The sequence below is a fragment of the Schistocerca americana genome, chromosome 3, assembly GCF_021461395.2.
Source record: "Schistocerca americana isolate TAMUIC-IGC-003095 chromosome 3, iqSchAmer2.1, whole genome shotgun sequence".
Classification (NCBI taxonomy): domain Eukaryota; kingdom Metazoa; phylum Arthropoda; class Insecta; order Orthoptera; family Acrididae; genus Schistocerca; species Schistocerca americana.
In genome coordinates, this window is record NC_060121.1 from 768,224,887 (window position 1) to 768,280,452 (window position 55,566).

At 41.3% G+C, this 55,566-nt stretch overlaps 1 protein-coding gene across 1 annotated transcript; it reads left to right on the forward strand.

Moving 5' to 3' along the window:
* The first annotated feature begins 209 nt into the window (after positions 1-209).
* LOC124606388 (UDP-glycosyltransferase UGT5-like) lies at positions 210-50,686 on the forward strand. The gene is made up of 4 exons (XM_047138369.1): positions 210-320; positions 39,032-39,263; positions 39,306-39,525; positions 50,410-50,686. The coding sequence occupies exons 1-4, from the start codon at positions 210-212 to the stop codon at positions 50,684-50,686; spliced, it is 840 nt and encodes a 279-aa protein (XP_046994325.1).
* Positions 50,687-55,566: the final 4,880 nt, after the last annotated feature.

Here is a 55,566-nt window from a genome sequence, read left to right on the forward strand (position 1 = left end):
GAGAGGGGGGCGAAGCTATTGAAGTCAGCTGGCTTCATCAGCGTCCTGCTTCCTTGCTTGCATGTCTGTGTAATTGGTGTGTGTGCATTTGTTAATCCATGGTATTCATCTGAGGTGCCATGGGAAACCAAGAATATCACGGAGAGGACGTGGCTGGTCAAGTGTTCGCCATTTCGACGTCCATACGCTGGTCTGACGTGGAAGGCGTGATGTCTACTTTCATTGGTTCGTCGCAGGCTAGATGCTGCGGGGGCCCGCTGATGGAAGCACTGGCAGGGAAGGCTGCTGGTTCTATGGAAAGGTCCCTTAATCGAATCGCCGTATGTGGGAGTAGTTCTTGTGATTCAGTAAAACAAAACAGGAGTTCTACCTGTATGCATGAGAGAGTGGAGCGACCTGATTTAATTTTTGTGGCACATTATGATTCCGAATGCAGAGGAGAGAGCAGATAGGTGGAAAGAATACATTGAAAGCCTCTATGAGGGTGAAGGTTTGTCTGATGTGATAGAAGAAGAAACAGGAGTCGATTTAGAAGAGATAGGGGATCCAGTATTAGAATCGGAATTTAAAAGAGCTTTGGAGGACTTACGGTCAAATAAGGCAGAAGGGATCGATAACATTCCATCAGAATTTCTAAAATCATTGGGGAAAGTGGCAACAAAACGACTATTCACGTTGGTGTGCAGAATATATGAGTCTGGCGACATACCATCTGACTTTCGGAAAAGCATCATCCACACAATTCCGAAGACGGCAAGAGCTGACAAGTGCGAGAATTATCGCACAATCAGCTTAACAGCTCATGCATCGAAGCTGCTTACAAGAATAATATACAGAAGAATGGAAAAGACAATTGAGAATGCGCTAGGTGACGATCAGTTTGGCTTTAGGAAAAGTAAAGGGACGAGAGAGGCAATTGTGACGTTACGGCTAATAATGGAAGCAAGGCTAAAGAAAAATCAAGACACTTTCATAGAATTTGTCGACCTGGAAAAAGCGTTCGACAATATAAAATGGTGCAAGCTGTTCGAGATTCTGAAAAAATTAGGGGTAAGATATAGGGAGAGACGGGTCATATACAATATGTACAACAACCAAGAGGGAATAATAGGAGTGGACGATCAAGAACAACGTGCTCGCATTAAGAAGGGTGTAAGACAAGGCTGTAGCCTTTCGCCCCTACTCTTCAATCTGTACATCGAGGAAGCAATGAGGGAAATAAAAGAAAGGATCAGGAGTGGAATTAAAATACACGGTGAAAGGGTATCAATGAAACGATTCGCTGACGACATTGCAATCCTGAGTGAAAGTGAAGAAGAATTAAATGATCTGCTGAACGGAGTGGACAGTCTAATGAGTACACAGTATGGTTTGAGAGTAAATCGGAGAAAGACGAAGGTAATGAGAAGTAGTAGAAATGTGAACAGCGAGAAACTTAACATCAGGATTGATGGTCACGAAGTCAATGAAGTTAATGAATTCTGCTACCTAGGCAGTAAAATAACCAATGACGGACGGAGCAAGGAGGACATGAAAAGCAGACTCGCTATGGCAAAAAAGGAATTTCTGGCTACTAATATCAAATACCGGCCTTAATTTGAGGAAGAAATTTCTGAGGATGTACGTCTGGAGTACAGCATAGTATGGTAGTGAAACATGGACTGTGGGAAAACGGGAACAGAAGAGAATCGAAGCATTTGAGATGTGGTGCTATAGACGAATGTTGAAAATTAGGTGGATTGATAAGCTAAGGAATGAGGAGGTTCTATGCAGAATCGGAGAGGAAAGGAATATGTGGAAAACACTGATAAGGAGAAGGGACCATGTAGCCACAGCCTCACCAAGTAGCGTCATCAGCCAAGCGATTTGTCAGCTAGCCCTGATGGCTCCAGACTTCAGACTGGATCCGCCGGGACAGGGACGTACATTGGGTGCCATCGCATGATGGTCCAGCCAGTGTCCGAGAGTCCTGTGGTCAATTCGTGGTCCACATACAGCAGAAATGCCTCGTACTGTATTCTAACGAGAGTAGGTGTGTAGTCCACCTGGAACATATTGCACGTAAAATCCTACGAGAGGGTGGTAGATGGAGACGGGGCTGAGTAATAACTCGCCATCAAACGCCAGAGGGGTCTCTGGAGCCACCGTGTGGTGTTCCCATTGAATATACGTCCATCCAAAACTTGTGCAGTTGCTGAGTTTTCATCAGACAGCTTAGGAGACGGAAGGAAGTGGAAGTGTTCATTGAACACTGGTTCTCAGTTGTCTGTGATAAGTTTCAGTGTAACGAGGAAGTGGAGGTCTGGCCCACAATGACGTAGGTTAGAAAAGATGTACGAGGTTGAGTTCTCAGGATAGAGCATAATATTTCCGGGGTTGTAAGGAACTTTTGTCTGCTGTAACCAATATTAGGGTTAGATATCGTGCTTGAACTTCAAGAAAAATAGGCGCATTTTAGAACTTGATGAGACGTAGTTCCATCTCAGGGAAATTTCTGACAGACTCAGGATGCCTCAAGTATCATCCTTAAGTCGCTTATACCGTACGAACAGCGATATTGTACAACAAGGTGCGAGAAAACTGCTGTGGGTGACAGTAGGAACTAATTTTACAGTAAATATATTGTGTTTAGTAGATGCGCTACAGGGAAATGAGGAATTAGGTAAAGCACATAGAGGTATTATATGCAACCAACGGTTACACAAATTGATATCAATTGTTATAGATACGTTTGGGACCATGTACACGAAATGTTCTAAGAGATTTGTGGTGGAGATCTTACAAGAAAGATGACGCTTATGCGCCTGGCAGAGGTTGAAGATCCTCGAATTGAGAAAATGTAAAGAACCATCTATATTTAAATTGAAAAACATTTAACAGCTAAGATCGCATTAATTAATGTTCATAACTGATGAAAGGTTGCGATAGCTAAAACTGTCATCTTCTGTTTCCCAAAAAATATTTGTGATTACAAATCTTGCTACATTATGAGATTATCACTTATGCCATATCGTCGTTATGATGGAGAAAGTAAAACCGTATACAGATTAAAAAAAATTACACCTTTGTGCAAAAGGGCTTGTTCACACAGGTAGCACCCCAGTGAGGCGTTAGTTCTTACAACACATAATACTGGGTGATCAAAAAGTCAGTATAAATTTGAAAACTGAATAAATCACGGAATAATGTAGATAGAGAGGTACAAATTGACGCACATGCTTGGAATGACATGGGGTTTAATTAGAACCAAAAAAATACAAAAGTTCAAAAAATGTCCGACAGATGGCGCTTCATCTGATCAGAATAGCAATAATTAGCATAAGGAAGTAAGACAAAGTAAAGATGATATTCTTTACAGGAAATGCTCAATATGTCCACCATCATTCCTCAACAATAGCTGTAGTCGGGGAATAATGTTGTCAACAGCACTGTAAAGCATGTCCGGAGTTATAGTGAGGCATTGGCGTCGGATGTTGTCTTTCAGCATCCCTAGAGATGTTCGATCACGATGCACTTGCGACTTCAGGTAGCCCCAAAGCCAATAATCGCACGGACTGAGGTCTGGGGATCTGGTAGGCCAAGCATGACGAAAGTGGCGGCTGAGCACACGATCATCACCAAACAACGCGCATCTGTCGGGCATTTTGTGAACTTTTTTTTTTTTTTGGTTCTAATAAATCTCCATGTCATTCCAAGCATGTGTGTCAATTTTTACCTCTCTATCTACATTATTCCGTGGTTTATTAAGTTTTCATATTTATACTCACTTTTTGATCACCCGGTATATAGTAAAAATGTGCATTTGTACAAATATTTATGTTTACATGACAAGTGTTATACATCATGGGTACATCTCAGTCGAAGCATACCTCATTGCTCAGGCAAGACACACCGAAATGCAGATGAGCTGAGAACGAAAATTAATATGCTACAACTAGTTGATTCCACTGCTACAGAATGGTACAAGGTACAAGCAGCTGACGAAGATTGCAACTATTTGCAGTTAAAGCAACCACAGTTTATTGTGAATGGCAGAGTGATAAGCAAACAAACAATGCACAGATCTTGTATTATGGTAGCAGCTACACTGAAAAATGAGGTATTAGAGCAAGTGTATGAAAATGTATTAGCAGGTCATTGTTATCCCAGAACAGAACAAGTAGCTGACAAATGTTGGTGCGGAACACATAGGTAGCACAGTATGTCAAGAAATGTGTCCACTGCATGTGAAGAGACGAGTTAGGCTGTCAGTGTATTCACCTGCAGAGACTACCGGAGTGCAGCAAATTATTTTAGGTGATTAGTTTGGACATCTTGAACCCATTTCGGCAGACACTGGTGGGGAATTAATTTGTGTTTACCATAACGGATCAGTTTTCGCTGTATGTAGAAATGACAGCTTTCCGAATCAACAAACCGGAACAGCTGTGGTTCATAATTTGTTTAGTGGTTGCTCTAGAGATGTCGAAATGGACCAAGGTACTAACTTAATGTCAAAACTAATACGGCGATTTTGTCTTCTGTTAATAATTCATAAATTAAGAACAAGTCCGTTTCATCCACAGTGAGAGTACGGATCTATAACTATACAAGGCAGTCTGTGGATGGAAAACGTCACTGCCATTTGCGATAGTGAAACTGAGAGAGGGGGAAACGATGCATCAGTGCAGAATTTTTGCAAATATGGGCAGTCTCTGGACGACAGTAGCGGACGCGACAGCAAAATGCCAAATTGCTTAAATGTCGTGTTAGAGAATGGGTGATACGGACGAGCACTTACGCCCCGAAAATCAGCCATCTACATAGAACGTATTCGATCTTTTCAGGGTCCACCAGAGGGTTTACTACTGATACCGACGTTGGTCCTAAAAAGGAGGAAAGCAGACAAAGGCTAAGTGGCTCGACAATGCAAGGAAGCCACTTCTGCACAACCTGCGCGTACCTTGCCATATGCTTTATGTTCCAGAGTTGGCGTGAAACAGAGAAGAGAGAAGGTTGAAATTAGTAGGAACCACTAACGGCACATATGAATCCTATGCGATACACTCATATCCAATAAAATGGCTGACTTAAGGGAAATTTGAACATATCCGAACTAAGGAGACTCTTTTAGTAATGGATAGGATTATTCACTTGTTTGTGGCAGCTGAACGGCTAGGCCGATGCCATAGGGAGCAGGTTACGATATGAATCTCCATGGTGAACCGCTTGTGTGGCCTACATCCATGATCGGCAGAGAGCCGTCCACTCATGCAAACTCCAAGTCCAGTTTTTGTCAAGCCAGTGTCTCAGCTACAAGGTGTCCTAACACTGTGGGTGTACCAGTCACCACACACCTTATACTGAAAGGTGTAGAGCACAGCTCTGCAATCACATTACCTATCTGTGCGATCTACACGCGCTTGCGATGTGCGGCAGAGAGCACGAATACATTTTGCGACCATTGACGAATATTGGCGAATATGACAGATGCTTTCTAGCTTAGTAACACAAACGAGCGAGCGCTGTCATGCGTTTGACCACAGCTACGCCGATATTATGTGCTGTCACTCATTTGCACTTAGGCTGTGAATGTGCAGTGTGCGCATGCGCAGTGGGCTTTGCTTGCCACATGAGATGGGGAACATTTATTTTAATGAGGAATTACGGACACAGATTAAAAATTATTATTCGTTATTCATGAATAATAAAAATATTTACTGTAAATTATATTCATTTACACGAATGAAAACATTTATTCCTGAGCTATGAATAAAAACATTACGAATAACTGATAAACATTAAATCCAGTGACATTTATTGCCCCAAATATTCGTTATTTCTGAAGCAAATGTACTTTTTGCTGCTTTTGAATAAGTTTTCAAAACAGCTGTTTTTCTCAAACATTTGATCAGAATGCTTATTTCATCTGTGAAGATTTGCCATCTTGACACACTGAAGAATATACTTTCTACGCATTCAAAGAACATAGAAATGTGTTTTATCTTCTGAAATCTTTATTCCATTACAACGATACAAGACTTCAAATCACAATCGTCTTCAGCAGAAAATGAGAAATCAGTAGTTTTTTGCAAATATTTTCTGGTGATTACCTCCTACCTCCCAAATTATGTTCCAAGTAAAATTTACCTTTTACGACTTTACGTAATTTGAAACTTATCACTTCATTTCTTCAACATTGGTTTTGGTATTATATTACACCACAGTCTGTTGTTACCCTCCCTTGGTTAAGGACAGGAAGTATTTGTTTCTGAATCATGATTCGGTTCTGCAGCAATGGTGTAAAAAGGTGAACAAATCTTCCAATAGTCTCTTGACACTTTCTCGATAAAGAAGTTGTCAGTGCTCTGGAATATTACGAACTCTTTTGTATATCAAACGCAGTGTCTCTTCTGGAGTTTTTCAATCTCAAAGATCTATGTAACTGCATACACACATATCGCATCGAAGAACTATTCCATGTTCTAAAGGAAAGCTTACTCAGAGTCAATCCTCAAACATGTTGTAATGACTTTGAAGGTGCAGGAACCTTCCATAAAGGTTCTGAGAGATTATAGATTGAAAGTCTGTTCATGTTATTTGTGAGCAATAAAAAAAATGGTTCAAATGGCTATGAGCACTATCGGACTTAACATCTGAGGTCATCAGTCCCCTAGAACTTAGAACTACTTAAACGTAACTAACCTAAGGACATCACACACATCCATGCCCGAGGCAGGATTCGAACCTACGACCGTAGCAGTCGCGCGGTTCCAGACTGAAGCGCCTAGACACGCTCGGCCACTCCGGCCGGCTGTGAGCAATCACTGATTTCTTGTTTGGTTCACTCATTCTGTAGCACTGCAGACCGGAACAAACTGCGTAACTGAATCAAGGAGACATTCGTATCAGAGAGTGCTATCAATCTGAAGAAGGTATTGAATATTTGCATATTTTAGGAGATGTAGGGGGAGAAGTATTGACTGGAGCAGAAACAACTGAATGGGGTCACATCGGTGGTGTAATTGGTACTGCCTTCCGCCTATAACTATTTTTGTGTTTCATTTGTTACACTGAAAAACCAAGTACAGCTGTGCTCAACGAGAGGGTAGGTTTGAACACACCAGTGCTTTACTGTGCATGGGGATGTGCCCTTGACTTCCTCTCACTTCCGAATCGACATTATGCAGCCAGTTAAGGGGGACATACTTTTAAACATCTACACCAAACACAGTGGAACTTGACTTGGCATTTTTGTCTTTGTTATTGATGAAAGAAGCGATAAAGAACAGAAATCGTATAATCAACCGAGAATCGAACCCAAAACCGTTAGTTTTGTAGTCTAGGACAGAAAGCATTGAGGCACCAAAACACTTTACTGTTCCAGTCATTAACGTGTTATTTGTAAAATAGTAACTACACGCAGCCAAGTGAACAAGAAGAACAAGTGTACAAGAAGTAAACAAAGAAAATATGGTGGCTTTATTCGATGTATAAGATGGAAATAATTTATTGGAATATAAATTTGATTGAATTATATACTTAATCGAAAAATTACTCAGAGAGAAATTTATTCGAATATGTCCATCTCTGCTTACCACTATACCCTGCGCTTCCTTCCTCTCTGAGGTCATTAAAATTAATACTGTCAACTGTAATGAGTCCTAACAGTTCATTTGCTCAATATACTCACGAGAGCCCACAGCGTAGTCGGACTGAAGTTTTTTGTTATTATAAACAAAGTACACAATACTAATCACTTGACATGTCAGTTAACATACTTACATCTGTTTCATTTGTTCTGTCAAAAATGTTTGTCTATGTTAGTGTGTTTTTAGCCAGAGACTGAATATGGGCTTCATTTCATCTGCTTTTATTCATGCAAATTTAGACTTCCTCAGCTAAATAAATGACCATCAGTAGTGTGGTGTGCGTACTGTAAGACCTTCGGTACACACACCATCAGATTATTTGACTTGTCGCTCTAACGAAGTAGGCGAGTGTCAGCAATATGTCTCGTGGTCTTATCGTGGCGTGTTTATCTTCTGCCGTTAGGTCAGACGATAGAAATGCCACTTTCACGCTTAGAGTAGCAGATTGACGGTGACCAACTTTTAACAGAACTTGATTAATTTTCACACACATTTATTAAAATAATAAAAATCATAGATTTTACGTAACGTAATTCTGGATGCTGTTTACAACTGACAATCTGATGTTCCTTTGATCTTGGTACGTTAATCTTATTCTCACATATCTCCGAGACTTGACAAAGTGTCTATACATTTCTCTTCATGGCTATGTACAGGAATATGATAATCTTATTACGCGTAGACTGAAACCTGCCTACAGACTAATGCAGACTGACTAATCGGAGGTCTGTACACTCGTTATAATACCTCGCGCGTTCATGTATCACTGCGCGAGTGTGATCCGCGAGGAGAAAAGGTTCTACGTTAGCAGAAATCTCATTGGCTGCGTTACATATTAATACGCGGATCGGCGGAGGCAGAATTTGGTCCGTCTTCATGGCAGCGCCATCTCGTAGTGCGGAGACGGACGAGCGCTGCGCCTGCGCTGTTGTGCTTAGCGGGGCGCGCTCTACTGGGAAAGTTGTGTACGCGCTGACTACGCGGAACTATGTACACAACAAGTAGCATGCAAAATTTGATTATCACTTTATGCTTCGCTATACATCTTTTTCAGCCGCTGTGATAACACTTAGTCACTCTCAGTTCTACTGCATTCAGTTCCTCCTCAGGAAACATGGAAAATAAATAAGTAAAACGTAATTCTAATCCTAAACATATACCAACGTTTGCTGGGCCCTTTAGTGGCTCTACGTTGTAGCTGGGCAAGCAGCTGTTGCCCAGCACTCGGTGAGTGAGCGCCGTGTGGTACCGAGTGAAGTCGCGTGACAGGGAGAGTGGAAACAGCCGGTTGCGTCCTTCCCCCACTCGCAGGGGTATTGAGTGACTGGCGAGGAGCGCTTCTCATATGATTGCGCCAAGCAGCTTCAGTGCTCCAGTTTAGGGGAAAAAAGTGGTGTGAAAGCGAGTGAAAAATTTTGGACTTAGTGTTTCCATGTGGTTTTAGTAGTTCATTGGTTCAACACTAACCTAGAATTCGGAGTACCGAATTTTTCAAATGAGGGGGAATGTTGTGTATTCAGGCCAACTACCCGTATAATTCTGCAACTTTGTGCTGCGTTAGTGCTAGCATACAGTTCTGAAACACGACGTTCCGCCATCAACGGGGTACTAATTTGGTATATGCTGTAACCCACGGTTGGGCAGCCAGCGGCCCACGGTTCGGATCCGGCCCGAGATTGTTTTCGATTTTCCCCACTGAAGAAATTAGTAGGAGAGAGGGCAAGGGCGTCTCTTGAACTGTACGTCATTGCTATGCCATGTCGAAAGGCTTAGCCTGGACTTTCATCTGTATTTATAAAAGATAAAATCTTTTGAATACCTTCATACGACGTTGCTGCTCCAGATCGCTGATATCTTCAGACAGCTGAGGCACCTATTTCAATGCATACAGTAGACTTTTGTGAATGCCACTAAAGGAGAAAATATCTACATATATTAAGAAACGACTTACTGCTGCCATAATGCAAAGAAATATCAATGTAGCGTATTACGGGATTAAATTAGGAAGCAAATACAGTGATTAAATTATATATCCTATTGAATCATACTGTACACAACATTTTTAGTAAGACTTACTCTCAGGCTATTGTGGACTTTTATTTTGTCTACTAAAATACTACATTTTCTGACTTGTTTCAGGTTCCCACTGCAAACTACTCTGAAATAGACATTTCAGCGAGTAGGAAAGCCTTCACAGAAATCGTTAATTTCAATTAATTCCATGATGCGTCGTCTTCTGTGACGCTTCTAAGATTCATTCTTGGTATGGTGAAATACTGGTGCGAATTTCAATTTGGTTTGGAGCCAATGATAGAGTTCACAAAGTAAGTTGAACCTAGGTTTGTTTACTGCGCTACAAAAAATAAAACATGTTACAGGTATTACTAAATGAAGTATTTTAAGTGTTAAACTATCTGTGAAGTTCTTCTCTATTTGTCGATGTGCACCTGAAGTTGTTCAGTGGCATAGCCTTTCAGTGGTTGGCTACTTATGTCAATGTAAAGCAACACCAGTCGTTACTTGCATCAGGCTTCACAAATGGAAATTGTCATTACTGGTCCAAAAGTAATAGAAAAACCAATACCTGATTAGGAATTTTATAGCGACTCCGAAGGAAGCACTGAGTTCAGGCAGACTCCACCTGGCGGGACCGCAGTCGATCACAGCTACGCCAACTTCAGTAAGTCTCCGTCTGGCTGCACTGCAATTACGAAACTGAAGATGGTCCTGGAGTAAAAAAATATAATAGCGCAAGATGGGAATAATGCTGATGGTAATTCAAAAAATGCAGTATGGTGCGATAATAAAAATTAATTTTGAATGATCTGAAAAATTCAAAAACCCGAAATGATGTAAGTATTCTAGTTCAGATTTGTGACTCTGCTCGTATCCTGTCCAGTCTCCAGCCAATCACAGTAATTTTTTTTTTAAAAGGCATGAAAATTGCTGGGTATTTGTCGTTGAAAGATCTGCACATTTAAGATAGTTGAATGAGTATTAAATAAATAACTTGACAATGTTTATCTATTGCACAACAGACAGCAGTAGGACGTAAAGTGGAAGTTTGCGAGGGAATACGTAAGCCTATGCTCTGGTAAAAATATCACATTTTTCAAGAACAGCTGAACATACTAATAACATAAACACGTAATAAATTGATGATGGTTGCTGTTCTTCATAACAATCTCAGCTGAGTTACAAAATTAGATTTACAACTGCGACTTGGAGACCCCACCACGATTTGTCATTAATTATTAATTGTGGAAGCCTCAGAGGAATCTTTCAATGGCGACATTCACACACATATACACATACAACACAAATTCAGGACAAATATAAGAATAAAGAAAAAACTTCCCCGGTATGCTTGTGGTTGGCAAACGGTCATTCCCTTAGCTTGAGTGCACGAAGAAAGTTAATAAGAATTCACCGATAAGAATTAACTGTTAATATTTGCACAATAGAAGAGTTTCTGAAATTAATTTGGGAGTTTTACCTCGAGAATCAGTAACTGTAACAGGTAACGACTCCCGCGAATACGTGGTCGTCACAAACAGAAATTCTAGATAAAATGAGTGCTAAAATTAAGAATATTTAACCACATTGGTCAGGATATGTTACTGTGAGACACGACCTGCGAAATTAAGCCTCTCAGCGAAGTTTCTGAAATCTCTTCAATTATACTATACTGATGAAATCAACAATGAAATTACTCTGGCTGAACTGAGAAGACGCATCACGAGTCGACATGTTTGAACAGAGGTACAGCAGAATGATGGATTGCATTCTTGCCTAAGTGCAACTAGTGTAAGTGCAACTGGTTATAACGTTACGAAATTAACCAGAAAAATACTATATACCGCTCAACGAGGAATGAGCGATGACAGCAAGACGTTAACTTTGACTGGAGACGAAACCTACAAAATTAAGGTACTGAATCAACTATGAATAGGCTCACACACACTTAGCCGGTGTCGCCCGTCTCGTGTCTCCTGGAACACTGCCGAGCGAATCCTTTTGGAACCCATGCGTTCCGTTCTTCCGGAAGTGCCCAAAGAGCTCCCTGTTGTACGGTGCCAACCTGTACAAGAGCTTCGTCCAAGGAGAACACAACCCTCTCTGCTATCTGGTACATCCTTTATAGGGTTTTCTATTCTGCCACAGATCTAGATACTGACATTTACCTTGTACACTCTCAGTCACGCTTTTCATGCATCAGGTGCGAGGAGGAAAGGATGTATATATACTGCACATAGATGTGTTGAACATGCATGTGGGGCTCTGATAATTATCAAAAATTTTAGTAAGCTGTAAGGTGAAAATCAAGGCAATATAACTTGTAACCACTATGGACACACTCAATTGCTCAGTCTTTTTTTTCTTTTCTTTTTTTTTAGTTTACAGTTCAGGCCCGGAATTGAGGTGCCAGATTAAGTCAAATGTTAAACGAACCGATGAAGAGGCTCATGTAGAGACCCTTCACCATGGAAGAGCCAATTATATCTCTAACGTACAAGTCATAAAAAGAAACAATCATAATGTAACCCATAGCAAACATACTGGTCTTGCTCAAAGGCATCTGGCCGATATAATTCTTTAAATCATGTTCAAAAGTAATTATCCAAGGAATTACATTAAAGGTGCAATTTGCACATCTAAAGTATGTCCTCAAAACACACACACACACACACACACACACACACACACACACACACACACATGCACTCATGCATACAAACAGTGTTTATGTCATGAACTTACAGGCTAAGCAACACTTTTAAACATCCAAAGTTTCAGTCTCAGTGTAATAGATGGTGCAAAGAACACTGGACCGTCAGATTAAATATTTCCCATATCTAAGCTATTCTATAACGCTCGTCAAGTGTCACGATGTTCTTTTGAAGTCTAAAATGTCTACAAAAACACCTCAGTAACAAAAAACGCTATGTTCATGTTATTCCCATATGCACACATAAATACAATACTGTCAAACAATAACGTATTCTTGTTTCACTTACGTTCTTTGACGTAACATGGAACAGTTTGTAACAGCTCATTATGTAGAGCATGCAGTGAGATAAATATCGGCATCTGAGTGCAGCACACATCGAATCTTACGCATATTTGTTCTTCATGTGTACAGAAACGTAAGTAACAACTTGGTTGTTTCTATAATTAATTAATTATTTTAATGGAACATTTAAGTTTTACTTCCCTTAGTTTTAATCATGTCTAGGGTCGATCTTGTGCCTTTCGAATATTTGTCTCATGCACGTCTTCTTTTTATATTCTTGTGTACAATGAGTTCTTCGCTGAATATGTCGTCTTGGGAACTCATGTTAATTATGTTTTGCCTTACAGACTGGAGCAGAAGTATGATGCATTCATTATGGAGAAATTCGGCTCCCCCTGTTATTACGGGTTAGCGCACAAAGTGGGATCTCCACCATTAATTGGATACGCTTCTCTTGGAGCTACGTCACTTATTCGGAAGACTTTCGGCAGCCCAATTAATCCTTCCTACATCCCTGACTACAATCTCGGATACACGGACCACATGACATTCTGGCAGAGACTGCACAACCCTTACAGCTTACTGCTTTCGTTGGATATTGTGCAGAGAGTTTCGTATGGGAGAGAGGAAGAGGAACTCTGGAAATATTCCGGTCAGAACCCACCTACCTTGAGCGCCATGGATCACAATTTCAGCCTCATGTTGGCCAACAATCATTTGAGCATGAGCTACCCTGTGCCGAATGCGCCAAATATCATCGAATGAACTGGAATCCACATCCAGAAGGAGAGGAAACCGCTGCCAAAGGTATTTACAATTGTGATGCAGAAAATGTGAGCTGTTCCTCTTCGGAGCAGAAGTTAACATTGGAAATGGTTGAGAGCTGTAAAATAATGTGCTAAGGAAACGTTAAAGGTTTACTGAGACAATATTAAATATTCATTTATTTTTCGCTACTTACTTTAGTATTATAAGCATTATCTATATGTTATTGCAAAAACGATCATATAACAATGGTACAGTCAGGCGATTATTTTTTAATATCTTTACTTAGGTCTCAAAAAGAAGACAATGAATGTGACACTGTATAATACCTAATACATTCATTTATTTGGTGCCGGCTGGGTGGCAGGTGGGGGGGGTTAGAGGCAGGGTGCAGGGTTGCTTCAAATATATCACCTATAAACACATTCCGAACAGCAAATGTCCAGTGGTGGATCAAGTAAACGATTTAACAATGTCCTGCATTTCTTATAAGCTTTCACTCTCTTCATTTTTAGACACTTTTCACACGGAATGTCCTAGAAAATCAGTATACTTATAAGGAAAGTGGATTAATTGATGAAAAATTGAGGGTAACAAGATCTATATAGGGAGAAAAGTTAGTTGTGAATGACTGATATATTTAAATCATTTTCATTCAATGTTGTTTACAGTGATAAGAACAACCTCATATTTTTTAAAAATGATTCAAATATTATTTTTAATTTTGTTCGCTGTTTGGCTACTTGAGAAAAATAGAGTATCATATTTCCTTAATTACTTGTCACTCAGAACCAACCAAACTTCAAGTTTGTGGTCTTCATAGACGTATTTTGAGTATTTGTTACTGACAAATCGTCTGGTAAGTAGTCTAAATCTATATTAATTTGTTCTTTTGTTGTAGTCATTAGTGCAAAGACTTCATTGATGCACCTTTCAAGCTAGTCTGTCTTCACCTTCGCATAACTACTTCTGCCTACATCCACTCGTACAGTCTTAGACATAAAATCCAGCCACTGGCCGGCCTCCACAGAGGGTCAGTCAGAGTCATTCATTTCACCAGTCGCCCCTCAAAGTACCAAGTCTGTCCATATGCACGAATGGCAAAACTGCAGGATGCAAAAGTGTATGGAGGAAGTGCTGTCACTCTTGACGAGCTGTCAGAGAGCTGTTTCTGCTCGTGGTCAAGTGACAGGGGAAATAATGTAAAGAAAGAGCCCTTGACAACCTCCATTAGTGACCATTGTGGCAGAGAGAATGAAGATGTAACAATGTCTGATTCAGAAGTAATGTCCCACGCCAAATGTCAACTGTCTGAAGATAATCGGAGGAAAGAAAGTACAGAAGGTGGAGATTATGGGGTCAAGCAGAACCAAGCAGAATATAGGTAAAAGAGGCGAAGCCTAATCTGACCCTCAATCCAAAATCTAAACCCATTAAAAGATCAGGAACAACAAGTACAGGCACAGGAACTAGGAAACATTAATTCACAACCAAAAAGGCATTTATGACCTACCTTCATTATAAAATTTGTACTTTAAACGTCAACAGAATATCAACTAGGTTCAAACTGATTTGTTTCCAATGGTTCTTACACACTGCTAAAATTGATATAACTTTACTGGAAGAAGTGAAACTAACAGTCTACATGAAATTACAGGATACAACGTAATTCTCAACAGAACTGATGGTGCGAATATGGCTATGTTACCAACAGACGGCAGTCAAGTGGCTGAAGCTGGAAGGCTATTAAGCGGCAGAGGAATATCAGCAAAAATAGATACAGTCTCTGTAAATGCGTGTGCCCCGCATGGAAGCAGTCGTAAAGAGGTGAGGGCCGGGCTTATCAAACAGAAATTGACGTGTCTTTTATCAACGACATTGAGCAGAGTCAAATTTGTTAATGATTTAAACTCTGTTATTAGAAAAAAAAAGACCAAAAACAAAATTTAAACAGATACTTGGAAGTCGAATACATGGTTAGAAACTTAAATACGCTTGACACGTGGGATGAAGCAAATGCAGAGTCGTTAATGTGCGCCTACGTCACTAGTCATCCAGAGAGAAGGATTGGCCGTATTTACATCTCACAAGACTTAGTACGTAACATCACCACGTCAGAAAACTGGTCTGTAAATTTTTCCAATCATTGTACTTATATTACCAGAACGAATTTACAGAAGAAAACAACTTTCCGTAGGAATAAGTAATGGAAATTAAATATGGCCTTACTTAGAAACGAGAAATTAGGAAGTCTGGTACCGGAAATATGAAAAGCCAGCGTCACTAACAGAAGGCAGTACTTTTGCAGAATACATTGCTGGGTAGATCACGCAAAACCCGAGATGCGGAGATTGCTTAGTCAATATGATTACAACAACAAAAGTGGGACAAAAATATAAAGGATTTCACATGCCTTCGAGAATTGTACCACAATGAACGAGACATGACCACTAACAGTTCGCGGATAAAAGAGATTCAAACTCAGATAACGTCAATGCAGAGACGAAAACTAGCGAGCAGAAATTCAGGTCCAGAGCTGACAATATTTCCTAAGAGGAGATGCCTTAGTTTACCTCGTAATATGAATATCGAAAAGGACAAAAATAATAATCGAGTAACTTAAGACAGGAAATGAGACAATACAGCAGCAGACTCATACATAAACGGAGCGTAGCAACCGGCCGGGGTGGCCGAGCGGTTCTAAGCGCTGCAGTCTGGAACCGCGCGACCGCTGCGGTCGCAGGTTCGAATCCTGCCTCGGGCATGGATGTGTGTGATGTCCTTAGGTTAGTTAGGTTTAAGTAGTTCTAAGTTCTAGGCGACTGATGACCTCAGAAGTTAAGTCCCATAGTGCTCAGAGCCATTTGAACCATTTTTTGGAGCGTTGCAACATTTCCGCGAGTTGTACGCTGCACTAGACGCAGGCGAATCAGTTTTCCTGGATGATATTGGCAACGTGCTGACAGGCGCAGACAACATTTCTCTCGACGGAGAATTTACGGAAGAGGAAATACGTGTAGTAAGAGGCATGAAAGGAAAATCACCAGGTATGGACAGCATACTAGTTGACTTTTGTCTCGGTCAATGGGAGATATTGAAAGGAGAGCTAGTTAACATATTCAGTGATGCATGGAACGTCCAACAACTCCCTAAAAGCTCACACGAGTGTTCTCAAGAAACACCCACAAACATCGAACCTCTTAAGCCAGTAACCTTGATGGATGACGACTACAAAATACTAGTTCGAGCAGGAAACGCAAGATTACGGGACGTAACGAAATACGTGGTATAGGTGGTTATCAAACGTGCGCCGTCACAAAATGGTTCAAATGGCTCTGAACACTATGAGACTTAACTTCTAAGGTCATCAGTCCCCTACAACTTAGAACTAATTAAACCTAGCTAACCTAAGGACATCACACACATCCATGCCCGAGGCAGGATTCGAACCTGCGACCGTAGCGGTCGCGCGGTTCAGACTGTAGCGCCTTTAACCGCTTGGCCACCCCCGTGGCGCGCCGTCACAGAGCGCAGTATAACTTATACCCTGAGACCTATCACTACCGTGATATAATATCCATCCAGGTTGTCTGTAAAGTCGACCAGATATCTCACAGTTTTCTACTAAAGACAAGGCAGAAATCTGGTATCTGGAACAAATTCTCCCAACATGTCAGTCATTTTGCAGGAGGCGTAGCCCAAAATCATTATCAATTGACGCCTAACTGCACCATTAAATATAAAACAGTCAGTCCGTTAGGATTGTCACGTATCGATGGCCATCTTTTCAATTGCAGTCGAACCTCTCCTAGGGAAACTTAACGGCTTAATCTCAATACTGATCTCACTAGGAAATAAAATCGTATGTCAAGCATCTGCATCTGATCTGGCCATATCTGTGTCGGAAGAAGACCAAATACCGCCCTCAAAACATTAACCGAACATTCACTGTGCAGCAAAGGGAGCCGTGAACAACTATAAGAAATCCAAGAAAATAAGCTTAGGGAAACGTTTACTGCTGGAAAAACAGCAACAAATATACGTCTGTGACTAGATCTGGTGTCTATAGTACAAAGGATGAAGACTGCCAACTGGCGATCGATGCCGAACAAAGCTAGTGTAGCTCATAGTTATATTCACGTCGAAATCTCGATATGATCCAGAAAGTAAAACTTGTGAACGAGTTCATCTTATCGAAAGTGTATCACATAGCTTCCACGTTGCCAGTACCACAGCCATAGCCCAAAAAGGTCTACTATCAGCGATTCGACATTTCGTATGCTGTGGAAATATTTTCAGGGTAAAATACGGCACAATAACATTATCATTTAAAGAAGATGGGATCGGATTAATAGATACTGAAGCAAAACGCAAAGCATTACTCGTACATAATATCTTCAAAAACGAAAAACCCGTCCTACCAACCTGACAAGAGATACCCCTACCAGAAAAACAGTGTGGTAATCAGGCTACAATGTCACTTCAAACACAACGTGATAATATCGGAAACACCGATTTTAAGGGAATTTAAGTTTAAACTGACAACACTGCTCCATGAACTGCAGAAGAAAGGAAATTAACAAAAAAAATTTGCGAACTGTGAAAGACCATGGTGTCCCTGTGATATTAAGACCATTGTATAGATCGCTCAATACTATCCTTTTTCTCATTATGCTACTTGTATTTCAAATGCACGTTACCATTTCAAGTAAGGATACAGGTAGTCCAACGAATATATGCTGCAACGGAGGAGAACTAATTTATTTTATTTATTTGTCTGATTTTGTTGTTGAAGGAACAAGAATCTCATTTTATATAGATGACAAGCAATTGGACTCAGGTAAAATGTTAGATTTCTTTGAATTTATGAAGAACCATGCAAGAAAAAGGAGTGGTAAGCGACGTGAAATAAGAAATAAAGTCGCGAATTCGAGTCCACTCCATTACTTACATTTTAAACTCATATTTCGATCGCCTGCTGAAGTTATCAGATTTGAGGAACCCCAAAGATAAGTGGCTTCACTTTCTAGCTCACCTGTAATGGTAAAAACATCCAGAAACAATTACACAAAACAGTTCGTGCCAGCGTCAAGATCAGTTTACGGTCGAGAGTTTATTCGAACTCGCCGCCGGACATCAGGTGCCTTAAGACAAGGCGACCGTGGCGCACCGCTGTGAGTCTATCAGCCGTCAATTTCTTATAAAGTCGTAGTGTTCATCTTGCAGCCACGTACTGGAGTATACTTCAGGATTGAAGGCGACCGCTTACCCGGAAGTAGAAGCCTTGAGTTGTCAATTGGGATACACAAAAGGAGTAAAACTTTCTAACTTTCGGGTTTTACCCTTTGACGAGTAAGAGTGACATAAAACACACACACAAACACGCGCGCACACACACGCGCATACAGACATACGCACACACACACACCTACGTTGCTACATGGTTCCAGCTAGACTTTGCACGGTATACAGTGCACAGGGCAGAACTTTCCGTATTTGGTACGGACACAGCAGTATTTACACATGAAATAAGTATCAGAAGGCATCGTTCTTTTGATTTACAATCATGTAAAGCAGGCAACATTTTTCTATACCAGTGAACGGTCAGAAGCTCTGGTACCTAATTTTGAAAATTAGCTTTTGTAGCTTCCGTCCGCTCTTTCCGATTCTCCGTATAAATTCTCTGAATCGAGAACTTTCATCAGCAATATATGCCAGTGTCTCAAGCTAGCTTCAAGAATAAACACCGAATCTCTCATACGTAAAAGACACCTGTCTAGCGCTGCTACTAATTTTGAAGTTATGAAATTTTTCCGCATAGGTGTTTTACTGGTGTCATACTGTATGTTCTCGATCTCAGTGGGAAAATCTTGTAAATTGATGTCATTTTAACTATAACCTGAAGGGGAGTTGCTTTTTAACGGTTCATATTACGATTCTGAAGGAGTTCCCATGGAAAAATATTTAGCACGTCTCTGCTCTTCCGCAACAGTTCTTTATTATACGTTTTCTTGGCCAGTCCAGAAACATGATCAGGCCGATCTGGCCCGCTCTCTATTGCTGTAAGAAGTTTCTATATTCATTTATTTTCCTTAACTGAAGTGAACTGGCACATGTATTGTCAAACAATTCACCTAACTTGTTGACAAACCCTTGTCGCCGTTGCTGAAATATATTTTAGGTTTTTTTTCGTGAATTTTACTGTAGCTCCCTGCAACCTTGATAGGGGCTACTAACATCTTTACACAATTAGGCAAAGATTCGGTAAGTATACGTGCTTTCCGAAAAGATAATACATTCGCGAATAGTGAGATTTGCACTTCCACTGACAGTTAAATTAGCTTCGCTGATATTGTGGAATAAAACTGCGACAACTCTTTCATCAGATGGCACTTCTGAACCTTTCATTTGGTGCACTATGGCACTACTAAAAATATAGACTTTTAGAACTACTATATAATTCAGCTGACATGTTCACTGACTGACAACAGTAGGTTTACTAACAACAGTACGTTTACATCGACGCGGCTGCGTGTGTTCGCCTTACTTAGCAAGTACTGCCAACCTGACATGTTTCTAAAATTTTATTAACAGTTCCTTTAACATCGTGCAAATAAAAGGAGAGGGAATGCGTAAAAATAAAAGAAAACTTCGATTCTTGGGCCACCCGAATGGACGGTCTCGGCAAATTCTACAAACGCCTGCTCATCTATGCTGTCCCATTGCGACTCTGTAATTCTCATGTGTATATTATGGTAGCCTAGACATATCGTTCATATTAAAACGTCAAGGGCTAAATTAATAAGACTGCACAGACGCTGCATAGAATTTCTGGACTATGCTTAGCTTGCGGTACCAGTAGTTACTTTATGCAAAAAAGTACTGCAAGCTGAGCACCTCCTCAGCACAGGTGATTTCACTTTTACTGAAAAAGCATCGTCAGTAGTAATACTGTAATCATTGCAGGCGGATGATTTTTGTTGTTCATTCAATATTTGCAGACTGAATGACGGTTTTGCTGATGGATGACTTTTTATAGATATTACTGTCGATATTCTGTGTACCTTGTTCCAAGTTCTGATGACAATTGCTTCTCCTTTCATGTTAGCTCGTTTAATTTTCTCGACTGGTTTTGTAGATCGTTTTTTCTGACATAGCGTATGGTTTCCATGGACAAGAGACTAATTGATTTGGAACTGGATGTTATTCATAGCTTAGGAAATCTCTCTGTAGATGTTCTCGTTCTGCAGTCAGTGGTGTGTTGTTATCTTTTCATTTGTGTTTCTCTTTTGGGGATAGTGGCAATGACAGCATTCTTAAGGAAAATACTTTCAAAGTGTATAATGACCAAATGTTGTGCTATCTACTAATAATGTCTGCAGTATGACCACTGGAACGCTCCAAAGATGTAAATCTTGTCTGGCGAATGAGCTTTTCAGAATTCAGTGCGCTTAATACATAGAAACAAAAATTGCAGTTATTGATTATTTGTGTTCAATTTGCAGTCAGTGCACCTAAGTATTATATATAAGTATGCTCTGATCCTAAAACCTAGTTACAGTAATGGCAGTGACACTGAGGGACACATTAACACTTTAATTCCGACTGCCAGCAGCCACATCTTTGAGAAGCAAGCTATAACAACTTTCGAGCTCGCTCAAGACACATACCGGCTGGTATTCTTCCTGCTGGTAGCATAATTAAATCTTGAAAACAACGCAGAATACGGTTGGCAACCCTACGACTGACGAGTTATTGAATAGCACAGAATTATCCTGCAAAATTTAGTTTATTTTATATGTCATTGCCGTTGAATAATCTTTGTGATTTTCACTTAAGGTGAGATATAAGGTTATCAATTTATGGTTTCAAGACCAGGAAAGTCATGGAAATTGCAAATAATCTAGTCTTTCACGTTGCGATTTATCTGTCTTAGCCATCACTGAGGCAATAAGTGAGAGACCAACTAATACTGCAACTCTTCAGTAGCTCAGGGGTATGATTGCCTGCCAGATGAAGGATGTGTTGGCTTGTGGGTGCAGTCTTACCCCAAGTCAAGTTTTAAGCCGTTCTGTTGTAGAGCTACAAGCAGCCACATCGAAAATCAATAAGGAAATTTGAAGAAAATTTCTCCGTCAAATACCTTCTCAAAACTTCCACAACCTCGTAGTGTATGGTGGTAGCATAAAACTGATAATGCTTCTTTTCGCTTCTGCAGACATAACTTTTGTGTTTTATGACTATACAAAGATCAGTACCCAAAGACTAGAAAGTTGCACAGGCCACATCAATATTCACGAAAGGTAGTAGCACTAATCCACTAAACTATAGGCTTATATCATTAACGTCGATATGCAGCACAATTTTTAACACATATTGTATTCGAACATTATGAATTACCTTGAAGAAAACGGTCTATTGACACACAGTCAACTCGGATTTAGGAAACATCGTTATTGTGAAACGCAATTAGCTCTTTACGTGCTATTGACAAGGGATTTCAAATTCCCAGAAGAATTTGACACTGTATCACACAAGCGGCTTGTAGTGAAATGGCGTGCTTATAGAATACCGTTTCAGTTATATAACTGGATTCGTTATTTTCTGTCAGGGAGCCCATAGCTCGTAGTAATTGGCGGAAAGTCATCGAGTAAAAGAGAAGTGATATCTGGCGTTCCCCAAGGTACTGCTACAGGCCCTTTGCTGTTGCTTATCTATATAAAGTATTTTGGAGACAATGTGAGCAACCGTCTTAGGTTGTTTGCAAATGACGCTATCGTTTATCGACTGTTAAGGTCATCAGAAGATAAAAACAAATTACAAAACGATTTAGAAAATCTATCTGTATGTTGCGAAAATTGGCAGTTGATCCTAAATGTCGGAAAGTGTGAGGTCATACACATGAGTGCTAAAAGGAATCCGTTATACTTCAGTTACACGATAAATCAGTCAAATCTAAAGGCCGTAAATCCAACTAAATACCTGGGAATTTTAATTACGAATACTTTAAATTGGAAGGAACACATAAAAATGTTGTGGGGAAAGCTAACCAAACACTGCGTTTTAGCGGCAGGACGCTTAGAAAACGTAACAGATCCACTAAAGACGCTGCCTACATTACACTTCTCCGTCCTCTTTTAGAATACTGCTGCGCGGAGTGGGATCCTTACCAGGTAGGGCTGACAGAGTAAATCGAAAAAGTTCAAAGACGGGCAGCACGTTTTGTATTATCGCGCAATGGGGAGCGAGTGTCACAGAAATCATACAGGATTTGGGGTGGACGTGATTAAAACAAAGGCGCTTTTCGTTTCGGCGGTATCTTCTCACGAACTTTCAGTCACCAACTTTCTCCTCCGAATGAGAAAATATTGTTTTCGCGCTGACCTACATAGGAAGAAACGATCACCATCATAAAATAAGGGAAAGCAGAGCTCGCACGGAAATATGTAGGTGTTCGTTTTTTTCCGCGCGCTATAGGAGATTGGAACAATAGAGAATAGTGAAGGTGGTTCGATGAACCCTCTTCCAAGCACTTAAATGTGATTTGCAGAGTATCCATGTAGATGTAGCTGTAGATGAAATTCCACATTTCCGTACTATTTGAGTTGATACAAAACAGCAAGTAAGCGCAGACCATTTTGAAGCCAAAAGTGAAAAATTTACTACTAATTCATGCTGATATAGGCACACTTTTGTTACGAGTTTTATTAAAATAGATTTTCGTCACAAGTTTATTGTGGTAAGCTGCATTTCACTTTTGTTACTACAGTGTATATATTAAGAGCGTTTTCCATTAATTCATTGAACACAAGGGTGATTTATCAATCACCAAAAATATATTCTCTTACATTATCTAAAACAATCTGACAATGCTAAGGTAGTTTACCGATTCCAGGCCTGTAGGAGCCTACTGGTTCTAAGTTGAAGACTTCATGAAACTAGATGTGAAGTGCATTTTAGTCTGGAAACGGGTTTTACTGATAGTTTGTCGATAAGGAGCAGAAAAGTTAAACATTTCAGGGCATGAGATCAGATTAACAAATGCATGTAGGATGATTTCCCATAAAAACACCTGGATAGTTTCATTTTTGAAATCAGCAGAGTCTACTATCGTGTAGTATCAACACGCAGTGCAGTTTCCTCTGTAATTTTTCTTAAACTGAAAGATGTTTCCCTTATTGAAAACAGATTGCAGCTGCGACAGACACATCCCTGGGCAGGAGCACAGCTCCCTATTTCGGCCGACGGGTGCAAAATATGTTCACACAGATCTTTGTTCCAGGACATGTCTCTTACTACTACTCAGCCGTTAACTACTTCTTAAGAAGGTAACGTTTGGCTTAATAACGCGTCACCAGTGCCAATATTACATAGGAGTGCTCAATGTATGAATTGATAGCGTTCAAGCAATCTACAATTCTGAGCACTGCGGCAAAGAGTTTTTTCATGACGACTGGTTCAATGTTAAGACTGTTATTTTGAGGTGGGAACATCGAAGATGGACTAAACCCAATGACTGCTCTGGCAGTTCTAGGAACTAAATCGATATGGACTACCGAACTCTGACTTGATGAACCACCGGTAAAATGTGAAGAGTTGCAGACCTGACATTGAAACTCACGCAATCTGTTGCAGAATCATTTAATGACAAAGACGTGTGCTCTACTTCGCTTAGCATCACACTCAATGGTTTGTGGAAAGGAGAGAAAACGTAATATCGGGTGATGAATCAGGGTACATAAAATAGCACTGTTGTCAGACTGAGTTTTATATATGGAAGTATATTGTCCTGACAGGAAATTGAATGGAGCTACTGTTGTACCATGTGGATATTTTCACCTTGTTTCCACTAGCTGAATTGTTTTGGCATACGGAAACATGAGAGCAGACACCTTTGAAGAAGATTTCAGCAACGAGATGCTTCCTATTCTATAATAAATGTTCAAATTCTTTGTTTAGTTTATCAGCATGAGAAGACTCCTGCTCGCAATGCAAGAACCAACGTAACTTTAGTTAAGAAACTCTTGTCCATTTAGTGGGGATTGTTGTTCATAGCCTTTACCTGCGTGTGGTAATGAATATTGCTATTACAGTAACATCAATCTTAGTAACATTTTATTGCGTTATTTGCTCATGACATAAAGATCCTGTCGAGTAGGAGTAATGAAATATCAACAGTAGAGCACAGCGGCAAATACAGAAAAATGAAACCTGAAGAAAAAGCTGAGTGGCCTGGGCAAAGGGATGAAATACTTGGGTAGAGCTAGCAGACTGGAAGAATGGAAGAAAGGAACAGAAACAGATAGTGTTGAAGAAAGGATAGATAGTGCTAACAACGTAGCAGAAATTCTCAGTAGATGTCAGAGAGCAGGGAGACAACTGAGTATCCCAAGAACGACGCTATAGGGATGATGATGCATGTCTGTCGAGACGTCGCTAGTATCCATTCACATGAGAGAGGTTTGCCCGCGCCTGCTAGGAAACGGGCCGTGCTGATAACATCCGTGAGCGGCGCGACCTTCAATTGGTTGGCGACGGGCAGTGCATACAGTCGCGTCCGAGAGCGACTGGGTGATGGACAAGCCGGTGTGAGCTGCATCACGCTGTCCACTGTGGTCCGCTGTGTGAAGCTGGGAGGTGCAACTGGGTTGATGCGGCCGGACCCTGGCAAAACCTGATGCGAGCCGAGAACAGCAGGTGATACACTGAGTTCGGTATCTTTCACTGTCCAGTTGAAAGCTGGTTACAAGGTTCGGAGGCGTCCCATAGTTCTTCGTTGGTTTGTCTCCTCGTGTTCGGTTTAGTAAATGTCACAGTAGCCCGCTCGGCAAGCCGCGCGGCCTGACAAGCAGCTTCCCTAGCGGGAAGGTGTGCCAGTTCGCGGCACTAATCCGCCGGGCGAGCTCCGGCGTGCCGGCCAGTCTGTTGATGGCTTTTAAGGCGGTTTTTCATCTGCCTCGGCGAATGCCGGCTTTTTCCCCTTATTCCGCCTCAGTTACACTATGTCGGCGATTGCTGCGCAAATACTGCCTCCACGTACACGTATACCATAATTACGCTAACATGCAAACATCTGGGGTTAAACTCGTCTGGTATGAGACATTCCCGGGGGTCCACTGGGAGCCGAATCGCACAATAACCCTGAGTTCGGTGTGGGCTCTAAGCACTATGGGACTTAACATCTGAGGTCATCAGTCCCCTACACTTAGAACTACTTAAGCCTAACCAACCTAAGGACATCACATACATCCATGCCCCAGGCAGGATTCGAACCTGCGATCTTAGCAGCAGCATAGTTTTTGACTGAAGCGCCTAGAACCGCTTGGCCACAGCTGCCGGCTCGGAGTGGGGCGGTGGTTGGGCGGGTGGAGTGCTGTGGCATGTTGTGGGGTTGTCAACCACTGCGGACTACGGTGGGACAAAGCCTCTCCATCGTTTATAGGTCCTTGATTTAAGACGCAACTGTCACAGTGTTTAGTGACAAAAATTTTTATTTGAAGAGTTGGCACAAAACTGTATCGGTTTGAGAGTAACTGACACAGTGTGTTAGCGCACGTCAGTACATTTGAATATATGTTTCAAATTAATGTATAGAAATTTTAATGGCGGAAGAATTCATTGGAACAGTTAGCAAAAACAGTTTCTATTTGGCAGTGGGTGTCATCGGGTGTTAGCGCTCGTAAGTGCATTTGAATGTGTGTCTCTAGTTAGAGAAGAAATGCTGCTATCTTTTAGCAGTGCTTAACTCATTTGATAAGCACTGCATAAAACTGTTACTGCTTTGGCAGTAACTGCCCAAGGCTGCAGCGTTCATAAATGAAGTTGAATTTTGCGTCTTGTCAAAGTATCTCATACGCTGTTAATGATCGGACAGCTGGGGGATGTATACACTGGTTCATTCTCTGAAGCCAACTGTTCAAATGAATTACTGCCTTTAAGATCGTAGGAGTTCAGTACCTATTTTACAAGAAACAGTAATTACTGCTGTCGGCTAGCGCCCATAAATTGCATGTTGAGAAAAGTCTTAATATTTTAAGGTGTTTCATAGTTAGGATACGTTTAACAAAGATTAATTGCTCTTGTGGGGTAGTCCCAGTAGTTCTTAGCCGGTGTTTAAAGAGTAAATAAATAAAGAAAATAATAATTGTTTGTGGACTAGTTTCTGTAGGTTTATTTATTATTTAATGCATGTTAATTTTAACTGAGTAATTACTGCTTGGGGTAGTCCCCATACATTTCACTTTGGAGACAAACTGTTTCTAACTTCCTTTGTTAATAAATTGTTGTTCTAAAAATCCAGTGGCCTTCACTCCACGGCCTTGTGACCTTGTATTCCAAATTATCAGCTCTAAGGTACTTCTGTCTCTTCACCATGCAAAGGTGGTAACCGATGGTTAAACAGAGCGTGGTTACGATATCTTGTTACTGAGAAAGTAGGTTAATAACATTTAATTTGTATAGTGCTCTTTGTACACAGTCTTTTGCTTGATTCTATAATAATTTCACAAGTTGCCATGGGAACCCATGGTGTGATTGGACTAAATCATTTGCGGAAGGAAAACCAGCAATATAAACGGTGTATAAGGGGTAAGCCAGAGAACGGTACCGGACGGCATGACTGCATAGTCAGTGGGTGATGTTAGTATTGCAGGGGTCGTGTATTGTTCCCTGCTGGAGGCCGAGAATGAATTTACAAAGCTGCTAGATCACATCTTGTCTACTGTTGAGAGCATTTATAGGCTGTCAGCAAAAGAGGTTTTGTGGCTGCTCTTGGGGTTAGAAGAGCAAGCCGATGTTTTTCAAGCTCAAAAAGTGTCAATATAACAGGCTGTGCACCCACTGGCTGAGGGGCGCTGAAGCCGGATAATAGCTGCGGTAGTTAGGGAAGGAGGAACCTTTACCCTTCTTCATAAGAAAATTTAGGTTGTTTGGGGCCACGGGACTGGAAGAAAGGTTCTGGGCGTTGTGAAAGCTTGGCCGGGTATATGGAAAGGATTCCGGTGACTAGGGTAGCTCTGTGCTTGGTTGTGTCAGAGACACAAGTGGTAAAGAGCATGTTGGAAGGTATGAAATGCGGGGATAGGTCACGTGTCATATTTGCTGATAAGCCAAAATCACTTGGGGGCTTATATCGTTTAGTAATTACTACAGAGAACATTAGGTACGCCGATGCTAAACGGGAAGAAGCTAAGGGGTTCGCAGGGGATGCAGGAAGGCAAGGGGCAGATTCCCTCCAGTTCAAAAAGGGATATGAGTCGAAATGCAGTTGCTTTAGGTCCGATAGTACAGAACACATGGTAAGGGTTGTAAAATTTCCCGCGGAGGCGGGCAGCGCAAATAGTTTACGCTGGGAACCTGCAGGATCTTCTGGAAATAGGAAGCCGCTATGTGGATGCAAACAGATGTATGCTGTAAACGCTGGCAGGTTGCGATTTGGGAAGGGAACCTGCGTGTGCGCTGAATCACTCTGGGAGTAGTATCTCCATTACTGGTTCGGCTAGTCCCGGCGGAGGTTCGCGTCCTCCCTCGGGCATGGGTGTGTGTATTTGTCCTTAGGATAATTTAGGTTAAGTAGTGTGTAAACTTAGGGACTGATGACCTTAGCAGTGAAGTCCCATAAGATTTCACACACATTTGAACAATTTGATCATTACTGATTATGAGTGGCAAGTAGGTAATGGAAGTCTGGCTGGGATAAGGAAGGTACAACCAGGAAGTACACACATTGCAAGTGGTTGGTCAGGTACAATGCAAGTTTGGTACTGGTGGATTCACCTGGCTGGTGAGGTTCTAGGTTGTAAAGAAATTAATAGTAAGGGTTTTTTAGGTTGTGATATCATTGAGCGGTCCTTGCGCATGTTGGATTATGCTAGTTGGTGTTTGTACTTTAAATTTGGCAAGGGTGTTAAGTTTTGTTAACATCTGTAGTAATAGGTCGTGGGTTTCGACGTTGGTCATCTAGAAGAAAATGAAACGCATCAGCTATTAGAAATCTTGACCTGGCTTCTGGAAGTCCTAAAAGCGAGGTTGGGAGTTCCCAGCAAGATAAAATATAAGATTAAATTAACTAACCAGGTTCCAGTAAGGCAGGCCCTGTACAGACCCTCACCGAGCAAGATGCAGCAATGTGCAAATTCATAAATAAACTATTAAAGGATAGCATTATTCGCCCCTCTGTGTCCCCTTATGCGTACTCCGTGTTTATAGTACCTACGTCTAGTGGGAGTGGGTGCCGTCCAGAAGTGGATTACTGCTTTCTTAACCAAAAGGTCACTTAAGAGTCAGTATCCGTACCAGATTTACACAATTGTTTCACCCAGTTTTCTGGGACTCAGGTCTTTACTGTATTAGATCTTAATCAGGCATATCATCAGGATGTTTGAAATTAATGAGGAAAACAATGATAATAACGGAGCATAGGGTGTGTCTACGGCAGGTGACGATCAGGAGGATGTATCTGGATCCCAAGTAGTTAACAGAAATTCTTAAGCTTTTTTGGAACCTAGTGTCTGAGCAAGCGAGAGATTGAGTTGCGCAGGCTTCGCTCAGAGCTTAAAGGAGGCAGCAGGGACAAATGGTACTCCATGAAGAGGGGGATTCGTTGTTATAGAACAAAGCATAACGGTGAAAAGGTCCGTTTAACCAGTAGTCTAGCCCCAGCCGTGTTGGCCTACTTTCACGAATCACTGTGGGGGGCATTTAGGAGTTAATAGAACCAAAACCTTAACTAAGTTGAGCGAATAGGTCACTTGGAGAAGAATGAAGCATGACATTCGCAAATGGGTAGGAGAATGTGGCGATTGTAAGAAGGGAAGCATGATAACAGGAAAAAAGGGATTTTACAGTCGACGCAGGAATTCTCTCCAGTCAATAAGCTTTTCATTTAGGTAGCATGCCACACACACTAAAGATGGAAACCGTTTGTGTTTGTGGCAGTCGATGACTTTACTTGTTTTCAAATGGTTCAAATGGCTCTGGGCATTATGGGACTTAACTGCTGAGGTCATCAGTCGCCAAGAACATAAAACTACTTGAACATAACTAATCTAAGGACATCACAATCATCCATGTCCGAGGCAGAATTCGAACCTGCGACCGTAGCGGTCGTGCGGTTCCAGACTGTAGCGCCTAGAACCGCTCGGCCACCCCCGCCGGCTTCACTCGTTTTATATGGCTAGTTTCGAGTAGGGGCCCACAGCAGGAATCACGAGTAATCGTTTGGGTACCATCTTTGCGAGTTTGGTCAACCTCGGAAGATAATCTATGATAATGTGACAGCCTTCAGGTAAGTCCAAGGGGTTCTGTTTTAGCTGAGGAATTTGATATGTGACAGCGACGCCTTATTGCCTGCAATCACCCTTCTCCGAGCATATCAACCGTAATTTGAAGGTGGGGCTCATAATTTTCCAAGCTAACTCGCAGAGAAAGTGGGATGCTTCCTTAGAATGGTTGAGTCTGACCTTTAATACAGCTTGCCATGAATATCACAACAGCACCCCCGTCAGACTGACGTTGACCTACGAAGTAAATTCGCTTTTAAGCACTTTGTGGTCACCAGAAGCAGGTGACTCCTGATAACTTGACAATCAGGTAAGAAGCTACACGGTATACCATCATGCGTGCTCATAAGCAGCAGGCTCAAGTCTATAATCAAGGACGACACGACACAACAATGAAAAAAGGAGAGAGACCCATTGTTCGTGAGGCGTGTCTGGGAACAGAGTAAAGGAGTGCATGGTATTACCAATGAAATGCTACCAGGGTATGTGGGTCCTTATGAAGTTATCCAAATCATGACACTTGTAAGATTTTTCGTGGAGTATGTCCATTCCCAGAACCGTAAAGGGGTTAGCTGGCTGAAGCCGGTCAAGGAGTCGATGAAAGGTGTGTTTTTGGTTCTCCGGTAATCCCTGACATTGATGCTTGTCTGTTGACACGTCGCTAGCGTCGACGCGCATCAAAGAGGTTTGGCCGCGCCGGCTAGAAAACGGGCCGTGGTGATAACGTCCGTAAGTGGCGCAAGCAGTAGTTGGTTCGGCAACGGGCAGTGGAAGCAGTCGCGTGTGCGAGCGACGTGTTGACGGATCCATCGACGTGAGGCACATCGTGTTGTTGGCTGGGCTCTGGTGTGAGAAGCGACAGAGAGGAAGCGGCGGTGGCTGTCGCGGCTGGACCCTGGACCTGCTACCAGCCCGAGGACAGCGGGTGATATACCGAGTTACATATCTTTCACTGTCCAGTTTAAAACTTCGTTGGTTTGTCTCCTTATTTTTGTTTCGTAACTATCACGGTGTTTAGTGACAAAACATTTTATTTGTAGAACCGGTACAAAACTGTATCGTTTTGAGAATAACTGCCACAGTGTGTTAGCGCAAGTAAACGCTCTTGAACATTTCCTGCAAGATAAGGCATGGATGTCACACTGAGTTAGTCGCTGAAAATCTCGTCTGAGTAGCCAGCATAAGGCTGCAACTGTTTTAAGAGTAACTGCCATAATGTGTTAGCCCGCGTCAATACTTTTGAACGTATGTCTCAAGTTAAAGTTCATTGGAAGGGCTAGGAAAAACCGTTTCTGTTTGGCAGTAGTTGTTACCGGGTGTTAGCTCACGTAAATGCATTTGTGTATGGCTCAAGCTAGAGAAAACGTGATGCTATCTGTTAGCAGTGGTTAATTCACTGGATAAGCACTGTATAAAACTGTTACTGCTTTGGTAGTAACTGGCACAGGCTGTAGCCTTTTTCAGCGTTCATGGTCGGATAGTTTGCAGGAGGCCGGATCTACTGCCTTTAAGATAGTTGGAATTTCAGTACATTCTTTTGACGAAAGAGCAATTGCAGCTGTGTGTTAGTGCCCGTAAATTGTAACTTAAGGAATGTTTTAAAGTGTTTAATATTCAGCATATGTCATTTGACAAAGAGCGATTGTTGTTGAGGAGTTGTTCTCGTATTCTTAGCTGGTGTAAAAAAAGTATATGTTAATTTTAACAAAGTAGTATGCTGAAGCGAGGAATTTCCCTAAGTTTCATTATGGGGACGGATTTTAAAATAACTATTGCTCAGTGAAAATTTGTTTGTATCTTCGTCGGTTAGTAATTTTTTTCTTAAATCCCAATGGCTCCCCAGTCCAGGACCCTGTGTTCTAGCTTACCAGCTCCAAGGTACATCCGTTTTTCCACCATGAGTGCAAAGATGATGTCAGATGTTATAAATATCTTCAGTCGTCTGAAATGTTGAGTAGTTTCGAGAGGCACAGCTTACTCGCTGAGTCATATAGAGCCAAGATATTGGAAGATATTGTACGTATGATGTTCCTTATGACAGTTATGGAAAAATTTGCGAGAAGAAGTATTTAGGACACCAGTTACTACAAAACCTATGAATGCGACACATTCTGAGGCAATCACGTCACCTATCCGAAGTCGCATCCATCCTTGTCGAGTATGTGATGGACTGACGTCACCCACTGTTACACTCATATATTACCAATCATTAATGGCTAGCTCGCGTTTTCCGGAGTTCCACTTCGTGTGTCGTGGCGATGCCTCTCAATCTTATTGGTGTGTGTGTAGGCAAGACAGATTTCATGCATGTATTGGTATTTTGTCCCTTCAGTTTGGATGCTTTCTCACTGCTGTGCCAGTTCTACTTGCCATCGAGGGATGTGCGAAGAACAAGGAATGTTCCCTGATTTGGTTTCAGTGAGATAAGATGAGCTCTGAGCACTGGTGACGGTTTTTACACCTGCATATATATTCCATGAGACATTGTAAAATTCACGACACAGGGTACGCCATACCAACAGTACGGATTTTCTCTCCTATTCCATTTGTGTATAGAGCGAGGGTAAAATGATTGACAATATGTTTCTTTCCCTGGTTAATCTCTTTTATCTTATTCTCGTGGTCCGTGCGTAAAAGAGGTGATGGTAGCAGAATACTTGTTTCTCAGTTTTATTTGACTACAGGTTCTGGAATCTTAGCTAACATGACAACTATGTAGCCTTTTTACCCAATGTTTGCCATTTAAGTTCCCTTAGAATTTCTGTTTCACTTTCATATCAGATTTACCGACCTAATCCCACTCTGTCAACATGTCACCGAATTCGTTCAATTTCTGTTGTCATGGCTACCTGATAAGGAATCTACGCACTGGAACAACATTATAGAATAGGTCGTACTAGCGATTCTATGTGATTTACTCGGTAAACGAATTGCATTTTCTCAGAACCCTTCAAACAAAGCTAGATCTTCCGTTCACCTTTCTTAATGCTGATATTACTTGATCATCCCAATTCACATCGCTTGTTAATACTGCCTCTACAGACTGATACTATGTCATGTGCTCTAGACTGGAACTTATCAGCCACGGTGGAAGATTATCAGAGTTGTTAATCAGCTCCATCTGACTTTCTCTGTAGACTGGTGGTATGCTAGTTTTAATTTTAAACCCCAAACGTAAATGTGTTTGAATCTTATTGGTTGGATGCCAGTGACCAGTTACTTGAATGAGAAGGTGCTAGCTACTCTCTCCGTTTATCAGAGCGGGCAGCGTACCAATGGCCACGAGCGATAAAAACCCCGATATTTCACCATCTCGTTGAAAAGGGAGTCAAGGATGGCCCTGCTAATCCGAATCCGCTAGCGTAGGTACACACTGTAGTTATCCAAATCATAATTAAATTGAGGTGGCCAGGGAAGAAGGATTAGTAATGCACGGCAAAAAGAGCTGCAATAACCTTCAAATGTTAATGAGAACCTTTTTGTTTTGTAATGAATAGCAGTTATAGTAGCAAGGGACTGAGAGTTACATTTGTTTCAGCTATTGTTTAAGATGAGAACAAGCGAAAGACTGCGATATCAGACGAACATCTTCCTTTACGTGCCGTGTATGTTTCTTCCATGTGTCTTGTTAAATATAATTCTCTTCAAAAACCAAGAACTCACTGCGAGAGGAATTTTTACTCACGTTAACCATTATTAGATCCCCAAAAACTTATCTCAAAGCATTTTGTAATTTTAGGCAATTGCAACACGGAAAAATAGTACGTTGTTCAACATTGCAATGATTAATTTGGTACTGCCACGTTGGTCTTTCAGTAGTCTTGCATATCTGCGCGTAGTAAATGGAATAAAGGATCGGGATGCAATATTGCATCCACTACCAGTCGGCAGTTTGGGTGGGTAAACCTTGAAGACAAAACCACTCAGAACTCTCGCAATCGCCAAGCCATGCGTTGAAACCACTTAACGATTGTCTTGAGACAGCATAATGACTTGAGAACGCGGTCCTACCGTTGTTCTAATAAATGTCACAGCTGGAAATCATACTTGTACACACATTCAAGATCAGTCCCTACTCGTACACGCTACTGCGTGTAATATTTACCGAATGACCTGTCGCTACTCAGATTCTGTTGCGGACATTCTGAGCTGTCTCTGTATGTTCATTTTTTCACAGATGGTTGCGGGACGTGTATTGTTTCGTACGGAATGTCAAATCAAACACCTTTCAGCCATCTAAATTTCCAAATTATTTTATTGGGCCACAAGTTTCGACGATATATTACGCCATCTTCAGGCCCCCTGACCGACGTATAAGAAAATTCTCACCTTTGGTCCAGCCGAAATATGGGCCAGCATTCAAAGACTGGTATCCGTAGACTTCTGAGTCAGCGATCACTTCAGACATGACCTGCCTACACGTCGGTCAGTGGCCTGAAGTTGGCGTAATATATCGCCGAAACTAGTGGCCAGATACGATAACAATCTGGAAATTTAAACGGTTGAAAGATGTTTGATTTGACATTCTGTACTCGGAGCAGTATCCGAAAAGCGACAGTACACTGAAAGTACAATATTGCATCAGAAATGAACAATTCTGTCGAGCGTTGATGTACGTGATCTGCCTCTCAGGCAGCCCGTTTAATCTTTGGAGCACAAAACCTTAGCTGGTGCCCCCTCTACTGAACATTTGCTTCCGTCCACGTGAGTCGTGATAGACGCATCAGATTTAGAAAATAAATGAAAAATATGAATTATTTGTCATTAAGCCAAAACGCTGCTTTATGTAGCAGTTGCTACTATTGTGACTTTATTTTCATTGGCTATAGGTCTATTCCGCCTCAAAGGCCATTTCCAAACACTCTGCAACATATAGTACGGTATTTAGATCATATATCTGTGAGTTTTCGTAATAAATAATTATTTTGTACGTTTGGCGTAAGATTTACTTCCATATTACGTCGTTGGCGCCCTTGCTGTCAGATATCTTATACCTTACTTGGTGCGTTTTTAAGCAAAGCACAGGCGAAATTATAAATTTATCGCTAAGTAATGTCTCGGCAGTGGAATTTTTTCTTTGTTGCCCAATATCGTTAAGATCTTGTTAACATTTTGTAAGTTTGACAGCTTCGAGTTATGTCAGCGATGTTACATGGTTAGATTTGTTTTTATAAATCTATGGAGTTGTGTGATACTAAAATCTTTGCAGCTGTATACTGGTGTTCGTTTTATGAACTTATCCGTGGTCAATAATTTCAATAAAATTATCAAGACAGTTTTTATGTTTTAAATAGGTTTATTCGTTTAAAACTTTTCCTGGATATTTGGGGGTGTGTATATAGATTTCTATCTCTTCCAGAAAGTTCAATATTGCTCCTTTTGGTGTTATGTGGAGAATTTACATCGAATTTTCAATCTGGTCTATGTTGTGATTTTCAGTTTTGACATGGGTAAATAGTGTAGATGGGTTTGTGTCACTGTCTATGGTATGTTCTCGGTATCTAATTTGGAAATTTCTTCGTGTCTGGCCTATACAGAATTTTGCACAGTCTTTACAATTAATTTTGTATACACCAGGGTATGAATACACTCGTAGTTTCGTATTTCCGGAGTTAATTTGTGTCTTTAGGTTGTGTGCAGTGCGGTATGCAAATCGAACTGTGGTCTTCTTTAGTAAAGAGTTAAGTTTGCTGGATATATTGCCTACATATGTTTGGGGCACATATGTTAGTTTTTGTTTCGTTGATATCTCTCTGCTTAATTTTATGTCACTATGAATCTTAGTGTGAAACTGTTTGTTGTAGATTTTGTTGACTATGTTTGGATGGAAGTTGTTTTGTTGTGCTATACATCTGAGGATTTCTAGCTCTTTTTGTATTGCAGATTGTTGTAATGGTAGGTTTATCAGTCTGTTTATCATTGTATGAAAGTACGCGTGTTTATGTGTTCGAGGATGACACGAATTTGCATTAATTACGTTATCTGATGTTATACGTTTTCTGTAGATTTCAAATTGATGTGCATTATTAATGTTTTTTTATTGTACGGTCCAGGAAGCTGATCGTTTTATTGTTCTCTAGTTCCATTGTGAATTTTATGTTGGGGTGAAGTTCATGTAGTAGTCTGTGCATCTGTTGAATGTCTGTGTCAGAACCGTCTATTAGGAGCAGCGTGTCATTTACATAACGGAAACAATATACAATTTTATTTGGAAGTGTGTTTGTGGGGCTAAAGAATTTTTGTTCTATCAGCTATGGTTCCAGCTATGCTACATCGTATGGCTACTCCATCGTTTTGGATGTATATTGCCTTGTTAAATTCGAGGTAGTTTTGGTTTAGTACTAATTTTAGCAGTTCAATGATCTCTTGTATACCAGTAATGGGTAATTTTCTATACTGTAGCAAGTTGTGTTCTATAATATCAATTGTTTCCTGTATAGGGACATTAATGTATAGATTGGTGATCTCAAAGGATACGAATTTTCCACTCTCTGGAATTATTACATCTTTTATGCTGTTTACTAACATCCTTGAGTTTTTTATTGTGAACCGTTTTTGAAAGGATGGTGTTCAGTTTCCTACTAAAGAGGTAGGTTGTCCTATCTATACAGTTAACCACTGGGCGTATTGGGATTTGAGCTTTATGGACCTTTGGTTGTCCACGCAGTTTAGGTGTCCTTGGGTTCATTACTATGTGTGTTCTTTTTTCTCAAAATCCGTGAATTTAAACAGAGAAATCTGACCCATTAGCTACTGTTCTCTCTAACCTTCATTAGATAACAACTAAAATAAAAAGTTCTTAACGTGTAGGGTTAAGAACGTCAGAGACTACTTTATGTCTTTGTGAGATATTCTGATCTATTGCACAGCAGACCAGTACAGGTATTTCCCATCGGAATAGCTATTTCACGCACTTTTATGCTGATGGAAAGATCTATCTACACGAAGATACTTCTAGAAAAAACAAGACGTTTTCTGCGTTCCCACACAAACGTGACGCCTTCATAACTTCCAGTTACTTAGCTCTCGCCTTCCCACTCTAAGCAACTCACCGCCTTTAGTAAGTAAAATTCAGCCAACCATGTACCTAGTGTCATTTCAAGTGCAACCTCTTGCTTTAATTGGGATACAAAGAGAATAGTTTATTACATCTCGCCTTATGGGTGGCATGAAATTATTCTATTTAAATTTTAGCGATGCCTTTATTTATTACTACTATTGTCAAATGTACGTAAAACAACATAGAATAGGGTACATTCAGACATTACTATCTAACGAAGTTGCTATTTTACATGGTGTTGATCGGTAATCTTGTCATCAGATACTATTGAATTCTTTCTCTTTCTTATGTCCGTTGTATTAAATTTATCTACATTTCAACATAGCTGCCATGCGTACCATCAAGTGGAAATTTCAATCTCCTTCTGATATTTCTTGCGATTATCCAACGACGAAATGATGCTGTACATAACAGTTCCGTCAATAAGAAAATCTCATAATCTTCCTGATTCTGCGAGCTTGATCGTTTATGTATGGTTATAGTTAAAATAGGAAGTGCATTTAGTGTCCGTCCTATCAACGAAGATCATCGTTCAAAGTGGGTGGCTATGATTAAAGCGCAACTACGCGCTGAGGTCCAGTGAGGGTCGTAATTATCGTATGGCAGGGAAACTGGTAGATACATTAGTGTGTTAACGCGGAACCATTCACACTGGAAAACAAATTAGTTCCAGTTATGACCATCAGATTTAAATCTGGCGTTGTACTCTCTTTGTAAGACAGTATGACGTCAACCCTGTCATCTGACAAACCATAAAGTAAATGAATGTATGGCTATCGGGAAGAGAGACCATGCGCTGCTAGTGAAACTGTTTTATGTGAAAGAGAGCAATTGCAGTGCTGCACTGAGGGAGTATCGCCGACTGGAAGACATGAGGAGAAGCCCGATGACATTAAGTGATTTAAAGAAGATGATAATGAAATTCGAAAACACGGTGAGCTTGGTGTGGTACCTGGAAGAGGAAGCCGTTCTATCCCGGTGGAGACTATTGTCGACGTTGCTGTCGCCGCAACTGGCCATGCAGCACGTGTCCTGGGTAGTGGTAGCGCTCGTGCAGTGTCACGTGAATTGTCCATCCCATGACCAACAATACGGAAAGTTTGACGTCGACAGCTATGCAATATCCACACGCTAAGCAACTCAAACCTCATGATCAGCAGCAGCGTTCAGAATTTGTTCTTCAGTTTCCGGCACAGGTAGAATTTCATGACTTTTACTCTGTCAATATTCTATGGAGTGACGAGGAACATTTTACTCTATAGGGTGCGGTGAATACACAGAACTGCAGAATTAGGGCACTGTTAAATCTCGTGCTGAGCACGAAGAGCCTTTGCACTCGGCGTATGTGACTTTGTGGTGTGGAGTCAGAAGTGCCTTTATTATCGGTCCGTTCTTCATTGAAAAGAATATACCCAGATGGCCCGTCTGGTGTCCCGTGACGTCTGCACATTATCGAGACATACTTAACAGAAAGTCGTTCCTGTTTTTAAAAAGCACAACTGTGAGGACACTACTGTTTTCATGCAAGATGGGGCAACACTTGATGTCGCTCGCCCGGAGAATCATCTGCTTAATGCAGCCTTCCACAAATGTGGTGTCTCGAGAAATTTCCCAGATTCAAGACCTGGAATCTCTACTTGATCTGAAGGCCAGTATACAGGAGAATGTTGCTCAGATTCCACCGGACCTGCTGCGAGCAACTGTTGATCACGTCTTCTACAGAATGCAGATTTTCGTTACGTTTCCAAGAGGCTGCCGCAGCAGGACCTGCTGGGTGAGTGTACGATTAATAATAAAATCAGCATTATGCCTTTCTCACTTGTTTAGCCTTTCTGCTCACGCCCTGTTCCTAGCCAATAGACATGCAGACATTTCTATACCTATTTCTTGCATTCACGGTTACCAGATTTGCCCCAGATGGCCAAAGTTGTGAATAATTTTTTTTCACAGAGTATCGCATCCGCACGAACACTTTGGAATATCCATCAAGTTTTCTTGCCATACGATAATTACAGCTCACACTAGCCGTAGCTGGACTTCACTTGTAACCACGCGGTACTTTGTTACTGGAGCAGCAATATTCTTAGGATTGACGCTGATAAATTGAAAGTTACTCCTCCTTCAACGTACCATAGTTAGTGGAAACCGATTATTAATTAAATGGTTGCCGTTGTTGCAATGTGGAGCTATGTGTTTCTGGAGATTTTTGTAGCACAAAGTGTAGCTTTATGACTTTCATGTTAAATATTTGTGTCAGATGTGAAGCGCATCTATATATCAGGATGTGAGGGAGTTCCTGGACGGTGACAGGGACGGCGTGGTTTACTTCAGCCTGGGCTCCAATGTGCAGAGCAGCGCCATGCCTCCAGAGACAGTCCGTGCCTTCCTGGACGCATTCGCTGGAATCCCGCAACGCGTGCTCTGGAAATGGGAAGCTGATCGCCTGCCCGGTCAGCCCGGCAACGTGATGACCGCCAAGTGGCTGCCGCAGCAGGGCGTGCTGGGTGCCAAGCGTAGTGACTACTGCGCATAAGTGCGTTATTGTGTTGTTGCAGCTCATCCGAACGTACGCCTCTTCATCACTCAGGGAGGACTACAGAGCTGGAACGAGGCAGCTTATTTCTCTGTGCCCGTCATTGGGATTCCTTTCCTAGGAGACCAGATTTACAATGTAGAAAAAATGGTCGGCTTAGGCGTTGGACGAAGGCTGGATTTAAAAGACGTCACCAAGGACAGTGTTCTGGAAGCGGTGCAGACAGTTGTGGAAGACAAGAGGTGAGGGAATTTGTTTTTTAGTTCACCAATAGTTAGTAGCACACAGATTCTGCTCACTCCTGCAGGTCCACGGAGTTGGTAATAGCAGTACAGTGCCCTAGTCGATGGAGTACTCGTTAATATTTGTAATGGCAATATTCTTCAGACTGTCATAGGTACTATAACGAAATACAAGATCTGTTAGTCTCAAAAATTCAGTATGTGTACAACTGCAAGGCACACGGTGATTTTAATTTTTGTATAATCCATATGACTACCAGTGGCAAAATCGGAAGGTTGTTTATTAGTCAAAGTCGCTGCATTTTTTAAAAATGAATATTAATTACATTCACCGTTTGTGACTGGACTCTAATACATTGGCATGCACTGTATCTCTCATTACACTGTTAGAAATATCTACACGAAGGAAGTTTCAGTCGAATTCTTATTTAGATCCACATTCATATGTGATAATTATGTTTTTGAGCTAAGTTATTGCCAAAAAGTATTGGACGTCTTTGCTACGCTACTAAAAAATTAGTCATGGAAGATTAGAGTTTAACAGCCCGTTGAAAACGATGTCATTATATGCGGAGCACAAGATCTGATTTTAATGAGTGCAATTTTTAATGACTGCCATCCCAATTCCGCGGCGCTCTCTGCCCTATTTCGGGACAACACAAAACGAGCTGTAGCTCTTAGAATTCTTTAGATGTCCTCCGTCAACCCAGTCTGATGCGGACCCCGCACCGCCCAGCATTTCTGTAGAACAGGGCGGACAATCGTGGCGTAAGCAGTCTTTTTAGAAGACTTGTTGCACATTATAAGTGTTCTGCCAAAAAGAGCAGTTTTCGTTTACTTTCCCCACGAATTTATCTATTTGATCGCTGAATTAAAGTTATTCGTTATTATAAACCATAATAACTGAGCTGAGTTTACTGCCTTTAGATTTGTGTGTTTTCTCGTAAACCGAAATTTAGCAGATTCCTTTTAGTACTCATGCGAACGACTTCACACTTTTTATTATTTAGAGTCAACTGCCACTTTTTTCACCGTACAGATGTCTTGTTGTTGTTGTTGTGGTCTTCAGTCCTGAGACTGGTTTGATGCAGCTCTCCATGCTACTCTATCCTGTGCAAGCTTCTTCATCTCCCAGTACCTACTGCAACCTACATCCTTCTGAATCTGCTTAGTGTATTCATCTCTTGGTCTCCCTCTACGATTTTTACCCTCCACGCTGCCCTCCAATACTAAATTTGTGATCCCTTGATGCCTCAAAACATGTCGTACCAACCGATCCCTTCTGCTAGTCAAGTTGTGCCACAAACTTCTCTTCTCCCCAATCCTATTCAATACCTCCTCATTAGTTGCGTGATCTACCCACCTTATCTTCAGCATTCTTCTGTAGCACCACATTTCGAAAGCTTCTGTTCTCTTCTTGTCCAAACTGGTTATCGTCCATGTTTCACTTCCATACATGGCTACACTCCATACAAATACTTTCAGAAACGACTTCCTGACACTTAAATCTATACTCGATGTTAACAAATTTCTCTTCTTCAGAAACGATTTCCTTGCCATTGGCAGTCTACATTTTATATCCTGTCTACTTCGACCATCATCAGTTATTTTACTCCCTAAATAGCAAAACACCTTTACTACTTTAAGTGTCTCATTTCCTAATCTAATCCCCTCAGCATCACCCGATTTAATTTGACTACATTCCATAATCCTCGTTTTGCTTTTGTTGATGTTCATCTTATATCCTCCTTTCAAGACACTGTCCATTCCGTTCAACTGCTCTTCCAAGTCCTTTGCTGTCTCTGACAGAATTACAATGTCATCGGCGAACCTCAAAGTTTTTATTTCTTCTCCATGGATTTTAATACCTACTCCGAATTTTTCTTTTGTTTCCTTTACTGCTTGCTCAATATACAGATTGAATAAGATCGGGGAGAGGCTACAACCCTGTCTCACTCCTTTCCCAACCACTGCTTCCCCTTCATGCCCCTCGACTCTTATAACTGCCATCTGGTTTCTGTACAAATTGTAAATAGCCTTTCGCTCCCTGTGTTTGACCCCTGCCACCTTCAGAATTTGAAAGAGAGTATTCCAGTTAACGTTGTCAAAAGCTTTCTCTAAGACTACAAATGCTAGAAACGTAGGTTTGCCTTTTCTTAATCTTTCTTCTAAGATAAGTCGTAAGGTTAGTATTGCCTCACGTGTTCCAACATTTCTACGGAATCCAAACTGATCTTCCCCGAGGTCCGCTTCTACCAGTTTTTCCATTCGTTTGTAAAGAATTCGCGTTAGTATTTTGCAGCTGTGACTTATTAAACTGATAGTTCGGTAATTTTCACATCTGTCAACACCTGCTTTCTTTGGGATTCGAATTATTATATTCTTCTTGAAGTCTGTGGGTATCTCGCCTGTCTCATACATCTTGCTCACCAGATGGTAGAGTTTTGTCATGACTGGCTCTCCCAAGGCCATCAGTAGTTATAATGGAATGTTGTCTACTACAGGGGCCTTGTTTCGACTCAGGTCTTTCAGTGCTCTGTCAAACTCTTCACGCAGTATCTTATCTCCCATTTCATCTTCATCCACATCCTCGTCCATTTCCATAATATTGTCCTCAAGTACATCGCCCTTGTATAAACCCTCTATATACTCCTTCCACCTTTCTGCCTTCCCTTCTTTGCTTAGAACTGGGTTGCCATCCGAGCTCTTGATATTCATACAAGTGGTTCTCTTCTCTCCAAAGGTCTCTTTAATTTTCCTGTAGGCAGTATCTATCTTACCCCTAGTGAGACAAGCCTCTACATCCTTACATTTGTCCTCTATCCATCCCTGCTTAGCCATTTTGCACTTCCTGTCGATCTCATTTTTGAGACGTTTGTATTCCTTTTTGCCTGCTTCACTTACTGCATTTTTATATTTTCTCCTTTCATCAATTAAATTCAATATTTCTTCTGTTACCCAAGGATTTCTATTAGCCCTCGTCTTTTTACCTACTTGATCCCCTGCTGCCTTCACTACTTCATCCCTCAGAGCTACCCATTCTTCTTCTACTGTATTTCTTTCCCCCATTCCTGTCAATTGTTCCCTTATGCTGTCCCTGAAACTCTGTACAACCTCTGGTTCTTTCAGTTTATCCAGGTCCCATCTCCTTAAATTCCCGCCTTTTTGCAGTTTCTTCAGTTTCAATCTGCAGTTCATAACCAATAGATTGTGGTCAGAATCCACATCTGCCCCTGGAAATGTCTTACAATTTAAAACCTGGTTCCTAAATCTCTGTCTTACCATTATGTAATCTATCTGATACCTTTTAGTATCTCCAGGATTCTTCCAGGTATACAACCTTCTTTCATGATTCTTGAACCAAGTGTTAGCTATGATTAAGTTATGCTCTGTGCAAAATTCTACAAGGCGGCTTCCTCTTTCATTTCTTCCCCCCAACCCATATTCACCTATTATGTTTCCTTCTCTCCCTTTTCCTACAGATGTCTTGTCTAAATTATTTTGCAATTCTTTTTGATCATATGATAAAGACGGTAAATTACAGCATCGACTGCAAACAAGCTTGTGAGAAACGGTATCAAATGTCCTCTGGAAATCTAAAAATTCAGTATCAATTTCTGACGATCTCCGTGTATATCACTCATTACTTTTTGCGATTGAAGAGCTAGTTGTGTTTCAGAACTATATATTCTGAATCCGTGTTGGCTGTTTGTCAATAAAATGTTTTCTTCGAAGTAATTCCTGTTAGAGCACAGTACATGTTCCAAAATCCTACTACTGATCGACGTTAGTGATATGGCTGAAGTTGCGCTCTTCCATAGTACCTAATAGGATAACTATGTAGAACAGAAACGTTACAGTTTTGCATACTTGGAGTTGGACGAAATTAAAGATAGGTAGAAATACATTTCATGATATGAGGTAAAAGAAATGTGAAATAATACTGTGAGAATGGCACATGAATGTTACTTTCTTTACCTGCAAATGTAATATAATTAACATTGTTTCTTTCCAGTCATATGACAGTAGTTTTTTCCGACATCATCGCGAAAGTAATTCGAATTTCTAGAATATTTTTCAACACAAAATACAACGAAATAGGAAAATTAATGAGAAATTCGAAAGTAATGATGACAAACAATATTGCTTGTGGTAATGACTTTGGTCGCTGTGGTTTAGAATAACCCTGCTCCGTATCGCTATCAGCATCTTCCATCTCAACTGTAGTATACTCAGTGGAGTCTCCTGAATTTTTTGGAGACATAGTATTATTGTCGTCCATACAACGTAAGTTCCACCTGACGGAATCTATTGTTTCGATTGGTGTAGGAAAAAGATTGTTTCTTATTTGTCTGCACATTGTTCCATGTGCCGACTAATTGCGCTAGCTTCCAGCTGTTGATGGTGGTGCACTGAGAAGTTTGCCGCCGAGATACATCAGTGACTGACACCTAACCAGTCCTTTCCACTAGGTGAGGGCGAGACATGTTAAGTAACATCTCGCACAACATCAGTGGAGAAGAAACCATCGCAAACTCTAAATTCAGCGACATTTCAAATTCTGACAATGGACGCATAAATCTGATGAACTGTACTGCAAGGCTTTCATATTCATCAATGAGGCTAGTGCCTTTTTACTGTGGAACTAAAAGATTTGCCGCCGCCTGGATAGGCTGGCAGCTTGATTTTGTTGTGTCTGTAATTGCAGATACAATACATAGCTAGTCTTCTGGGGACAACATTGAGATATTGTTTTTTAGAAGATACACCTCTACAGCAACGTTAATAAAATGATGATGCACTTCGGACAACAGTGCATTGTCTGCCTCAAGGTGGGTGATGGCAGTAGACACTGGTCGTAGTAAGCTACTTGCTTGTTGAAGTTAGTCTCATGTGTCCTCCTTTAACACAGCACTTCGTACTGTGTTATCGAAACGAAGTGAAGTGGAAATAATGGATTCTACAATAGCATCTTTTTTCTTTAGTAACCTCTCAGGACTTTTTAAAGCTCCAGCGAGTTTGTGAGGAAAGTCTGAAAGATACAGCTGACTTCCTTTTTGCTTCGATTCCAGCAAAGCATGAGATACGTGGCTGAATTTGAATGCTTTGATTATTTTCTTACTGATCTGGAGTACAGCTAAAGCAGTGATGTCTTTTATGAGGAGACTGATGGTATGAGCAGATCATCCTATACATATTACATACCTGCAAATTTCATCGACTATTCTCCAGGCGCTCTGCGTATTTCTTGCAATACCACTGATCACTGCTATGAACTTTTCTTCCTTATCTCTTGAATTCCTGTTTCTCTTCACTCACCAGGACGTATACTGTTGGAGAAAATGAGTTCTGGTGTCGTGACAACGAAATTAAATCCTTGGTGTACGACGCATCTATTCATCCATCAGAAATTAAAGTGAGAGCATTTGATCGTTTAATGTTCTCCGTGACAAAAGCTTGAGTGAAGTTGTACTCATAACATGGTGGTTAAGTGGCTCGTAGCCAGGACGAATTAAATGGAAAGCTTTCATCCATCATCCAGTGTTGGGGTCTCTATCACTGATAACGAGGCTGCTGAAGTAAAGACGACTGCTTTTACATCTGTGCCAGAAACTGTTCTGGAAGTGCTTGACGAAACTGACGTGGCGTTCGAGAGACCAACCTAGTTATGTGGTGAGGTCAAAGACACGGTAAACATCGACGTTTCATCAGGTGTTTCACAAGTTCAAAAATGGCTCTGAGCACTATGGGACTTAACATCAGTCCCCTAGTGGTCGCACGGTTCCAGACTGAAGCGCCCAGAACTGCTCGGCCACACTGGCTGGCGTTTCAGTAGTGGTTCTCGAAATTTTTCCTCATTTTTGTAAAGGTTCCTGATTCACACACTTGATAGCTTGTAGACACAGTGTACGCTTCTCGTAGACGAGTAGTCACTGCATTATGATATACGGTTCGCCTTACTTACTGTTGGCTTTTGTTTTGCTTTCGACAGACCTTGGCCACCCTTCCGAATGATGACGCATACTGAAGAACGCTGGCCGCATTCTAATGTGCCATATGTCATGCGGCCCTTTATATATCCTCACTCAATTTCCAGACGGATGAAAGCTCCCGGCGAATCTAGCAAGATACAGACCGCATACGTGAGGAGAGTGATCGAAATGACGTAACGTTCGATATGTATGCAACAAACATAGAATCTTAACTGCCCAAATCTACTAGGAAAACTACGATGGCTACGTTCAATTGCGATAGTCTATTGTAGCTTACAGTAGTTTTACGAATCTAGTTACAGTTGTTGCTCTCGTAAACTGTTACTATCAAATCTTAATCTATGAATTTCCCTCAGCTTTTGCTATTGTGGTGATCAGCCAGTATGAACTCACATTGGTGAGCCAGCACTATAGCATCAGTAGCCGCTATTTCTCACCCTCTGACGTGTAAATTAAATAATGGGAACTCAAGGATAAAAAGGGTAATCTCTGGTTATGGGACTGGTGTTGTTTCCGTGTATTTCTCATCTGAGCACAGCTTCCTACTTAGCCGTTTATCTCCATACAAACTTCATACAACTGGCAACAGAGTTACAGGATAACTTTTTGTAAACCGCGTAATTGACTCCCATTGCGACACGTAACTTTGAAATTTGCCTCAAAGGTGACTGCAACGATCTTCTATATTCGTGAAAAAGCGTGGATCCCTCCAACATCACCCTCGGGACCCGATACGCTTTAAACATAAAGGTGTCGAAACACACGAAACAAAACCACAGCTCAGAAGTTCATATGAGTTGCAAGATGGGTTAGAAATGTCAGTTTGGCACCAAAGTTTACGATAGTTCTGCCAAACCCCACCGTAGATGTGTCCACGATAAGCTCGTCACAGGCGCGTTACCCACATTTCACCCCATCTTTCGACGTCTTTACGATGGAGGCCAGAACCGCGACAGCCAACGTAGGAATCACACAGTTATCTCATGGGTGGCTGAGGTAAGCGTTTCGGACTCACCGCCGCTCACAATCGACATGAAAAGGCCTCAGTGGGTGGCATAAATGGCGTCAATTAAACCATCCTTTTCTAGGATGTCCGGGTTAGGCAACACGTTCGACACCCTTTGGGTGGCTTTGCTCTAGACAAGCCTCGAGGCTGGAATGGTGTCGAAGTTTTTCAAGTAAAACTGAAATGTGCGCAACAAAGTTGCGTGGGTGGCACCAACGATGCAGATAAACTGCAGGGTCTTAGACACTTCTCCGTTTTATTCACGTTACTTTGTATCACATTCAAATTTCGTCGAATTATTTTGAATAATTCCTAGGGGTTCGAACCTGTCTACCAGAGCAAAAATTACGGTTGCGCTACGCTCGAAACGGGTGCGATCATGTACAATAGAAAAGAAGCCCCTAAATGTCCTGAGAGATGGGTTGAGATATCCGAGGGCATCAGTACTGTCAAAGGTTGTCAAGAACGTCTTTCTGTTTTACTGATACTGATTGCACTGCGAATATCTATATAGCTACATTGAATTGGACATGGTGAGTTGATGTTAGTCAAGAACGCCTTTAAAGCTACAAAGAAGCCTTTATCAACACGTCAGTGGGTTTGAACAGGAACAAGGCTACGAGAAGTAGGATGTTCCTTCTGCGATACTGCAGAAAGACCTACAGCCTCCTGACTGATTTCTGGCATCGATGGTCAAGGGAATACATGGTCGCAAGAAGATCAGGCCACTTGGAACTACTGAGAGGGAAGACAATAGTGTTGGCCGTATGGCTCTGGCGCATTGTACTGCATCTGCAGCAGCAATTTGAGCAGCGTTTGGCACCACAATAACACAGCGAACCGCTACAAATCGGTTACTACAAGCACAGCTCCGAGCCAGAGACCCTGAGCGTGCATTTCACGGATCCCAAACAACCGCCATTTTAGATTTCAGTGGTGTCAAGCGAGAAATCAATGGAGGACAGGGTGGAAGTCTGTTGTGTTTTCTGATGAAAGCTGTTTCTGTATCGGTGCCGATGATGGGCGTTTGGAGGTTAGGAGGAGCAGAGTTAAGGGCCTGCCTGCTAAACATACTGGACCTGGAGTTAAGGGCCAGGGTGCAAGTTCGTATGACAGAAGGCGATCTCCCCCCAGGCACCGGGATTGCAAGTTCGTAGGTCAGTCTGGTGATTTCACCTGATGTGCTGCCATTCGTGGATAGCATTGTAGGGGTTGTTCCCAACGCCCACATACCGCTGTTGCAACCCAACATGCTCTGCAGCATGTGTATATGTTGCCTTGGCGTGCTCAGTCACCAGATCTGTATCCAGTCTAGCATTTATGGAACTTAATCGGACGCTCTAGCGTCATCACAAACAGCGTTAACGGTCCCTGTATTGACCGACTATGTACAAGAGGCGTCAAACTAAATGCCGCAAACTGACAACCGGCACCTTTACAACACAGTGCATGCCCATCTACATGCTTGCATTCAACCGTCTGGCAGTTACAGGAGTTATTAATGTACCAGCATTTTGCATTTGAAATGGGGTAACTCGTGCTCACTTTAACCTGCGATATTGCAATGTTAATTACTTAAATACTAATGTATTCCCAAAATTTCATTACCCAACATAAATTTTTTGTGTTGCGATTTTCTCCGTCAGAATATACATATTAGCAGCAGGTTTATTTGAGGAAAAATCGCCCCTTATTGCTATGAAGATTTGAAAATTAGAGTTACATTTGTTACAGGATACCTTGTAGAGCTGGAACACTAGTTTAATTCGAAAAGAAAGCAGGAACGAAATTGGCTCTGGTTGATATCAAGAAACTATCCCAGTATATTGGTGCATTTCATAAGAGGAAATCACAGAAAAACTAAATCAGTTACATAGCTACTGCGTGTACGATAATTAAGAGCAAAAGCAGAAAGAAATGAAAGATATGATCATAGAAGCGAAAACTTTCTACTACACATGAGTCTGCAGACGAGTTATATGCGAGGTAACTGCAAGTGTGTGGCTTCCAGCTGCCAAGACATTTGCATGAAGCTTTGTCCTAGCCGGGACTGTTTTTGAAGTGTCAACTATTCCATTAAGTCCCCAGCTAATTGTGTTGAAATTTTACCGATCGTCCACATCTTCCTGCTGGTGTAAGAGGACATCTAATGCGAAAATACCGTCCAAGATGCACAAGTCGAGGAATCCCTCTACCATTGTCTCCAGGATCATCAGGTCTTTAGACTACCCGTGCCAAGTTCGTCTCAAAAGTGTATACTATTCCCGCTGATAAGGTGGTAGAATTACTGCAGAGAATTTTACAGTCTTGTCGAGAATTCTGACGTGGGAACTTTGAAAGTGTAACATGGAGTATTTACATTGACAAGTACAAGTATAAACTGCAATATGTACTCTTTTTAAATGATCGCATATCTTGTTGAGGTTGACCGCTTAAAAATGACAATAATCAACAAATCAACTATTATATAAAAATGTTTAAAGTTTTATATAAATTCACCACCGTAGTCAGTGTTATTATGATTTTTTCTTTGTCCTTGTAAATTCCCAACACACAATATTTGCTTACTTTATTCTGTAGAAAGTATATGTAAGATTTTAATGCAAATACGACTGACTCAAAAACCAGCATACAACCAATGAAACAATTTATATTTGTATTACTGTATATCTATTCAGTCCAAGAATCTGCGTTCTGTTTGGTCTTCAGCTGTCTGACAGTGCCACAGATTATTCACAAGAGTCGTATGAAAAAAAGTATATTCGATAATCTCCACCTAATGAATGAAGGTGCAATTCTCAAAATGCATGGTGGGAAGATCGATACATGTGAATGTTTAGAGTAACTAATATTTTAATATTATTCAAGTTAATGTACTTCGTCAGGTACCATAGGGTAATGCGTCAAAGCTACTTCATCATGGAGCCAAACACTACATAGTACACATGGAGCTGATACAAAAATTTAAAAACCAGAAACAATGACTGTAAGAGACCAACAATAAATATGCACAATCGGATGCAAAATGGATAACAGACGACAATACAAAGCTACAAGGAAAACCTCTACAGGATTAATGGACTGTTGAAAATATGGGTTTCGTATGGAATGTCCTGAGTTCTCCTGGAAATACGTTGATGTGGATCCTGCAAAATACTGCACATCGTTCTGTAGAATGGTTAAAGAAGTGCTATGCAAATGGAAATCATTATTGCTGTCTTGTGTTGACTAAGTTAGTGTGACAGTTCTTTCTGATTGATCCATCATTATTTACCATAAATTTCACGAAGGGTGTGTGTATGAATGGCATAGTTGAATTTTATGACTCATTAACAATGGTCTGCATGAACGCCACGAAGTGCCTCTGCATATCATTCTGAATGGTCTTTTTCTGGTGTAAGAACATATTTTACGACTGCACAGATTTATTGAAAAATATAATGGTATATGTGTGCCAAATGAACAAGCTTAAACGTTTCAGTGTCAGAGGTAGCGCTGACGGACTTTAAAGTAAACGGAGCACTAGTTACTTTCTTCACAATATACTGAAAGTAATACATTCAAAAAACTTCTTGCCTAACTGTGACTCCATTCAGCTATCTCTAAAAAACACAAAATTTTATGTTGTGTTGCATTACCACTCTCTGTGCTCCAATTACATACCTGAAATATCAGTGATCATTTGATTCGAAGCTCTTGTTGATCCTACCATTCTATTATTGACATATGACGACATTATTTGGAAAAACGCACAAACAATGTTTATAAATATTCAGTGATTGTATATGATTAAATGTTTTATACAGCTCAGTCTTACTGTGTTCTGCTTGCCAGTACGACTGCTATCATAATTTGTCGAAATGCATTTCCCTTTCCCTGTTGCAGCTACCAGGAGAACATGAAGCACTTCTCTGCCATCTACCGGGAGCACCAGAGCACGTCCCTACAGAGGGCGGTGTGGTGGGTGGAGTACGTGATCCGCCACCAGGGGGCCCCTCACCTGCGCAGCGCTGCCCTCGACCTGCACTGGTGGCAGCTGCTGCTGCTCGACGTCATAGCCTTCATACTGGCTGTGGCGGCCGTCGTGGCGTTTCTCCTCCACAGGCTGAGTCGGTGGCTGTTCACGTGGCTCACTCGACCCAGCAAACTGAAGAAACAGTGAAACTGTTGCTGCCTGATGTTCCTTTATCTCTCAGCACCAATGTCTGTGTGTTTCTTCCGTGCAAACTGGTTGAATGTATATTCAGTGTAATGATACAACTGTCGAAATCAAAGAACCATTGACGACATTTCATCAGAACTTCAAAGTGGACAAAAGGAACATATCAAGTACATGCATTTATAATCTGGTTTGCTATAAAACTAAACCATTGTGCACTTGCTGTATAATATATATTGCAGTGTCTGGGAACAATTGAAATATGTCACCCAGTATGACGATCTGGGGATTACATATTCGGTTAGGGCAGCATAAATCAATGTCTTACATACTAAGTCCAAGTTTGTTGTCATTGAACTAATATCTTATGAGTTCCCCTTCTCTTCAGATACTGCTATCCTTGGTATAACGGTTGTAGTCTAACATCTCTGTCCATAAAATCCAAGTTACATTTCAAATTCCTTGCTTTGTTCATAATATGTGGTAACAGTAACGTTGCTCTAGTATTTTTAAGAATATCAGTAGCTGACTGCTCTTATTGACGCTCTCTGAGGCCTAAAAACTGAGACCAAGCAGGTGAATCGCCAGTCTCTATGCCACACTAATTGGCAGGAAGTGAAGTGGAACTGAGATAAGAGTGACTAATAAAACTACAGCAGCTGTAGCATTGTTCCACGAAAGGTAAAACCCCATCATGACTCTGGTGCTCCATTTTCGGTCTACATACGAGCAATACTGGCCCAGCATTTCTTGTCCAGTTCGCTTATCTGAGTAGATTAGTAACTTCACTGTCATAAATTAGTACTTATTGGGAGTTATTAAGTGTGCTGATATGTAAAACAGCTAAACAGCTGAAGCTGTCAACTGTCTGACACATTGAAGAGCCTGCCCAAGTGTAACACGCTGTCAGTATCTAATCGACAATGATAATTTCGTTTTATGCGCTACCAGTGGTTGGGATACTTTTCACAGCATGTCAGGCATAAAATTTATCATCCCAGCCTCAGCTCTCCCAACATCTGAAGAGGCCCAGAGGCTTCAGTCAGCTCTCTCTGTGTTAGAAACAAGCCTAGATGGTTATGGATCTTCACATATTTTAATAAGTCAAGAAACGCACTACAGCAGTTTGCTCTTCTATACTTGATCATGATCAGTACAATTCCATCAGTGGTATTCACACCCAGCCTGGAAGATATAGCGTGGGTAAGTGGTAAAAGGGCTTCAGTAAGTGCAATCCACTCTACAAGTGCCGGAAATCTGGAATGAAAGATATTTATGCAGTCCATCAGTAACACATTTAATTGTGAGAGAAGTGCAGTAACTTTCTGCTCATTCGTTAATTCACCACAAGTGATTACAACACGGTGACACGCCTTCACGATATACTGTCACCAACAGACAACAGCGATATGCCACATTCATCAATCCACTCCCTTTCTCACCAATAGTGCATAGGTCACTGACTACATAACACTTAAAAATTAAATACTTCTCTGCCGTCGTTTAAAGGAAAGCGTCTTATACAAAAGTTCACTTAACAAATGTAAATAAGTACTTACTTAATCAAGTGAAAATAACTCCTTATGTAAACATGAGATCAGCCAACTTATTTTCTCTACTCACATAAGAGAACTGAATAGGAAATGCTGAGAACTGTAGTCTATTTCCAGACCGAATAGCGAGCAGCATTTGTTGGTGGTCTGAGTCGACTTTCCCGGAACAACCATATAACCGCCATACAGGGTGACTAAGAATAAATGTGTCCTCTAACAATGTAGAGCAATTGCTCACAGATAATTTAACAACATGCACTTCTTGCCTTAGTATTGTTAATAACTCATATGTCTACTCCATGTAGTGTCAATGCACTTTGTGGAAAATAAACACACGCGAGACGTGTTTTGCACACTGCGCCGCCATGAATCACAAGGTGAGCTGTGGAAGGGTCGTCATGACTTCGTTAAACATCCTGAGTTATCACTGTGACGTATTGAGGTAGAGAGAATGGGGATTCGCGTGATGACTCTCCAGTTTGCAAACCTACGACGGAAGGAAGCGCATGACCACAACAATCCGGCAGACCACCTTCCCTCATGCGGCTACTCCACTCCCTTTTCTCCAGTCTCTCCCAGGCTGCCACACACCGTTCACCCACCTTACTTAGATGAGGTACACTCACTACATATTTGTCCTTCTCACTTCATTTTACAGTCAACTCAGATTTAGCAGTCTTGATAATCTGCTTAGAATTTATATCTAAAACAAGGACCTGCATGTCATGATCTGATAGTCCATTTAGTACAGGTTTTATGATATGATTTTGTCTTATTTGCGGTGGTTGTTGTTTTTGTACTGATTTAGAGATACAATGACAGAAGAATGAATTTGTAATTACTTTGCTTTTAGAGAATTTACGTCATCAGGAGTTTTTGGTCAGGTTTTTAAACGTTTACAACTCGGAAAATTTAGGCTTAGATCACGTCTGCCTAACTAGTAGCCGGCCGGTGTGGCCGTGCGGTTCTAAGCGCGTCAGTTTGGAACCGAGTGACCGCTACGGTCGCAGGATCTAATCCTGCCTCGGGCATGGATGTGTGTGATGTCCTTAGGTTAGTTAGGTTAAAGTAGTTCTAAGTTCTAGGGCACTGATGACCTGACCTCAGTAGTTAAGTCCCATAGTGCTCAGAGCCATTTGAACCTAACTAGTAAACAATAAGAAATGTGTTAGTTAAATACGATTTAGAAACGTTTAATTACACTTTCATTGCGACAATAGACACTGATGAAACTAGTAGCTATCTTTTTTAAACGGATTTTGCACTATCAAGAAAACTTGAATATAATTTTTTGTGTTTATATCACGCAAAATTTCGGGTTACGTCGTGATTATCGGGACTTCAGCTAAAGAACAAGTTTTTTCAAGAAAAAGCTCTGCTGGGACGCTAATATTCAGTTGTGTGACAAGAACGGCCACTACAGCAAGTATACAAAACAAAGAAAATTTAAATTTGACACCATTTCCTTTTACAAAAGTTAATACCTGAGATCTCACTCGGTGGCAGTTTCAGATGATTTCAATAATTCTTGACTGCCTGTTCAAATGCCTGTAAGTTACCGATCGCAGGTGACAAAATTAAGAGCTTCAATGGGTTCCTTTCCAGGTATATATTGATTTACCACGGATCCTGCACGAAACCGAGCGTTCGTGAAGTGTGGCCGAGTAGTGTGACGTCACAATTTATTTGCTGGGCCCGTATTTCTCGTTGGCCCCGGCGCATGTCGCTAGGTGGGCTGTAGGAGTCAACCACTGCAGTCGGCCAGTCGTGTCCGAACTGCCAGTGTGAGCACAGCAGTCGACAGGAAGTGTCGAGACACAGCTTTACGGTGAATTCTAGACGGGACACATTACTTCGCAGGCGCACCAGCGGAAGGTGTCACAACTCGGACGGCAGTACAAGCCAACTTGCGCCTTCGTAGCGACCGTTGGCGTCCTGCGCTACAATCTTTGGCATCAGAAATGACTTTTTGTCCTAGTTCTATGGCAGCCTATTGCCTCGGTGAAATACGTGACGCAGGACAGTTTTCAATAGTCTGGCTATTGCTATAGGCCTCTTAAACTTTTTTAAAATCGATTTGCAAATTGTAAATAATATTCTGTGTCGTACTCAAGTCCAGTATCAGGATTTTCTATACGTTCAGACGTTATATACGGATTATGATCGTTTTTATATGGATCAATTGCGGAAACAGTGAGTGGAGCTTTCCTTTTATAATCCACAGCCTTTGCTAGTTTATTTACAGTTCATGTAACTTATCGACCGCTTACTTCCACATATTGGCTCCTCACGTCATCTGGGTAATACATTGCTTATGTCGCTGTTACGTTAGTTGTGTGTGTGAATTCCTAAGGGACCAAACTGATGAGGTCATAAGTCCATAGACTTACATACTACTTAAAGTAACCTATGCTAAGAACAACACGTACACCCACGCCAGAGGGAGGACTCGAATCTCCAGCGGGAGGAGGGAGCGCAATCCGTGGCATGGCGCCTCAAAGCGCGCGGCCTCTCCGCGCGCTACGTTACTTCTAAAGTTGCTAAATGTACGCCATTCATGACCAACTGGGAATCTTACGTATTTCAGAGCTTTGACGTAAGGACTGTGTTATAGACCGAAACCAGTAACCAAAACTAAAACTGATAGTGATATAGACTACATTTTATAGAAATATTAACCACGATTGTTGTGTTACATAATGATTGGAGTATGAGAGTAAGTTGAACATAAAAGAAGTAAAAAAATCATGCCTGCTTACCATTCAGATAGGTCGTCGAAATGTTTTCGTGGCATGAGAAATAACCTCTGACACGTGTTACATGCACCAACGTCTTCCGCTCGTGAACGTTTCAGAAAACAACCGTCCAGTCATTAGCTTCTTTTTATGTGCAACATATCATAAGTGCGCTGCTTCCTGGACTCGGATAGGCGCGCTGGCCGCGGATCGAATCCGCCCGGCGGATTAACGACGGGGGCCAGTGTGCTGGCCAGCCTGAAAGTGTTGTTCTTGGCGGTTTTCCACATCCTACTAGGTGAATACCGGGCTGGTCCCACGTCCCGCTTCATTTACACGACTCGCAGACATTTGCAACACGTTCGTACTATTTCATGATTTACACTAGACGCAGACAGCTGGGTTCAAATGGCTCTGAGCACTATGGGACTCAACTGCTGTGGTCATAAGTCCCCTAGAACTTAGAACTACTTAAACCTAACTAACCTAAGGACATCACACACATCCATGCCCGAGGCAGGATTCGAACCTGCGACCGTAGCGGTCGTGCGGTTCCAGACTGTAGCGCCTTTAACCGCTCGGCCACTCCGGCCGG

What these genes read in the sequence shown, in the direction of transcription:
- LOC124606388 (XM_047138369.1), top strand. Translation starts at nt 210, where the DNA reads ATGTCTACTTTCATTGGTTCGTCGCAGGCTAGATGCTGCGGGGGCCCG. An exon ending in GGTCCCTTAATCGAATCGCC is followed by an intron (nt 321 to 39,031) that starts GTATGTGGGAGT and finishes TCTATATATCAG; the next exon opens with GATGTGAGGGAGTTCCTGGA. An exon ending in ACAGTTGTGGAAGACAAGAG is followed by an intron (nt 39,526 to 50,409) that starts GTGAGGGAATTT and finishes TCCCTGTTGCAG; the next exon opens with CTACCAGGAGAACATGAAGC.